Source organism: Gallinula chloropus (genome assembly GCF_964237585.1).
Source record: "Gallinula chloropus genome assembly, chromosome: 1".
Lineage (NCBI taxonomy): Eukaryota > Metazoa > Chordata > Aves > Gruiformes > Rallidae > Gallinula > Gallinula chloropus.
Genome location: NC_140085.1, coordinates 145,698,543 through 145,770,631, shown reverse-complemented (window position 1 = coordinate 145,770,631; position 72,089 = coordinate 145,698,543).

The following is a 72,089-nucleotide window of genomic DNA, read 5'->3' as shown; positions in this document are numbered from 1 at the left end:
CAGATGAATGGTTGTATGTCTTTCCTGTTAGAGCATTACAAGACAGGCCACTTTTGCATTAGGCTGGTACTACAACAGATACCTGTGGTGCTCTTCATGGTTCATGTGGTACTAATTTAAATGGGAAGTTGCACATATTTCATTGAAACACTTGGTAAAGCCAGCTTTCACAGAAGGGTGCAAATGATGGACTGTTCTCTGTGTGCAGCTGAACTGCTCTAAATGTGTCAGTGAGGGTTATGGATCATTTCATTCACCCATCAGCTCTGGTCCGCTGTGTGTACAAATCACAGTATAGTGTCATCCAACAGAACATTCCTGACAATACTAGAACATTTATAGTACTGCCATTTTTAATAGGAGTTCTGCAACCCTGTTTAAATAGTATTACTTCTTTAACTCTTTAAACTCTGAATTTGAAGTCATTTTTGGTTTCCCTCTTTGTTAGTTGCAGTGTCCCCAGTTTGGACTCTTCAATCTTTTTTCTTGGCATCATAGCTACTGGGAAAGGAAGTAAGAGGCACTCAAGGTTAAAGGTAAGTTGCAGCTAGGACCTACATTCAAGAAACTTTCTGTATCCATAAATGGAATGTTATTTTCTGTGTTTTTTCCTTAGAAGTGATCTTTGGATAATTCAATATCCCCTGAGTATACAGTCCCTTTAAATATCAAACAATCCACCTTCATTCTCTGTCAAGAATTGATTGAATTGATGATAAATGTTACATGATTAGTGAACCCTTTGTCTTTCCATTGTCAGGAGGAAAAACATTTTTGACAGAAGCAGCATAACATTTTCCCATTACCTAGACTTTACAGGCTGAGAAAACGAAGAAACTTGCTGAAATTTAAAGGATACTTTGTCATGACTTCTCATCACGGATGGGAGAAACCACAGCAAGAAACCTAGTGGCATTGTGATTCTTGTAAAAGCAAATGCCTGTATTTGTATTTAGGGAGTGGCCAGTTTTATGTTATTTCTCCTGTGTTAAAAATGATCCCTCTGAATCCTGCAGTAGAGACTGACAGAACTTGCACACGGAAATAATACTGATCAGGTAGGTGTTCTGTAAACTCAGGCTTCCCTTTATTTTCTAGTTACCATTCAAAAGGAAGGATTGCAAATATTCATTTTTTTTCCTGAAGAACTGGTAACTTATCAAGGTAAAGGGGAGATGTTCACACTGGTGAAATTAAGGTAGCTGACTTTAGCTTTAATCCATTCCCCCTTGTCCTGCCATTGTCTACCCTTTTAAAAAGTTGATTCCCATCCTGTTTCTATGCTCCCTTCAGGTACTGAAAAGCTACAATGAGGTCCCTCCACAGCCTTCTCAATATGACTAAGCCTGAAAATCCATCCTGGCCGAAGTTAGTAACACTAGAAAAATTTCTGCTACCACTAACCATTTTCATCACTTGAAAATGAAGATCCTGGATCATCACTGGTAAACCACTGTATGTGTAAAGATATTAACCACTGAATATGGGTTGCTTGCTCCCTTCTAGCTGTGGTAAAGAGTACTCCCCTGTGGACAACAATAGCTAAGTCAACATTTGCATTTTTTTACTGCTCATGCCATGTACACACACTATCAGCATACCCACAAAGAGAACCATGAGCTCTGATGGACTTTTTAATTACTATTTTCAATTCGTCATTGCTAAACTTTCACTTAGCCTCTTCAAGGAAGCCAAACCTTTTTTTGTGCTTTTAGGTACCAGATTAGATGCAGTACGGGAGTCCAGTTTCCACAGCCATGTAGTAACATCTTTCTTCTCTCTTGTGGGGATGCAATGGCAGCTCAAAAGGTTAACGAAATAGTAGGAGGTGGGCAAAAAAAAACCCATTAACATTTTTTTTTCTAGTGGGATTACATTGCTATTGACGAACATGCAGATTCCAGAGTATCTTCAAACATAATTTTTCCTGTAGTAAATTCTACCTACTACTCTATTCTCAGATTTCATGTCAGGCTGAGGACCATGTTTTGTAAGGTTGAAGCAAAATTCCTCACATCATTTTAAAATTAGAGATAATTAGTATGCATTTTGTTTGTCTTGGGAGTATGGTATAATTAGTCCTTGCATGCTCTTAATCCAGCATTAGCTTTTGCTTCCAAGTTTTTGGGTTTTTTGTCTACACATTTAAAGTTAGTTAAACATTCACTTGCTAAATATATTTCCAAAAAATCACACTGTAAAAAAAGAAAGTTATTAAGTTCAGTGCACAGATAGCTTTGAATTTAGTCTTCCTCTTATGTATGTGATAGAAAGTTTTCTGTTCTCCCATTGACTTCAGTGAGAGCAGCGTGTATCACTATTTTTGCCTATGTAAATTAATGAAACTCTGTCAGTAGTATCAGTAAGCCTGTCAACGTAAAGTAACTAAAGAATTTAACCATCTTTATGTCTTTTGGCCCTGTGAGATTATTACTGGGCTTTTTTTATCGTTGTTGGCAACATCTCTCCTCTCAGAGCTAGAGGGCAAGGGTCCACTCTTGGCTTTTGCAGATATGCATGCTGTGTTATGGAGACACTCCAGCTTCTCGGTAAATAAACCCTAACAACACCATTCACCCCCTCATAAGCAAAAAGGAAAACCATTATACTTTCCAATTTCTGAAATGAAAGTTGACAGAAAATGATGATATGCTCTGAATATATGATTGAAATTATTTGTGAGATTAAAAACTGTAAATTACTGCATTTCACACCATGTGTAAATAAAGTTTCTTTGTGCTCCTTCATTCAGGACCGTATGTTTGGGAACAGTCACTTTTTCTTTAAAAAAAAAAAAAAATCCGTTTGTTAAAAATGAGACATGATTTCTTGCCAGGGAAGTTGACAGAGAAAAAAAAAATGGTGATGGAGAAGATTCTTTTCATCTGTTTCTGAATGATCACTGTGTGATGCTGCTTCCTAAATTCCCTAGCTAAAAGCCAGCCTCACTGCAGAAAAATTACTCGTATCCATTTCCCAAATTGACTAATGGCAAGCAGATATTCGTGGAATATGTCTATACCCCACAATGAAAGTCTGTGTTAGACGTACTCTAGCACACTCTGAGCAAGCTGGTAAGTCTGTATTGCGAGGAAATAAGCTTGTGACGCAGAAGCTATAAAGCCACATCAAAGTAGCATAGCCCTGACAGACAGGACTAATAAGCCCATATGCAGTGCCTCCTGCTCCAAAGATAACCCACTCCCAAAATGCTTGGGTACCTCAGTGTAGGACTTCACACACAGACAGCCTTGTCAAATGCCACACAGGAATTTTATTCTCTCCCCTGCTTTTTGCAAAGGGGGGTTTAGGGCTTCGTCTTTAGATGTTAAATCAGTATGGCTGGGTATTTGAAAGGCTGCATAGCGATGGGGCAAATCAAGAAAAGTATGAAAGAAAATTTTGCTGAAGAAGGAAGTTCAACATGGCTCACTGGTGCTTCTGCTCCTAAATGGCACTCTTTTTCATGGGGAGCGCCTTTTGAGGAGATTGGCAGACTGGCGATAACTGATTTTTCCCAAAGCAGCTTTTTTGTTTGTTTTCTTCTGCCCAGTGTGTACCCATGTACTGTGCACCAAGTAATTGACCTATATAAACCTGGAGAGAAACATGATTGCCAGCGACACATGATTGTAGGAAGTTCGACATTATCTTGAATATGTTGTAGTGATTATTTGACAAAGCATCAGTAATGCAGGTTGTGTTTGACAAAAACAGTGATGAAAAATGTGATTAAAACTTTAAGGACCAGGCCGCGTTTCACAAATACTGATTGCTTAATTACCACTTACCCATTGACCAACACGTCTCTAACAACGAACATTTGTTTTCAAGTGAACATTGCGAGTTCCAAATTGATTAGCAAAACATTAAATGAGCTTTCCCTTTCCTGTTTTACAAGTGTTCATTTTTTTGAGACCAAGCACGTCGTATTCCTACATCTCACACGGTTATGCAATGTGCAGGTTAGAATTAGTGGAATTCCTAAGCCATGAGAGAATTGCAAACCCTTTTCCCATTGATATTCCACAAAGGAAGTGAACTTGGAAACTAATGCGGTTTGGGGGGAAAACCTGAATAGAGGCCTTAGTGGCGTTCAGTTTTCAGGAGTTGGCATGTTGTTCAGTTTTGTCCAATTATCAATAAATAAGAGGGATTAGCTGCTGGTAATGGTGCAGTGGACAAAAGATGCAGGTCACATGCAGTGAATTCAGAAAAGTGAGAGTGTACTTAGGGAAAAAAGCTTTTCTAAATTAGCAATAAAAAGAGATGATTAGGTTAACTGTTTAGTTTCTAAAGTAGATAAATCCTGATGATATGAATTCACTGCTGAATTATACCCTGAGTGATATGTCAAGGTTCATCTAACTTTCATCTTCTTACTACAAAATAATCATTTAGCTCTTCATCTAACTTGCTGCACAAAAAGCCGAGCCTTTGGAAACCGATGAATATGACCTTGAGAACTGAAACCAAAAGAGAAGACACAGAAAAGAAACGAAACTTCAACTGGTTAAAATGTAGATTAATGATTCTTAGAAGTTTAAATGTCACTCTGTCTATTTGCCTGAAATTTGTCCTGAAAAGAAGAGTAAAAATGCTCAATTCTTTAAGTACAGAACGTGAGCTTTAACAGAAGGTGTTCAGTACAGAAAGTATGTTGATTTATGTTACGAACAGTTCCCTAGCTTTTATATTCCCTTTTTCAGTATCAATTTAAGCCGTGAGGTAATCAAAGTTAATTAAGAAAAGTTTGGTATTTAGAGTTTAGAGATGCAGCTGCTTTGAGACTGATATTTTACACTGTCCAGAAATCTGAGAAACGGCAGATCAAGAGTGATTCATACTCAGAGATTAATTTGGAGGCCCCGAGCTGGGGATGGAAAAGCACCTCCTACTGTGTACACAGAGTTTGGGTACCCAATAAATCTTTGCCACACTCATTCTCTGTGTGAACAGCAGAGGACACAGTAAGACATACAGGTGTTCAGCAACAGAAACTTTAGCCAGTGGAACATTATCTAAAAATCTGACATTACACATTATACATCAACTGATACATTCTATTGGACAGCACATTCCCTATAGAGCATTGTACACAAGTAGTTTCTATCTGATTCTCTGTATGCCTGAATGAATAATTTGTGGGAGGAGTGAGAAGAGAGATTATAGTATTTGCAATACGTTTTCATTTTAAAATGCCATGTTTTCTTCAAGCTGGCCTGCTGGACACTCTCAGTTTCTCTTCAGTACATGGAAATTGATGTTTCAAGTTAGTTTAAAGCCTCAGATAACATGACAGGCACAGAAATGTCCACTGGTAGTTCTGTTGTTAAAAATAACCGTCTTAGATGTCTCTTAAACACCCTTTCATCACGCTTGTGCCGAGGTTGCCAGAAATGGAGATACCTCTGTCTGCTTTGTCTGTTGGTTTTTGTCAACAAGCAGGAAAAGAAGGAAAAAAAAGACATGGCTAGGCAGCTTGTTCCATGAAGAAAATAAGCCCCCAGCATCCTATAGATATATTTTACATGCCTTTTGTGTTCCCAGAATAAACATTCAAAGTTCGAAGGCGTAGAGCAGATGAATGCCTGGGGCTTCTAGAGCATGGCTCCGCTGTTCCTTCTCATGGAGCTGACCAGAGCCCCTGCCATTTTGGGGCCGTGTTGCTGAACTTCCAGGAGTTTACCACTTTCTCAATCAGCTACCATATGGTAATAAACCCAATGCACATAGCAAGGGATGTTGTTCATTTTTGATTAGAGGAGGTTGGAGACAAATATTCTGTTTTATGACCTGAAATACCTGCTGCAGTTGGCTTGTGGATTGTACTTTTCTCAGGTATATGGCCTGGAAAATGGCTGATCTGAGCCAAGTAAGTGATGTTTATCAACTTGCAGCTTTTTATGAACGCAAGGGAGAAAAATGTGTATAACAGGATTATAAAGACTTGAATCAAATCCAGGCAAACTGTTCTTGTTTTCTAATCTGCAAACATGTAAATACTGTTATAGCTCTGAAAGTAAAAAAAAAAAAAAAAGTGTACCTTTCCAAATAAAATTCTATCAAAGTCTGCAAAGTTAATTAATGTAATAAATATGCCTGCTCTATATTAGGCAACAAACCTAGCACTATTACCTCTTCCTATTTTCTTCCTGGGTAACTCAGTACATCAGTATTCTAAGGCCTTGAACTATATACAGTGCACTCAACTCACCTCCCAAAGCCAAGTATTTCAGCAACCCACAGTAGTGAGTTATAAACAAAAAGTGATTATGATTATATTTAGTAAAGTTTGGGGCCAGGATTTTCTGTTGCAGTTTTATAGCAGAAGGTAGTATAAATTCCTTACTAAGAGGCTATAATTGTTAGAAGTGGCATACCATGTTTGTTTTATGAGACTATTATTGTTTAATAAAGGTGGCCATAGAAGAGACAACCAAGAAAAGTTAATGGCACACATAGTTGAGAAATAAATCCTCTATAAAATCTGAAGACAATGTCTTGTGATGTCAACTAATCTTGTTATTTCTTAGTCATACTCCACTGTCTTGTAGAGATAACAAACTTATTCACTAATTTGGTGAGTGTAAATCCTTGGGCTATCTATCTATATATACTACATTACTTAAGTATCCCAGGTATTTTGGTGTGGAAAAAAATGTCCTACTTAATATATGGTTTCAGGATGGATAAATTGCTTTTAATCTGAATTTCAGACCTGTCCTTTTTCTCACCTTCTTCTCACCTGGTAAGCAGAACCATTTTTTATAAAGTATTTTGCTTAAGACTGCAATTAAGTCACATATATATGTTCCTTTTTCTTTCCCTTTTAAGGAGTAGAAATGCAACTCATCATATTTGCTAGTGGGTTTTGGTGCTTTTGTTAGCTGAACAATATCAGCTAATGGTCCACTCTCTGATGGATTCTCATTGGGCAACATTTTCCCTCACCAAGCCAACAGGACTCTGTTGAGAATGAATAGTGCAGTGCTTGCTACAAATAAAGAAATCCAGATCTGGGGATGTTACCAAAATCTCCCACTCACTGGCTGATGGTGTCATTGTGAAGCTGACTCTCCGACAACATGCAGAAACAAGGGAAAGGGAAGGTATCATTAGTCTGGAAACTCCCATCCTTTAGTAGGATTCAGGGTCCCACAGGTATGGCACAGAAAAGCGAGCGGAGAGCTGCAGTGTTTAATGAAAGGTGTTCACATTTCAGTTCATGCTTGTATCCTGATTGACTGTGAATTTCAGTCATATCAAACCCAAACTTTTTTTCCAGTGGCTCCTAAAGTCACATTCCAGATAGTTTCCCACACGTTATCCGCGTTAATGGGATGCATCTCATGTGGCAGTTTGATTACTCACTTTCTGTTATTCCCCATTCCCAGATGTGCTAAATCTGACCTGCACTTTTGCTAGTCTTGCTGCTCCAAATTTCACAACATTGGTTTTTTGAATTCCATTCTGACTGACATCGCAGAACAGCATTAAAATGTGGCTTGGTATTCAATAAATAAGATACCTAGTACATTGTCAATATTTTAGTGATTGTGTGATAGCGACACCAATAATCTATGACTAGATTTTACCCTGTTCTTGACAGGGTATGCTACTCTACATGCCTAAATGGCAAATATTTCTTGGCTTTAGGTACTGCTGGCTTTCTCTTCAGGGGGAGAAGAGAGATGGAAATGTTTTTTCTTCCTCTTTTTTATTTTTTGTTATTGTTGCATCTGAGAAGTTATTAAAGTTTTCTGGGGGCTTTCTTACTCCATTTTTTTACTACACTGGTTGGCACTCCGGTGCCAGCAGCTAGATTTTACCGTGTTAAGAAATATTAGTGGTTATATGTATGCAAGTGGTGGAAGACACTTGCACGCTGAATTCTCCAAAACAGTCTTGGCAAGCAGTAGTTACATTTTATCTTTCCCATAACTAGACTTTGTTTTTTAATATGCTACATTTCCATTTACTTCTGAAATCTCCTCTAAGAGCTGGGTTAAACGTAAGGCAAAAATAGGATCTCTACTTCAAAAAGTATATGAAAGAAGAAACAAATAGAGAAAATACATTAAAAAAAAAAACAAAAACAAAGCAAGGTAACAAACACATTTGTGTTTGGTTCCATGTGCAATACAGTGATACGGATGTGCTTTTCTGCTCATTTTTTTAGTCAGGGACAAATTTTTTAAGGCTAAATTCCCTCTCATACGAAGATGACAATGACAACTAAGTATATGAGGGGGTCTCATGGAACAGTTAATTTATTTCTGAGGTAATACATAAATTGTCATTAGGTAGAAGTGCAGAATTTAGTGCTCTTGGTTTTCATTTATTGCTCATTACTTTTTCCTTTATAACTGTTTTGTCCATGCTTATAGATATTCACATGCACTGTCTGACATTCTGCTGTATATTATATAACCTCTTTCTTACTGCAATACAAGGTGTAAAAAGCCAAGCTTAAGAGTTTAAATAGAACCAACTCAACCAAAGTTTTTTCTTCCAGGACTAAAGACAAAACTTAAAGGGATGAAATCACAATTTTTTCTTTCCAAGAATGTTTTTTTTAATTAAAATGATCATAAAATTATTTCTTAAAAATTAAATTCAAAATTCAGTTTTCTGAATTTTCATTAAAGCTGTTCTATAACAATTAGGCATCTGAGCAGTATATATCACCTGTCCTGCAAATCCTTGCATCACCTTCAGCAAACACCTTCCAGCATGTGTATTTCCTTTGTAGAAGAAAAACATTGCCTACACCCACCACACTGAATCTGTGTGAAAAATTTGCAAGGTGTGGATAAGCATCCTGTGATTACTGACACCTGTGAGGCTGGAGGAAAGTAAGGAAGAGCAGAAGGCTTCAGAAACCCACAGGTGAGAAAACCAGTATGTTGTCCCCTCATCTGCTGGATAAACAGAAGAACATAGAGGACTGGTTCTGTGTGACTGTAGCCCAGCTCGAAGTCACTCCTGCAGCAGTAAGGGTGGCATAGAGAGAACACTGAGCTTGTGCATGCAAAAGACCCAAATGAAATTAAAGTGTCAACAGAGCTGAGCGAAGGTTTGGCTTGGAAAGTGCTCACTTCACTCTTGCATATGTCTGTAGGACAGTTCCTCAGAAACTTAATTAAAACCCATGAGTATAAATAACCATAATCCCTTCTGCATAGAAAAGGCATCATCCTACAGTTTCTGAGCATGTATGAGCCTGCCATCCTAGGTATCAGATAGCTTCCTACATGATGGACAAAACTGCCTGGCAAGATGCAACTCTTTCCAACCTGAAGGTGTGGAACATGGCGATGGAAGTCCCTGATGAGTTGGTGCTCTGTACAGAGAAAAGACCTTCAGCTCTTCAATCACACCAGATGTTGTACCTTTATCCTCAAGGACACAAAGAAAGTATTCTTTTTTGTACTAGTTATGTCCTTCTCCCATCCACAGAGCCATGTTTCAGTTCACTGTCTTGTGCTTGTCTTTTGGAATACCTTTCTTTCCTCTCTCTCCTGCACAGGTAGCTCCTGGCTGCCTTCTTGAAGAGCACCTCCAGGCTGTAGAAAGGGTTTACTTGGTACAATATACACACTTAGAGGCCTAAAAATTCTTTGATGTAAGGGATGCAGGTGTGTATGTGTCTGAGAGATGATGGAAGTTTACTTTCTTACCCCTTTCTTTTCAGTCTTTTCCTGAGTTCCCCTCTTCTGATCCTCTGATATGTGCAGATGTATGTACTGACATATATGTGTACATCTATATCTACATGTATTTATATATTTATCTATATATGAACTTGAGCTTCCTATTCTGTCACCTTTTTATGAATAATTTATGTGTTAGTTGTATCCCTTTCTATCTCAGAATTTACCCAGATGAGCATGGATGAAAGGACGACTCCCTACACTGACTGGTCTGAGAATCCTGCTCTTGCTAAATAACTATGAAAGCAAGATCAAGATTCACTATTCCAATCTGAATTGTTTCGGCTGAAAAAAGCATCCTAATACTGGAAGTCTAAATAATACAAAAACCCTTCAGAAAGGCCATTGTTGTAAATGGATCTGCACCTGTGGGAAACATCAAAGTCAGCATGCCGTTTCCTTTGAACTTTATTCTCTTTTATCCTCCATTTTGCTTCTATATGTTCATATATAAAAATCCAATGTTATTAACACTCTGGCATCTTTCTACCAGTATCACGAGTTAATCCAAGTTAGAGCAATAGCTCAGTGAAATATTCTTTGTGGATGGTTCTAGCAGAGATCTACTTCCACTGAAATCACTATTGATCCAGAAATTCAGATAAATTCTGATTGCTTCTGAAAAATCACACATGAAAGTTTCCATGAGTGGAACTTTATCTTACATGGTCCTAGGACTACAAAAGGAAAAAAAAGTATACTATAAAAAGTGAATCCAGAAGTTTCACTTCTTTTGGAAATAACTATCAGTGGAGAAAGGCTGGGTCACATGCATGATACAAATATATTCAGTGATATCAATTCCCTGTAGTATTTGCCCAATAGATTTCTCATAAATATTAATGTTTATTCAGCTGCCTTCTCCATATTAGTGGCACCATTTTGGGGAATATTTATAGAATAAAAGCCACTTTTTGACAATGATGCAAAGACTTTCAAACATTAACATCCCTATAATGATGCTAAATATGCATTCCATATCCATAATCCCAATATTAATTAAACAGTATTGGTGAAGTATTCCTGTTGAAAGAGTCTAAGAAAGTAAATTGCATCAACTTTAAGCCAAATTATTCAGAAAATTACCAATATATGCCGAAGGTGACTGATCCTCTGAAGAAATCCGTCAAAACACCATGTATTTTTTTTTCTTGTAAGCATATGTAAACTGATGAAAATAGGGACAAAATATTCAAAAAGAACATAAAATTGAAGCAAGAATTTCCCATAACGAATAAAAAGAATACAGTCTATCAAATCAGTAATACCAAAAGCAGCTAGGAATAACATTAGCAATAACAAATGTATGCGTTTTAAACCGCTGTCAGAGATGGTCTGCCATCTACACATACCACTGTCTTAGCAGGACTGCTGAAAGAAACTTACATTTAAAAAAAATCCATAAAACTGTCTGCATAGCAATGTTCAGGATGGGAGTCAGGCAAAAAAAGGTTGTATGACAGTTTCCCCTTGTTCTCTTGTTTTGCAAATCTCTTTTCCTTTGATAAAGAGTATTTTGGACGTGCCAATTTAGAATAACCTTTGTAAGTCATTCTGTTGGGAAGTCACACTTTTGTTGAATGTTTGGTTGTGAGCAATCTATCAGTCCAGATCGTGCAGGGATTAATGAGTGGAAACATACAGAGCATGCAGAGCAGTCTGTCATCACAAATAGAGCTTTTGACTCTGAAAGCCAGGAGAAAATGGTATCTTTTTTCATAGGATATAACATACTCCATACTATAATCATTTTATTTCTCTCTGCTAGAGGATGATAAGCAGCAGGGAACTGCGCACCCTATACACCTCTTTTAAGGATTTTAATACATAACTTTGGGACCCTTGTGTGACAGCATGATGACAATGGCATCTCTGTTGTTGTCATAAGCCTGACAGTGGTCACAAGGGAACATCATCTTCATGGTGGCCTGTGAAACACCAGTGTTTTATCCGTGTTAATAAGGTAAAAGAGAATAGTGAGTACTCCCCATACTATGCATCTGAGTTGGAAATAGTTGAAGTTCCTTCTTAACTCTTACTTTCATTTATTTCCTGACTCCACCCCTTCTGAGGCAAAATCACACAGCCCCTGAGGGTAATCCCTCCAAAAACTGTTAAGGAAGAAACAAAACATTATAAATATAGAAGTTCCTGACATCTAGAACTACCTTTATTTTTGCTCTTCTGAGCTTTAAATAACCTCAGCTTGTTGTTCTGAGATGTCTAATTACAGACACATCTCATTACCTCTTGACTGGCAACATTTTCTTTAGCTGAATTCAGAAATGTTGACCAGAGAAGTCTCATTCCTCTAGCAGACTGCTCACCCATTTGAATGCTTTTATTTGGGGGTCCTGAGGGTGTGAGCATAGTATCCACTCATAAGCTGTATTTCCCCAGACAGGATTTGTTTATGTGTGTATGACTGCACATTTTTGTTAGCTAGCATCATGACTTTCTACTTTGTTGCTGTCCTTCTGTAATATCTTCTGCACTGCTGCCCCTCCATGTAGAGCACTTGGGTATGTATCTTTCTACTTTTAGCTTTACTGATGTATATTTATTTATTTATAGTTTGTGCTAGTACATATACACATATGTGAAATAAATAGGCACACTTGAAAGGAGTTTAAAGAATAAAATCTAAATGACATTAATTAATCTGCATATAGTGAAATCAGATGATAATTCAAACTGAAAAGAATCAGACCATAAATGTCTTTATAAAATGCTTTCTTTTTTTTAAATTTTCCCTCCCTCAGGAAGATATGAAAAAGAAAGTATACATTTATGAGTGTTCCTTAGCAAGGGTAATAATAGAAGGGGGGAAAAAAAGGATCAGTGATTCATTAGAAACTATTTTTCTTTCTTATAAAATATGAAAAGAGAAAGTGAAAGAAAACACACGAAAATCTCATTTACTCTGAAGAAGCATAGACTTGTCAAGGATATTATCATCAGGATTTGAATTTTCTTCCACAGTTAACTGGATTTCTTTTTGGCTGAAAAGGAATTTCAAAGCATCATTAAAATAAAACACCATCTTAGAAAAAAATAACCTTAATTCTATCAGAACGATTGTGACCATTAGAAAACACATTTGGGGGGCAAGATCAGCAGCTTCCTTGTTTATTTTTGAATAATCTAAAAGAGGAAAGAGTAAAATTGGTACACATCATTGTGCTTTAATACTTATGGATTATATTTATTTCATTTCTCATGCTTAAAGAATTATAACTGTAAGAATATCTTTAACTGGGAGTAAACACCATGGAAGATTACAAGACAGATACATATTTTTCACACTTCAAGAAGATTGCAGATACTCAGAAAGTTTTGTTTTGTGTTCATTTTTAATGTTCGACTTAATTCTGAAATAACATCCCCCTTGCTTAGATGCCAGAAAACTATCACTTGAAATGGTGAGAAGGGCAGAAAAAAAAGATGATTTTGTGGAAGCAATTACTTTCACAATGAGATCTTCCTCCAGGTTCGGGAGACTGTCGTGGTAAGGACAACTGAGTAGGGCAATATTTCCCAACAACACAAATTTCCAGCAGCTGGACCGGTTTTATCTCTGGCTTGAGAAACTTACACAAACTGATGAAACAGGGAAAAAATGTAGTTGGGTGCAGTACCATGTATAATTCCAGCAATTTCAAAGCATTTGTTTTGGTGTTGATTGTTTATAAACAGTTCTTATTCAGCACAGTTTCTAATGGAAGATGATTTTGAACCAGAACCAAACTAGGAAGTTTTTTTATTTAAAATAGCTAAATGGGATATTTCACCACTTAAAAAGTCTTCACCTGCAAGCCTTTTGAATGAGAAGGTTGTTTGAAAATCCTTGTTTCTTACGCGCAGCTTCATATTACTATTAGATTGTTTCGAATGAAGAACTTTAAATCAAGACACAAAACACTTCCTATTCTGCTGACTTTGTTTTAACCCTATTTCTTGAAGAAATTGTGATGGGATATCCACTTCCAGTGCTCACAAGGAATATTGCAGTAAGACATACTTACCTTTCATTCATACCTAAGCCTTGTGCTGCTGACCTGCAAGCAGGATTCTGTTCACATAAATACAGGGACTCATTTTAGCAATTCCTTGACCTCCATTGTTGATCATAATGACTGCTACTGTTGGCAGCAGAACCTACAGCTCAACCTGATGGTCTAATTGCACTATGAGCAAGCAGTGTCTCATCTTGAGGTTGGACTCCACACCTGATTCGATGTTAATGAAGATTGAAAGCTTTCTTCAAAAGGACTGTTTTCTGAAGATGCTGGACACTGCTGTAGATGTTAGGCCACTTAAGCAAAGATCTTAAGGTCTCCAACAGCAACGTCAGAGCATATAACAGTCCCAGAACTTTTAGGGTTTTGTCTCTATAATGTTTCTGTTATGAATACTGCATCAACGGGACCTCAAAACATCAGTTACATCAGGAATAAGGCATGACTGGAGCAAATGCTGTGCAACTGAAGAGAAAAAAGATGTTTTCTATTCTGTAAAATGTTGGGGTGGAATTTTCTTCATCCCACTGAGAAGTACCTTCCTTTGAGTAACTGCTCTGACTAGAAAATGTGTGTTGTGCTATGAGTTTAAGATAATCTGGGCAATGATCTAAAATTAGAAGCATGCATGTAAGTGTGTATATAATTAGAGATATGTTTTTATCCATGTGGATGTATTATAAATATACATATATGCCAGGTGTTTTAAAAGACATCTTTATATTTGAACTATAATATCATTAGTTACTGTCCTGAAAAATTAAATTAGACAGAATATATGATTATTAACACAGGATCTATTGCATATCCTATCCTAGCAGAATAGTGAGCCACTGAAACTTTATTTACGACTATTGCAGAGTCCATCAACCAGCTCCTATATCCCCTCCATCACTACCTCACCTGTCACTTCCACCTAAACAGACCCACAGCTCTGCACATGCACACAGAGAAACTCGGCATTTTCCACAATCAACCAAATAGCCTGAAGTGAAAGGCAAACATGATGCCTGAAGCAATACTGCTTGATTAACACTGAATAGTTCTTTAAAGTGATCACATGAACTTTAATCTGAAAGATTGCTTTGAATTGTTAAGGGTGGAATCTGTTGCTATGAGAGTTGTCAAACAACTGTGGTGAATTTAATGTGTAATAGATGATAACCTTTGTCGGTTTTAATATTGAATTCCATGTTACTGATCCTAGTAAATAATCCTTACCTTCCCCTAGTGAATACCTGCTATATCCCAAAGCCCTACACAGTGCGCAAAGACATTTTAGTAGAGCGTTTTTCATGTAAAGCACACATACTGTATAGATCTGACCTCATCACTGGTTGCCTCAGGCTATCTCCAGTATACCGTCTGTTTTCTTGATTTTCTCCTGAGGTTGTCATTATCTAACGTTTGTAAATATTTCAGAAATTTGAGACTTGTATAACAATTGCAAGTGCCATATTGCTGTTATGCTGAACTTTCAGCAGCTTTTAGACATTCATTTTTCTCTATTTTAGGTCTGGATGATACAAATTCTACAATGCATGATTGAGCTGTAATTGAAATTGCAATCTACTTACAGTCATTTTAACCAAAAGCCTCCAGATAGGCATAGTTTTGGTCTCAGTTAACAAATAAACAATATAAGTTGTTACTTCATATTGTGCTATTTTCTATTTGTCGAAGTGCTACATAGATTTTATGGATATTTTATGCAAGTTTATGCATGAAACTCAGCTGTTTGTAGAAACTGCTGACCTCTCCATTGAAGGGAAAAAGCGCAGAACAAAAAATGAAAACCCTTTTGTCCTTTAAAAAACCGTAGGAATGTAGTATGGATGATAAAGGACACGTGTACTTGAAACAGATTAAAAGAAGTACAAAATTGGTTCTTTCCCAGTATCTTAGTCTATATGAATTTCTTTGTATTAAAGAAGCCATCATTTACTGAATATATTTGCTTTCATGTAATTATGTACATATACTTAGCAAAGTATCTTGTATAAAGCAGAAAGCTACAGAAGCCCTATAAAAATCTGCTTTGAAAATCGTGTGTGGCATGAATTTTGGCAGCATTATCACTGCATTCATTTTCAGAAGTATACTCCAATTTTTATATTGGATCCTGTATTGTAGCAATAATTTACTCCGATATTAACATTATTATCCAATTTCCATATCAGGTTCTTCATTCTAATATAATTCACTTCAGTATTACATTACTATCCATACCTTCTTAGGCTATTCTACTTCTGTAGTTCCCTTCAATAGACTACTTTTTAAAATTCGTTAAGACTCTGAAGATACAGCACCAAGTGGCATAGAGAGAAGAATTTGTATAGTGTAAAAAGATGTATCGCAATGGTAGGGAGGCTTAAGAAGGCTGATGGATTTTTAAAATCCTGCTACGTGTTGTTGTAATTATTTAATTAACTCATTTATATTAGGATCAGAAAGTTCATTTGCTTTGCACTAATACAAGCCTTACAGATAAGAGGGAGAATTCCTTGAAATTTTGCTTAGCATGTTTTTTATAGTCAGCCATGTGGATTTATATACTTCATATGAAACATTCAGAGGTGGAGGCAATAATTTGTAAATGACATGAGAAAAAGAAATCACAGTATATTTTCTTTTCAAAATATTTAGTGTCTACAATTCATCTGTGAACCAAGTAAATCACGGCTTCTTCAAGTGCAAGGATCGAAACCAATTACCATTAGTGACCATCGGGTGCAGCCGATCCTTTCTGTCCTGTTGCCTGAATCTCAATGATCTCCCAAGTGTGCCCATGCAATTTAACAGGAAGATCAATACACCGCGGCAGTTAGCAGCAGCTCTCTTGAAGTGCTTCACAAACCATGCTACATTTCTCTACCGAATAAATGTCAAAACATTCCAACAGCTACAATTCTTGGGAGAAATTGTTCTTGTGAAACATTATTGACATACTTTAACCCACATTTCCCGCTGCTCTCCAGCTTCCTACAGGCCAGTCAATTCTGATTTGGCAAGAGCCACATCGACACGTGTCCCCTGCTGACTTTGTCTGTAGGCATGAAAGATATCACAGCGCAGTGCAGAAGTCCTGGGTGTCAGGGGTCAGTGGTCTAGCTCTGACCCAAGGTCAAGGTGACAACAACCTGTCTCCAGGGACTTGTCTTCATCTCTAATATGGCCTTGGAAGCAATCAATATCATTACAGAGCTTGCTTTTCTAACAGACAGTGCCACCTGATCTAAGCATTTCAAGACTATGACTTGCAAGCCTTGCTGCTCGAAAATGTCTTAATTTTCCCATTATACTGCAAAACATCTGTATTAGATCTGGCACCGGCTTTTTTTTTTCATCTGTTTAATGTGGTAAATTAAATTGATTCTTTTCACTTTTTAATGGATTTCTGCAACCAGGGAGAGTTAACCTGGACTTTCCTGGTCTTTTCTTGTATACGGTAGAGGTGTTTTACAAAGCTCCCAGCATCCAATCACTATGTCAAATTTCTTCTTTTTTGCTGTTCTTGCTCCCTCCTATTTTTTCCCTGTTTCTACTAGTAAACATTTTCTTCTATATTTCTCTCTACCTTTCAGGAGAGGAAATCTCACTGCTGCATCTATATGCTGGATTTATATATATATATATTTATATATGTGTACACACACACAGATATATATAAAACCCATCCTCAAATATATCTATAAAATTATAAGTAAAATGCAACAACCTTCCCAATTTTGTCAGGCCATAGAGGGTTAGTGCATTGTAAGAAGTAATTACGCACATGAACAGGCTGATAACCACTGAGATAGGCACTTTTATCACCTGTTTACAAGAGCTATGGTAATTTCTAATAGAACAAGATGTTGCTTTCTTCAGAAATCTCAACCGTGATTCCTCAATACAGAATTCTGTAGAGTTAAGATGGGATTTTTGGATGTTTTTTGGCATGTTGACCACTCCCCAGGGAAAAAAGAACCAATGAACAACAAGCTAAAGCAATCTGTGAAAGATCTAAGTATTCTTTAGGAAGTATATGCATTTATTGTAGTTGAATGGTGCAATAAAAGGCTAACAGAACTGAGAATTTCATGCAACACAAACACGTAGGGAAGAAAAAGAACCCGCCCATATTGTGTCTTGAAAATGACTCCCCTATCACATCACACTGACTCAAAATTTGGATTTGGATTTCCCCATAATGGACAGCTGGCATTGAAGACTGAAAACAAAGATTTAAGTCAAGATGATCAAGGTGTCCTTACACCATATGGGTATGGAGCCCTCTTCTGTCCTACCTGGACTGGTGGATAAAAAAAACCCAAACCAAAGGAAAACAAAACCCAAAGCCATAATATTGCTTTACATGTGAGTTACAGGCATTCTAGTATGTCTCCAATGTACCTAGCACACTTTTGAGGTCTTTCAAAACAAAGCATTTTCAAAGAGAGAGAGAGAGAGAGATATTTTTCCACTCTGAAGCCTGCATATTCCTCTACCATTGTTAGCACACAATAAGAAAGTGTAGCATAAGGCTGTTTGTCTGTCTTAGTCTCAAAGCATAAGCTTGACTCTCAGTTTTGTGTATACTAAATGAATTCTGTAGATGCAATTTGGTGCAGAATTCCCTGTTAGAAAATACAGATTCTATATCAGCTGTTCCCAGTTGCAGAGAGGAGCCCAGGCAGAAACAGGAGGCATGGTCTTCCCCCTCTTCCCTCTGCCTCTTCTTTCTGTTCACCCTTTTGTACCCAGTTTTTCCTTGGGTGTATGAGGCCAATGAGGCGGTTTCATTCAAGTTGCATCTGAATGACAATGTTCCCAATTTGCGCCCTTGTAAAGGAGAAGGGAGTCTGGGTCTTTGTCTACTCACAGCAACTCACAAGGGTGTTACAATCTCCAGGTCCTGTCGTTGCTGCTTGGGGAATTTCAAGAGAAGCAAAAGGGCTGCCAGGATCTTAGGTCACTGTGTGTGAAAACTGGCACAAGAAGCTCCTGAAACTGAATATATCTGTAGAGAAAAAGGGAAAAATCTCTCATTCTGTGCAAGAGGCACTGCAAAATTACTTCAAATCTGCGTCTGTGCAGCACTCACACATTAGGCTACAAGCACTAGCTAAATGTTGAAGGACTCAGTTAATAATCACCTTAGCTGTCAGTCTCTCCTCTTTCTCACGTCTCCTGCCTGTACAAGCCTTAGATGCCTTTTTCTACATGGATCCACAGTCAGCACATTCTGTGCATCCATTCTCAACATGGTACAATGGCAGACCCCCTCCCTGTTCACCTGTCAGGTGGTGCTCTTCTACACATGAAGCAGTATGGCAAGGTAAAGAGAAAAGGAATCTGTGGTCAGAGGTGCAATAGCAATCACAAAAGTGGCGTGTCATATTTTAGCAGTGGTCTTTTGCATGCAAGAGTCTGCACAGACACTGCTCCTTGGATCGGAGCAGTTGTGGTCTGCCTTAACCCATCTCAGCCTTTTGCAACACCTTTTCTTAGGCACCCAGTTGCTGGAGAAGCGCAGGATCAAATTTTTGCTTTCTGTACCTTGCTGCCTCCTGCTGTACCTTGCTGCACTTTGCTTCAACCACAACCTTTTGGAGCTCCCACTTCAGTCCATCAAGCCAGGCAACTGCAACTGCGCTTTCTTTGCACAAAGTTAGGAGAACATGATAAGGCTTAACCCCACTTTAGGACAGGTTTACAAATACGGAAAGACCAATAGTGTGAAAATGCAAGTCCCCCTTTTCCCTCTTTATATATAGAATATTCAGCAGCTGTCTAGAACAATTTCATTGCCTTTACTTTCTTACATAAATGCTATAAAAGAAACTTCAAGAGCACAACTGGTAAGGTATGTTAGACATTTTACTCTTCTCTGAAGCGAAGACAGCTGTTCTTATCCTTCATATCTGTTTTTCCATGCATTGACTAGGGAAACGTCCCAGATGTGTCACGACACAGATTGCCAGTTTCATGAAAAAATGAAAAGTTTTCTTTGTTTCTTCCCAATTTCAGATGAAAGATCTTCTTTCCTTCCATTGAAAGAAATTTTAGGATACTCCTGTTTGGAAACAACAAAATATTCTTCAATTGGGAACCAATATAATTTGGGGCATATAAGTGTACTTGTTGGACATTTTATGAGGAAACTTCTATATGCAGTACAATCAGGCAGAAGCAGCAGATTTACGTTGGTAAAGAAGTTTGGAATGCCAAGCAGATTGGTCTGTATCATAATTTCCATGTCATGAGAACTTCGTAGATAGATGAAGGTAATAGTGGAAATTCTGAAAAAGGAAACTATTTAATAGAGATGTCTACTTTTTCAAAGTGACATTTGTGGCAACGTATTTTATACTGCATCTTGGAATAAGATGTGGTGAATGGACCTTTACATTGTACCCCCACATAGCACCAAAAAAAAGAAGAATACATATAGGTATGTATGTTCAGTATTTCTTTAATTATATATATCTTTAAATCTCTGAGGCTAAGTAAAATGTAGCAAACATTCTGAGGACAAACATCCTCTCCTTCTCTGCCTCGGACAACTGTGGGAAACAGTGAATTTGTCTGCGTTAAGGGGAGGACATCTCTCACAGCATTAGTTGGAGAAAGATATTGTCTGTTTTAGCATTCTCATCATATATTTCATTCTCAAGTCTGGTTGGGAATGTGTCTCCTTATTAGGACCATCATCATTTGTATTTTAAGACTAAAGTAGTTTAGTTTTAGAATCTAAGAAGTTACTGAGACATCCAGAGCTAAGCTCCATTAAACTCTTTGACCTAAACCCTATGAACAGCCATTAGTTCAGCAGGAAGAACATTATTGTGCCAGCACACAGTGTGAGTACAAATCCTCTTCCCCTTCTGCCTGCCTGCCTCCCTCCCCCTAAAGTATTATGTTTTATATGAAAAAGCAGAGAACTATGTGAGGCCCTAATGGATTATCAAATGAAATATGATCACCAATGGTTATGTATTATAGTTAATGTTTCATTAGTTGCAGTAAGATCAGACAAAAAGGTTGGCTTTACTCTATGGTTTTCTGACTTCAGCTCAGTTCCACAGAAATTCATTGTTTAATTATTTACCTCCTCACTTTTCAACGTAAAATTGGTTTTGTCTTTCTGCCTTCTTTTGTCTTTTGAAACTCCCCCACCTTTCTTACAGAAACTGGAATTTTTCATGGGAGACAGTGCATGGAAGATGGAATGAATTAAATGGTTCACGAGGAGATTGCTGTTTTTCTGATAGTGAATGACATAGAACAGGATGACCCTGATCTTAGGAATCTTGTTCAGAAAAGAGTATGGTGTTTACCTCTGATTTTCCTGCGTTAGTTGTCAGACAAGGGTTCTGACATCTGTTACTCTCTGAAGGGACCAAGCATGTTCTTAGGCACCCTCTTTATTGTCAGATTCCCTGTTGTGGAAAAGAGGATCTTGGTTTATTCCACAGCTGAAATGAACACCACAGTATTTTGTGTTGGCTGCTTACCCGAACACCTAGCTTTCATTCAATTCATGTTCTTCTCAGCACCAGCCAGTTCCATCCTTTTGAACCAGATGGGGCTAAAATTCAGACTTCACCAGATTTCACCATTCTAACAAGACCTACATCCATTCCAAACAACAAGTATGACACTTCTTGGTCTGTTGTTTCACTGAAGGAAAAATCAACAGATGCAACCTGATGAACCCTACCGTAAACAGTTTTTTGTATTCACCATCAACATCCTGAAAACTGAACAATTCTATGCTGGTGACAGCAGGAGACGTCCGCAGTCATTGAATCTGCTTCTCAAGCAGAAAATCATCAAACTTGTGTATTGCTTTACCCTGTATTACAATGACATTATATAATTATTACCACTGTACCACTGCAGATCTAGTAATGGTGCAAAACTGACTTCAGTTACGGGACTTTTATTCTGTTGCTTTTAAGTGAAGTTTGGACTTGATTTTCGTATAATCCTCTCCAATGCCACTACCAGCAGGTGTTTCCTATTCTGTGAAGTGGAGAAGCCACAGCGAAGCTCAAGAAAAGCAATCTACACCCTGCCCTGGACCCCCCTGGCTTTAATCAGGCCCAGAGCATTGGGAACTTTGTTCATTTGTGCTTGGCAGTTTCTTATAAACTTATTTTTGAAGTCAGCAGTTGTGCTTCTCTATAAAATGCAGAATTTCAGAATTTGAGACTTATCACCTGCAAGCTCAATAATAGCCTGCCCTTTGAAATATCACCTTGTTCTGGATACTAAAATTTAATACTTTACTTCAATCAGAAGGGACATTGGCCTATGATGTTGTCAAGACCCATGATATAACAGATGCAGAAAGTCTGACAACGGAACAGCATGTTGCTTGTAAAATCAAGCAAAGCACTTTTCCTTTTAAAAAGGACTAAACCAGCAGGTTTTTCTCCTCTTCTCTTGTAACACTTTTCAAAGTGTGTTCAAATACTGAGTAATTGAATGACTGCGCAAATGCACAGCTTTCTTCACTGTGAAAGACTGTCTAGAACTGGTTTTCATATTATCCCTAAAAAGTCTTAATTGCAAGCATTTGATTATTTTTCAGAGCATCCAACTGGTCAGCACTGAGCTGTAGGTAGAATAGCAGGTCAGCAGAATGATTTTTAACTAATCATTATTTGAAGCAATTTCCCAGTGTGATGCTTTTTCAGTATTTCCTTTACTCCAGTAACTCTCTTGGTTACCAAAGACAGAGTACATTTCAGCATTATTTTTATGAGCGCTTTTCTTAATCCATTCAGTTAGCAATGTTCCACTCCAGTGCTGGTGACAATACAGTTGCTTCAGCAAACGATGAGGTCAGAGACATTTGCTACTGACCTCAGCAAAATAATCAGTTAATCAATTGAAAGGAGAAAAAAACAGTTCTATACTCATCACCATAGTATTTAACTGTCATATATAAAATGAGAGCTACATCAATTAGCTTTGTCTATTATCCATCTCCCCTCATTCTAAAGACAAAATTTCCCCCGTCTCCTTCAGCTGTACTATTCCCTGTGGGTCAAATCCTTTGAGTTCAGTCTGAGAGACTCATTCCATATTGTCCCAGGGCAAACTTTATTTTGCAATTATATTTACCACATAGAAATATTCAGGTATAATCCACAACCTGTCCATAATTTCAGGTTCTCAACCACATACAAGGAAATTATGCCCATCCCTTGTTCAAACTGGGAACTGCATTGAGAAAGCAGAAGAGAGACCTCATTTTTTGAGATCCTACGTTTCTAAGTAGCACCTCCTGCGCAGATCCAAATCTTCAGCTTCTGATTTTGTGCTGCAGTTCTTCATGAAGAAGTGCAGCTCAAAATAATATCGTGGAGAGTGGGTGGCATTAAAACCTCCCTGGTCTGGGACAGAGTGTCCTTTCCCAGTAAATACTTTACTGACCCTGACAAAGCAGTCGATGAACTAACCTGTAGACTAGCCAAATGCCTCTGCTAAGCAAATGCACAGCTTCTAGCTTTCAATGAGTTCCCTTTTATACTGGATTATACAGCCAGATAAGAGGAGTAAAAAACAGGTCAAGCAACTTGCCTGCAGTTACACAGCAAGTGAGTGGCTTAACTTCTATCTCACAATGATTAAACACGTATTAAAAATACAGGAAATTCAGAGGGCTGAAAAATAACATAAATGCTTGAAAATAGAAAAAGGAATGGTTAAGAAACCCAAACAATCTTTGCTTTCCCCCTGCAGCACTAACTATTTCCAGATTCAGTTCTTTGTACTTTCATACCTAAATCACAGGTCGTATTATTTTTGGATCAAGATGTTTTTCTTAGGCTTTTCAGAAGTCTTCAGTCTCTGGCTGTTGAAACCCAAAATATGAAGGAACCGTGTATACATGTAGAAACCACAGGTGGAGTACTGAAATGTGCACGGGATATTGGATTTCTGATTGCTTTAGTACCTACTGTCTTCGTTACTACATGCGATGCTTCATCAACATGCTCACCTTTGCTGTTTTCTGCTAAGTGCTATAATGTAATGATCTGGTTTTAGGGGTTAGGAAGTTTGTGTACGCAAGTACACTAACTCTGTGTTTAATGACACTTGTATAAATGGAAGCACCTGGAGTCTTGGGCTCAGTTTCAGCAAGGTACTTAAGCACATGCCTAGCTTAAAGCAAGCAAGCAGTCCCATTGAAGTTAATTAGACTTCCCTTGTACTTAAAGTTAGGCATGTGCTTAAGTACCTTGCTGCATTAAGACCTTAATGAAGATTGGGGTATAACTGCCTTTGTTGCAGTGTGTGTAATGTGAGTCATTTAGTGTATTCAGTAAGGAGCTGGGAATACAGTAAAGCAAAGCAGAGTACAAACACAGTAAGATTAGGATACAGCTTTCTAGGTGTTGTGGTCACTGCTCAGTCTCAGCTGTTTGTTTTAGATAATAACGTCTCCCAAGGGCTTGTTTTGTTTTGGTTTTGGTTTTCTTTGCTTTCCCCTGCAGCCAGCAGGACTCACAAGTAAAATGTCTTTGTTGTGTTTTAGGTTTTTAGGTACCAATATTGATAGAGAGATATTGATTTCAAGAAGTTCTCTCCTGGCTGGTTTAAGGATGTGCATGTGAGTGTTAACATCTTTTCCCTGGGGGACTGGATCTGAGGCCTTCTGAAGTCAATGGGAAGGCTCTCATCAGCTTTAATGGGCTTTGGATCTGGTCCTTAGGAGGTGAAAGAATTTCTTTGAGATCTGTGCTTTGTATCTCAGCCAGAAGTCAGCAGCACACCACCGCTATGCACTAGGGAGAGGAGAAGAATGAGGAAGGGGGTGGGGAGGAGGGTGAAGGTGCACCTTGGACTGAGCAGTTGCTTGAACTGCCACCACTCATTTCTGTAGTACCTATGAATAAGTTGATCCATGGAGATTTCTCACTGAAGAACTGACCCAGTCCCAAGCTAAATCATAAGGTCTGCATGGATCACAGCACAAGGTAATACAGCTTCCGGCCAAACCTGGAAACTTTGTTCTTTGTCATTTACTGTAAACATACAGAGATAGAGGCTCTGCCTTTTGTAAAATAAAAAAAAAAATAAAAAAAGCAAGGAATTTTTACAGGATAAAGCGATAGAAATGGTGAAAGCAAAGATACATGCAGTAGCGGGTAGTTTATTTTCTGATTCATGTTCCTATTACTTGAGATGAGAAGCACCATTAACAGCAATTTCCAATAGTTTTACAAATAAGAATTCTAGCACAAATCTTACCATGGCTACTGGTTAGAGAAATGAAGCCCAAGCTTTCTATACTCATAGAGTTTAACTCCTGCTTATTGTCAGATGTGTAGGGTGGAAGAGTTTCTTTTCAAATGAACACAGCAAACATATGCTGACATCAGTATAAAAATAAGCTGTAAGAAAATTAACACCCATACAGACAGTTCTATCTGGATGCATATGAGTGTGGCTTTTGGAAGCATTGTTCAAAGAGTAATTTAAAACAGCCCAGGAGGAAAGCAATACCCATATTTGCTTGAACTATTTTTAAAAATTCTGTTAACTTTGGGGGGGGGTTGAGGTTTAAGGATGGCAAGAGAGAATATTATGTACAGGTCATGAATGCTGTGATTTGAACAAAGGAAGAGGGACAGTTTGGAAGCATTAAACATATATAGAGCAGCATACATTAGACCCCATCAGACAGAACCTTTAAGATCCTGAATTTATCAAATGACAACATTCATTTTGTACTATGTAGAAGACAACAAGAAAGTCAGCAACTTCATGTGCTGACATTGCAGTAAAACATGATTTTAATTAGCTCACACAGAGGACACATTGAGGAAAAAGTGACATTTCATTGAGGAATATACTATTAAACACAACCCTCCTTGACCTGCCATTTATCAGGGTGCAACCCAAAAGTCACATGACTCATCCTGTCTTTCTCATTGTCCTTTGAACCCTGGAAATACATGGTTCATTTGCAGAGACATGGGATCCTCCTGGTTTCTTGACACACGGTACTATCTGCTGCTTTTCTGTGCATTGGCAATGCATCTCTGATGGAGAGCAAGAGTCACAATTTTTTATAGCAAGTGGCCCATTTGAACATTGAAATAGCTGCATGACAGACAGTTTAATTATTGAAGTTACCAACTGAGAGTACTTGGGTAAAAAATGGACTGAAAAAAGAATCTTACTTCAGATCACCGCCAGATTGTCCTCAAATTAGGAAAATGAACCACAAACAGAAGCAAAAATTAAAAATAAACATAGAGCAACTGATTTAGAATTCGTGTCATGCCAAAAACATGTTAGACTTTGGCTACATGAACGTCTAAAATATCTCAACTGCTTTTATTAAATATACTAATGGAAAAGGTGTGCCTTATTGATATTGTTATTCAGACCTCAGAGATAAGGGAAAGTCCAAATAAACAGTTTAACCTAATCTTCTATGTATGCATTTAGCACATGCTAGATCTGGCCCCATAAAAAAAACAAACAAACAAACAAAAAAAACCCCAAAAAAACAATCAGGAATCAAATATACCCATGATGTTCTGTTCTCCATATTTCATTGATCTCATTAATGCTCCTGGAAGGAGATTTCTGTGGTTAAAGCTCAGGACCTGAACTCAGGGGCTTGTTTTCCAGTCCCTAATTCTACCAAATTCTCCTGAATCTGAGTAAGTGGTGAGCCTTTAGTTCCCTATCTAAAAAATGGGGGATAATAACACTCTCTACCTCAAAGAAGGATTGTGAGGGTAAGTCTGCTAATACCTCTAAGATGCTTAGATATGAGGGTGATGACTGCCATAGAAATCCTATAAATAAATAAAATAAACTGTGAGAGCCTGAGGCGCTGGAAGCTGCTGCCAAGGCTGTGCATTTCCACACTCCCCTTACTGCGGGAGATGTGGCTGGGAGCCAATATGCAGTCTGAGAGCAGCTCCTGCATTACCGGAGCGTGTGTGGTGTTTGTTTATTTGGTTTTCACAAAGGGTACCCACCACATAACCGAGGTAACCACAGTCTGTTTAAAATGGGCCTGCGCTGGAGCATTATTTCGAAGGGAAGGGGATGCAGTAAATCTGCTCTGCCTAGTTTTGGTTGCTGCTGGCTTTTTTGTTTTTCTTTTTTTCTCCTCATTTTTTTTTGGTGACAAATATGTTTCTGGAAACCCTTCAGGAATCTGTTACTGCTGTGGGTTGGTTCAGTTGCTCTTACTGTCTTTAGGGTTTCTGTTTGCTTGTTTTGCCTGACAGACTGGGGTCTTTGCTGACAGACAGGGGGCCAAGGGGTCACCTCCGCCACCTTGCTGGGCTGCCTTGGCCTGTCCACAGCACAACTGGAGCTGGGACTGGCAGTGAGAAGCCTTTTGCCAGCTTCTTTGGCAGAGTTCGGGAGGAGAGTCCTGGCTCTGATGTGACAGTGCAGACACAGAGAAGGGAGCTTCCCCAAAGGAGGCATTTTCTGTAGCAGCCAGTAAGAGACGCATCGAACTCAGTCATCGTCTGGCAGCTTTATCCCCCTGAATGGGCCTTGCTAATTGGTGAGTGGGCATCATACCACTCGTACTCCAAGTAGCCAAGAGACTATGTATGTGCACCGTGTCTGTTTTCATTGAAGACAGGATTCCCAAATTACAACTTCCAAGTGACATACGGAGCTGACACCCTACAGTAATGGGGAATGTCGTATTGCTAATACGGTCCCAGAGAGGATTAATTTTTCAGGACCAGTTAAAGCAGTTCCTGCCACCAGCTGGCAAATGAAAGCCCTGGTGAGCAGGAAGAGGGGAGAAGCAGTGTGGTTGGGACATTCTCGAGGAGTCCCTGTAGGGAGATCAGAGGAAGGGCTACAAGATCCAGTCCCATATGCTTGCTGAGGAAACATGGGCGGTGTGGAGCCAAGTGCATGCCCAAACGGATGTGTGCATGTGGGAGTGTGCTTGTGACATCTGTGAGTTTCTGTATAAACTACTGCACGACCAGTATCAATTATGAAACAGGAAAAGAAGAAACAAATATGCTGAGATGGGGCACTGCTGTATGCTGAGTAGCAGGGCCTGTGCTTTGTCTCAGGGGAAGAGACCACTGTAGGAGCTGTGCAATGACACGCTCTAGATTAAGCTGAGACAAGGAGGAATAGATAAACAGGAAAGGAGAAGAAAAAACTTGCTCCTCTCCCCCTAGAAAAAAAGATGCCCTAAAAAAACAGATGTTCCCTTGTAGCACTCTTGACCAAGTTCTTTGCCCTGTGATAGTAAAGGGGATGAGACTCCAGGAGGAGTGAAAATAGCCATAGACTAGGTGCTACAGTAAATAAATAATCCATGGCTAAACTGCCACCCCCATGGTGTGGCAGAGAGAGACTGTGAGAAGCAACAGCTGGGGCTCGATAGGCATCTCTCAGCTTTGAATTTCCCTCAGCAGCAGATCCTGCTGCCCTGCTGATCCTCTTCTTGCCCACCTTGCAACCCAAGATCCAGGAAGAGGCAGAAGGTCTGACTGCTTGCCTTCCATCTCTGAAAGACCAGAAGAGGAATGACTGCCTTTGGGAGTATCTAGCTCCAGGGTTTTCCTGACTCCCTTCTTGAAAGACATGAGGGAGTAAGAAGCGGGAGTATTAAAAGGAGAGTAGACAGAAAGGAGTTAAGAAAGAAGAGAGGCACTGTGACTGAAGAGAGGTTAGAAGACTGGAATACTGAGTGTGTGGCAAATGAATGTACAGAGAAGAAAAGCAAGAGACCAGGATAGAAGCAGAATAATGGAAAATGGAAGGGGAACAGAAAGCTTGTTCAAAACAAAACCAGAATGAGGGACATTTGAATGTGAAAACAGAAGAATAGGACACGGGAGCAGAAACTGTTTGCTATGTAAGTAGCAGAAAATTATGGCTGAAGGGTGTTCAGGTTGTCTTGTTGACCCTTCCCTAAATCAAGATAAGCTAATCCACTTGTTTAACTCTTCCTTAAAAATTAAATTCTGTCCACCACAGTGTCCTTGTGTCCACCAAATGGTCTCCCCACGCCCCAAACCAACCTGATACAGTGCTGCACTGCTCTTGCCTATAAAAAATTTCTTCTGCTGTTTAGGCAGAATTTTTCTTCCTGGAGTTTGAGCCCGTGTCTTCTTTTCAGATTGACCAGGGATATAAAGAACAGATTATTCCCTTCTGCTCTGAAAATTGTACCATGCTTCCTTTCTTTATCTTCTTTAGATGAACTAAATGTATTCGATCTCTTTTGAAGGTCTTCCTACACCTTTGATAATTCTTGTCAAAATCATCCACATCACTTTTGAAGTGTGGCACTCAGATACATTCATTAAGGCCTCCACAATGGTGAGTAAACCAAAAGGGTTGTTTTGTTTTAAATGTTGCGTATATTGTCTGTTGCATATCCATTACAGAATAAATTTTATCTTTTCCTCAAAAGCTTGATGTTCCTAACACATCAAGCCTGCAGCAAGTATGACCTACATAGCTACCAATTTCTTAGAAAAATTTCTGCCTGACCAGTTGCATTCCCATCCTGTATTTATTGATCATTTCTCTTTTAAGTAGTGCCTTGCACTTGTCCTTCTTGAATTTCATCCTCCCTCCCCCTTTTCTCTTCCAGACCATTTGCAAATCTGTCAAGGTCATTTTGAATTCTAAGCCTTTCTTGAAATATGATTGTGGTTCCTCCTAGCTTCATGCCATTTGCAAGGTCAGTATGGATACTCCTCTATTCCATTGCTCTGTGTGTGTGTATGCATGCATGTACCCGTGTAAAAGAAGAAAATGGGAAAAGTGTATTCTTTGTGTACCCAACGTTTATTTATGTGGTAGAGGTAGTATGAGATGACAGATGTTATCTAAGGGATGGTGGTGCCCTGTACTGTTTTCTTCACTCACTAAAATGGGTGATACTTGAGGAAAACAGCATATATGTTATTGCCTAATGTTAATCTTAAATCTATCACCCTACTTCAGGTTACCTTGGTAAAATGAAAGTAGGATAAAGAGCAATACATACATTTATACACACATATGTACATATACCTAAGTTTACATGCATGTGTACATATATACATACATATTTGTTGCTTAATCTGTTCATAACACAAATAATAAGACAGCCTAATGCAACAATGAAATTAATTGTTTGGAGGGCTCCCATCTTTCAATGGAAAAATCCTATAATTTCTGACACATCAATAGGACACCATCTTTGAAAATTACACTGTGTCTTTTTATTCTGCAGAGAGCTGAGACCTGAAAATGAATGTACTGGGGCCTATTTCCGTTGCTTTTGAGCACAGGCTTTTTCATTTACTTCTCAGCATAACAGTTGGACTGCACAGAAGCACTGGAGCTTAACAAAAAAGACTCTCATCTCAGACAAAAACTGTAATTATCACAGGGGAACAAATTAAACAGAAAACCCCACTGGAATGAGATTTCCACATATTTAGAGTGTGTTAATACCAATAATATGGCACATACTAACAATAGAATCTTTCTGTAGCTTTTGTAGTATCAGATATGAATGAATATATGTATGATTACACTGCCTCAAAAGAAACAAGATGCTCAAACTCTTTTGTGAATTATTTTTTAAATGTTCAGGAGGTAAGGAAATTAATTTGAGAAACTTCAGTGTATTTTGTTTGTGTTTCCATTTTAATCTGTACTGATTTTTCAGATCACAATGATATTGATCTAGGCAGTAAAATAGTTAATTTCAAATATATTTGTCATAGTACTTCATGTTATGTACGAATATACATTCCTTATGTACAAATAAACATTCTTCTACCAGCAGTGTCATCTGCCAGTCACATATCTTAACCTAGCAGTCCAATATATTGGGCATCTCTGAAAGAGATAGAGTCAGCATATCCATTCTGCAGTTAAGAGCATCTTCCAGTAAAGTAAGGAAAAAAGACCACCAATAAGCACTATATATACATATGTTAAAGATCTTAATATCAAAAAGTACAGAAAGAAGTGTATCAGTAGATTTATTATTGCCATAGGTCTCATCTGAAATAATTACTGTCTAGTTTCATAGTAGTATCGCAGTCTTAAGTAGCACCGATGTATATAAACCATGATAAGATTTAGTTTGGCTTCAAAGCTCAATGATCCTTCCCATAACAGTGTGTGCCATATACATCTCTTTTTCGAGAATTTGAAGCTATGACATGTATTAAGCTTGCCTACACATGTGCACATATATTTGTGTATATAAATCTCTTCCATGTTCACAGAGATGAATGTTGCAGCATCTTCATCTGTTTTCAGATGCACTCAGTCTCTGAAACATTAACTTTTAATCATAGTGTTAGCTAATACCACTCAATTTTAAAAATAATTGTGATGTATTTAGCAGTTTCCTTCTTTCTCTTCCTTTTAAAATGATCTTACTAAAACTAGAATTATTTTTATGTTTTCATTGGAAGAAATAAATTAGAAACCTCCGTACATAGCAACCATTTTTATGGTGAAAGCATCCTGTTTGAATCTGCACAGACAGTATCTACGTTATTTTCTTTTTCAAGGACTTATCTCTGTAACATTATTGACACATTCGGATCAATACATTTAAAGGTTTCTCTATTTTTTTTAATATCAAATGCAGGAGTGATTTGTATGTTTACCTTGATAATATACACTTGTCTCTTTAAGGTGACAGCAGATGGTCCAATAAGAAGTGGCAGAACTAAGTGCTGAAAATATAGCAGCCCATCTCAAGCTCCCTTAACCGTAAAATCTATGAATTTATGCTCAACTGAGCGATAAGAAATAGTCATGAAATGTCCAAGGGTGAATCAGGGTGGTTGGAAGTGTACCTATTTCCCCTGCACAATGAGAAACCCTTCAATGCACTGCCTAAATGTGCAACGTTTCGTAGCTTTATTTATCAATTAACCGTTTCTATCGCATTCAGACCATGTACATCACGGTGTGCTCCTGAGAACTGCCATACTACTTGGCCTTCCAGGCTTCTGTGGACTGTTTTGTTAATGCACATTTTGTAGTGGTCCAAGGTGAGTTTAATGATGCCATTCTGGCATGAATAGTTTGATAGCCTGGGGATTAAATCCTCAGAGAAGGTAAATCAGTGCAACTCTACTAAAAAACACGTGGCAGCAGGGTTTACATCACAGTTTGCATCACAGAACCATCAGGTCCATTACTTAACGAGTAATTTCAGGTTATGTGTGATTTCTCAGACAGGGTTTTATTCTTCTTTGTGCCTCTGCCTGTCCCTCCCATTGTAGTCTGTTCCACCCGTTCAACAATGTAGACCTGAACGGAACACCGATGGTGTGCTGTTTTAATTAGGTGAAGAAATCACAGCAGAAATAACACTCCAAATCATGTATTTTTCTTCTGAATCTGCTATGGCAGTTCCATGGCCTCGTCCTCAAATGTCTCCTTGTATTGAATGGGTGGTGATAGTAACTCTTCCTCTTTAAGGGGACAGGAAAACCCACTACCTGATGTCTGATCTCTGCTATATCTGTATTTTACCATCCTTAAGCTTGCTGTAATGCAAAACCAATGCCAGCATCATTCCATTCATCATTGGGCACACAAACCAATACATTGTGTATTTTGAAGAGAATAAGTTATCGTATTTTCTTAGGAAACTCAGTGGAAGCGAACGTATCATTTGGTGCAAGTAAAGCAGTCAAAGCAAGCAGACAGCACAGCAGAGCAGCATCCAGAAAAAGAGAAAGATGCCATCGGAGAAAAGGGAACACTTTATCATCCTTTTCTGTCAAGAAATTATGGGCCCGGCTATGATGTAGCATGGCCATTTTCTGCATAAAGTTAATTTAAGCAGCCCAGGAAGGATTATTCCCCTGCAAGAAATAATTCCTGCTTATTCTCCAAGCTGCCAGTGTAACAGGGGAAAAGAGCAGCAGCAAAGGGAGGAGGCTGGGGCTGACATACCTAATGCACTCTATCAGTCTTTGGTCTGGGAATCTAAACTAGCTGCACAGCCAAGATTGTTACAGCTATTTTACAGGTAGATAGTTTGAGAAACACCGAAGTTCAGAGGCTTGAACAAACTAAAAATAATCACAGGCACTAGGGAACACTGAGTCTCCATTCTCTGCTTTCTGGAGGTAGGATTTGGAGACAGAGGGAGGGAGAAAGAGAGAATATGCATAATGTATTTTATATGCAAAACACCGTACAGTATAAAAACAAAGATCACTCACAGTTTTGCAATACATATATATAGCTTAACATTAAAGAAATTACTCATCAAAAAAGCACTGTGATTACACAATAAAACATTTTGAGCAACAGAGATATAGCCTGGGCCATTCTCCAATGAAGAATTTTAAATTAACTAATGCAATTATTTTGACAACTGTAATTCCAGTAAAATTAAAGTTCTTGATGTTGTACTCCATCATTAACACATGGTTACAAGAGCCATATATGTCTTCCTTTATATTTGTCAATGAAATGTTCCAGAACGATACGAAAATATCCTTATTTCCTGTAGTTACAATTTACTCTGTACTTTGCTTATTTGCCAGTATGAGAAAGAACTAGTTTTGTGTCTGCTTTTGTGATTCAGATTTGCATATAGTACTGCACTGGGTGGGAGAGTTATCAGTTCTGCTCTTTGGCAGCTGTGCTAGACAAACATGAGCCTGGGAAAAGCTGTGGATCTGCTCGAGCTCTTCAAGAAGAGTGCTGGATATTCCCTCATACTCCCTCCCTTCCTAGGTGCATGCCTCACTGCTGGGCATGGAAGGGCTACCATGTCAATGACAGATGGTAGTTGCATGCCCCATCTGAAGCAGCATCACCAGGGCTGGGACTGAGGCTGGGATGGTTCCAGACCTCCATTTGCCCCATTGTCTCATGAAGTGAGTCCAACACATCAAGCACTGCAGAACCAAGTTGTGGAGCTGCTCTTTTTCTCTCCTCTACCTTTCTATTCTCTTCTCCCTTTCCAGGGTTGTGGCTATTTCTAGTACCAGAGCCTTAAATATTTGCAAGAGCTGTGCGAAGCCATACACTATTCTCCGAGATACGGAGGAAATTAGGTTTATTTAGCTGGTAATCTTTTAATGAGTTTCCAAATGAGTCAAATTATTTCAGCCCTGTGATTCATGGCCCTAGCTGGTGGAGGGTGCAGGAGGGAGAAAATGTCAGGTTTGGTCCCCTTCAATGTCATCTCTGCAAGTTTCTGGACCGCAGCTCCAGGTTTCACAGAAGTACTTGGGATTGAAATCCTGTGAAAACAGGCCAGAGGCAAGGTAAATAGCCCTTGAGCAAACAAGAGGTGTGTGGGGGGAGAACCTGCCCCATATGTCAGCACAGAAATGGTTCCCTTCCACCTGAGAAAACAACTGATAACACATCCTGTGCATCCTTTTCTTGTGGGGGTTGGGTCAGAGGCTGAGAATATCTGCAGGATGCCTCTTTTGGTGGGCCACAATTTAAAAACACAGTTCCAACAAAAAGAGCTGTGATCCCAACAGAAGCAATCTTCCTACTCTAATGTCCCGATGACATTACAGTGCATATATTTAAATCACTGAAGCTGTGATTCCATCCTCCCAGCTGAGGTGAATATCTATTCTCCCGGAGTCAGCCTCATTATTAATTGCATCTTCATTCTATGCAACAACAGACAGCAGAGGCTGCTAGGATAGTTAGCTGCTGTTGCCTGGTTTATTACAATACTGGTTTTTTCAGATGTGATTAACAAATGAGAAACTGCAAACTGACTGATTAATTTAACATCGGTACCTTCACAGAGTCCTTGAAAATAATTTTGAAACTCACAATAGGCATTTTCAAAATAATATCGCTCTCTATTGGGAAGAATATAAGCTAAGTCATGGAACTATTCCAGACAAAAGGCATTTTGATCTAACACCCTGGAAGACAACTTATGGGGCATCTTTTAATGAAATAAAGTGAATGGGCATGGGAAGAGCAACAAAAGGATGCAAGACCTCTACTCAAATTCAAATTCTGCATAATCTGAAGAACAAAAACTTTTCAAACTACCTTTGATACTCTAATCATGAATTAAAACCACCTGCAGAACAAATAATATGTAAACCAGGTTTGTGAGGATCTTTATCTTCAATTTTTTGCCTTCTTTCAGCATTTTAGAGGCATTTTAAGCATCTAAGACATAGTATATCTGTGATTATAAAAGCTTTTGAGGCGATTTAGATTCCTAGATAATCTGTGTCTTTAACCCCTTGAGAGATCCCAATGAAAAATTCTTGTAAATTGAACTGTGATGCTTTTTCCAGGATCCATTTGCAAACATATAATATACTACATTATACATTGAGACTTCCCTTGATCATGTATAGCTTGGTTTTTTACAGTTGCAGGGTTTGGGACCCTTTCATCATCTCTTGTTTATACTGTTTGCCCTCAATATTCTACTTACTTGCAGGGGTCAGTCCTCTGTGCCACCCAGTCATTGCCACAACATTAATTTGGTGCTTCAAATGTTTCTTAAATGCTCACTTTGCATGAGAGCACTAACTGCTAGTCCTCAGCATCTGCAGACTTGACTAGCTCCCTGGTTCCTAGCTGTGGCCAGTACTGCAGGTACCCCTCAAGAGTTTGACTTTGGGAGCATGAACCAATGTAATTCTGGACATTCTCACAGCATCTTCAAACCAACCACTATCTTTTCATTCACGATAGCATCAGAAAGAGTAAATCCCAACTGATCTTCAAGTTGTAGATTCCATAAACACTATGTCACTGTCCTTTTCTTCCCGCCTAGTTTCCTTCCAACTCTGAAAGATAAGAACAGCCCCCACTTCTCTCAGTCTCGTCTGCAGGCTGGACTCCTCAGACAAATGCAAACCACTGCAATACAGACAGTAGGCTGTCTCTTCACCAACCCTTTTGTGGCTCTTATCACCTTTTCAAGTTTGGAGATCCAACCCCTGTTTTCAAGTTCAACCATAATGTTGAATCAATTTTTTCTAAATGTTGGTCTCTACTCCTCCTCACACTTAACTCATTCATACTGACTGCATCCTTTCTGCCTCTGTTTTCTGCAGGGAGTTCTACCTTTGCTTTTCCTTCATTCATGATATCAGTGGTATCTCCTGCAGTTTATTACACTGTTTGTCATGCAAGATTGTTCACAGTGGCTGAACTTTGCTTTTCTTAAGATAGGCATGTAATTTCAAGACTTTTCTGAAGAGTGTTTCATTTTCAGTAGTGACTAACTCTAGCAACTTAAAGCCCCATATAGTTGTGTAAAAGCATGTAGCAGCCCCTTTCATGCAGTCAGCTGACTTCAGGTTAAAATGCAAGGATATTCTTCCTCTCTGGTTACATGCAACATCTTGTAATATCGACACTTTAGTCCTTCCCCAGAAGTATGCCCCACTCTTGCTTACTGCCTGCCCCTGTGAGGCAGACCTTACAGAGACCAGCGTAACTTTGTTCTGGTGGTAGAGGTCAGCCCCTAAGGAATTTTGCTCATGTTTCGTGAGACAAATGACAACTTAAGGCTTCTGTTTGGGATGGCCCTGGAGTGAAAAACAAGCTTAGGCTCCATCAAAGTCAAGACCTCAAGTATTCCTTAATATGGATGAATTAAGGAGTGAATTCTTCTTATGGATTCATTCTGGAATTATGGATGAATTCTCTCTCAACTGGGAGAAAGGATTTTTTTTTTCCCTCCAATAAATAAGCTTGTTTTCTCCTGTCCATCTGTCTGCCTCTCTATTTGGTCTGCTTTATTGTTTACTTTCATCTCAGGTGTTGTTCATACAGTCTTTTATTATTAATTTTTCCTATCATTTTATTACATGTTAGAAGTGAATAGGAGTGGATACTGAACTCACCTGGTATTTGCATTCAGAATAGGTCACAAAATAATGTAATGCTATGTAGAGATTCAGGGCATGCCTTCAATAGAAGATAAAGATTTTTTACATCTATCAGTCCAAGAAAATTAATGTAGCCTCTACTTGCCTCTCTCCACCTTGGTATCCCTTATTAAACTTAGGGCAATTACGATCTGAACATTTTTAGTATGACAAACATCAAGGATCATCTGAGGTTAATGTCAATTAATAGGTTGTGGCAGTCATGGACTAACTGGCAATTTGGCTGAGAAAATGAAAGACACAGGAAGCAGAAAAAGGTAGAAGGGGATAATACCATGTGACTTAGAAATCAAATAGAGGACTACAATAAATGATAAAGGAATCATTGCAAGTTAAATTCCATTGGATCCATTGGTCCATATCATTATGTCACACTGATCACCCCAGCATATGAACTAGAGTATGTCTGTATCCTGTGTTTCATCAAGGACTTCTACTGGGCACATGGGGGCTGTCAGGGCCTGAAAGGTGGTCTGTCAGAAAGAAGTCTTTAGCATTATGCATTTAATGCTTTTTTAGGGAGGTCTAAAGGAATTGTTTTTCAGTTCCTGTATGTACCCGTGTATGGATGTGTAGTATTTTAGGACACTTCTAGCTTATTGTATCATGTACAGTTGAACTGTATCCTTTACAGGCATAATTTGCTGTGGTTGCTTTGACTTCACCCCGATTTTGCCAGTTTACAACAGCTGAAGCTGATACCAAATAGATTTTATATCCTCTGAGTACCACATATCCTCAAGAAACAGATTTATGTAGAAGATGGTTTTCACCTGGCATAGCATGCCGTAAAGGTAAAATGAGAGACAAGAAAACAAACTGTCTGCTTTCCTAAGTTAGAACTTTATCCATTCCAGTCAGGGATGTAAATAATAAAATGTTATGTGGAATATTTCTGCTCAATATTGTGTCAATTAAAAAAAAAATAAAATGAATACACATGGAGGTGTTTTATTCATTTTTGAACGTATGAGGTATAAAAAAGATGCACATTGGTTCTGATTTTTCAATTAGGCACAGATAAGAGCTTAAGAAAAAATGAGTGTGATGATTTGTCAAATTTATGTACATTTACCATGATTTCATATATAGCAGGGGATCATGAGCTGTATCCAAATCTTACTAGGCTATAGAAATAAATAAATATTTAATGAAAAAAATGTTATCACTACTGTCATAGCAACTGTACCCATAAATCGGATACAAAACTGACCATACCACATGTACTACTAATAAATTTAGATTTCAAACATTTAGTTCCTGCATTTAACTATTTGTTCATTTACATATTATTAATGTTGAAGGTCACAGCTCTCACATGTTATTTTGAAGCTGTCCTGTGTCACTGCTAGCTTACAGATGCACTCACATTTGGATACATGAAACATAAAGTAAGTTGTGAAAAAAAAAATAAGAAGAAAATCCAAAGTGATATAACACTATGTGTATATAAAATATCAAACCCTTTTGGATTTCCCCAATTGTGTTCCAAAGACTTCTTTCTCTCTTTTTTTGAAATACCTCCTTTTGTTTCAGACAGTATTCAGGTGCTACCTAACAGCAAGTGCTCAGTGTCATTATCATCTTCTCTTAGACATTGGGTGAGGTTTTTGTTGTTTCTTCTTTGTACTGTTACTATTGCCCTGTTTATTGGACTTTAAGCGTTTAAGGCTTACAACTTATTCTAACAAGCATGTAAGAAGAGTGTAAAGGTTTCTCCTTTACCTGTGCCTAACAATGAGCTTGCATTCAGCATTTTCCATGTGCAGATTTCAAGGGAAAATTAAGTAATTTGGTACCCATGTCCATAGCATTTAAGAAGGATACAGATCCTTTATTTCTGGTAAACTGGAAGCCAGTCCAAGAGTATTTTTAAATAGAATCAGGGAATCATATTGTACTCATATGGCTGTTTAGTAGAATTAACTGCAGCTATCCCTGTTTTGAGACATGTTTTAAATATAAGGCTGTGATTAAACTGTGTGATGTGGTGAATGCCATAAAAGGAAAACACCCTGAACACAGTATTCAGGTGTGTTTTTGAATCTTAAAGGAATATGCCTGTTCTTTTTGTTTGAAACTGCTACATTAAAAGAGGAAAACAAGAAGAATAAGGTGAATACATAAATTGAAAGGGAACAATGAAATTCCATTTATTCTTACCCAGGAGGTAGCCTTTATTAATGGCCACTTGGCAGTGGAAAGTAGGGAGATAGTATGTAGATTATTTAAAATTATTACATATCTTCTCACTTAGAATATAAGTAATTACATTAGTACAGTTGACTACAAAAACAAGCAATAAATCCACATTAGTTTGTTGAATCTGTGTTAGCGGACATCCTTGGTGTGTAATTCAGATTAATATTTATAGCTCTGCATGAATTTCTTGTACTTGGCTCTGTAAATTTAGCTTGGAGGACACCAACAACTGTATTTAGTTTTGTGACGCAATGAAAAAAGTCCATGTTGATTGAAGTCCAAAATTATTTTCAAATATAAATATATATTTGGGTTTCTGTCTTTCCAAAGTGGCTGAGCTAAAAAAAGCATCCAAAGTATTTTTAAAAGCCTCTCAGCTTCAATATAGAGTGCCTCTACTTTAGAGTATGAAAGACGAAATTCAGCATAGATATATATATATGTATGCAATTTTTTTCAAAACAAAAAATCTCTTCTAACTTTCATCTGAAAATCTAAGGCATGGTTAAACCTCTTAGAAAGATTCTTCATATTTTCATCAGAATTCTGTCTTTGTATTCACAGTTTTTAAATTATTTTTAAATGTTATTCTAAATATTTTGTTTTCTCCCGAGTTTAATACTTTGAATTAACAAAGAAAGTCTACTTCTTCCACCCTCTGTATTCAGAAGTTCTAACATCTTTCCAAACCAATCAAGTTGATTGATAGTATTTTATATTGGGAGATGTCTTATAATGGGGTTTTTTGCAGAAGCAAAAGGCACCAGCTCTGGGTGCAAATACACCAACTCCAATACCAGGAATACCTATAGGAATGTTGTATCAAAAAAACTCTCATATAAAGGATGATGGGGTCTTGAGGAAGCTAGCAAATTGATTTTAAGTTAAAATTAGTATTGTGGTTGGCTAAAATTTAGGAAGAAATGCACGTCCTTAAAATCAAGCAATAAGCTTTAAGGTCTAATGAATTTTTTTAATTATTAAATGCTCAGAATAATGCATGAATTTCAATGTTAATGCATTATTAGTGATTAATTAATAAATTATATGGCCCAGATCAAGTGAAGTCAATGTTTGCGGCTAATTTAAGTAGAACCCAACAAACGTTTTGGGACTGTATTCCCTGCCAATGGACACCAGATTTTAAAGCTAGTGTCTTTATTCCCTGATATACTGATAGAAAGATGTAGGTCTGTCTAAGGAATTACAGTGAAAAAAAATCCTAAATTATACCTAATTTGGAAAACTACCTCTACATTGTGTGAAAAGTGAGTCAAGTGCAGAAAGTATAGATAATTGCCTTGCAGATGAATAGTATATAGAAAAATAGTCTGAGAGAAACAGGGATAACATCAGACTGGATGTGAAGTCAAGTAATATCTACACACTGTAGTTTGTACTAAGAGCAACTCATAAATACTGCTATTGATCCTAGCCTGCAAAAGCAAATGTTGGAAGAAGATCCACTTTTCAGGGTGCGTAGGGATGGCCTTACCCTTTAAAAATAGGGGGAAGCTTTACATGTGGTAACTGAAGTTATATAAATGACACTAAATTAATCTTAATATTCCTCAGTATCATTCCCTCAGTAATGGCTCTGTTATTGGTGGTAAAATATTTTCCAATCCAATATTTCACCAATAGTCACCGTTCCTAGCCCAACAAATACTACAAAAATCATACAAACTGAGAAATTAGAAGCAAACAAATCACAAAGTATGCTAGTAGCTCATTTCTTTAACTTTTGATTAATTGAATACTCTATTTTCAGGATTTGTAAATTAAAAAAGAAAGTCAAATATCAACCTGCATCCCAAGTTCCTCTACATCATTAGCAACCCAGCAGATGCTGATTTGTCATTTCATCATGTATCTTACATCTATTACCTCAGTGAAAGTAAAATATCACATCATGCTTTTGTCAGTTTATTTAATCATACCATGACATAGATTTTTCTTTCAAACACTGTATGACCCATTTAAAGACAAAATAAACAGCCCCCTCCCCCCCTCCAAAAAAAAACCCAAACTCACAAAACAGTTTAGCAAAGTTTGAACTGAACTATGTCCATGTACAATGCAACATTTTCAGAACTGGAAAAACTAAAGATTTGAACAATGTCTTAGCAGTAATTCCTGACGATGTGTCTGAAGTACACGGAGATGTTTTCGGGTTTTACTGCTGTTAAATCATGTGCTGGTTTTGTGTCATTAATCTAAGATGACATAGATAAGAGAGGCAGGTTCATTGATGAAATCAAATTCTGCTTGTAAGTATGCCTTTCTTAAAAAAAAAGATCTGTATTTCTTGTAAGTGTTTGCAGGTAGTGCATCTGTGTTAACTCAAATAATGAAAGCCAGGCTTGATGATGGGTTGATTCTCTGTAGCTCTTGCCAACAATTTTCAGAGATTAGGAGGTTGTTGGAAAGATATCAATGAAGGTTTAGGGATCACTGTCTGAAGTATTCTAAATTAACAGCTAATGGATGTTTTAATAGCTCTTTTATAGATGAGTGCAGCTGAATGAAAATCGACAACAGGAATGCTCAGATTTGCTTAATATGAGCTTTAACTTTTTTTCACACATGATGACCTGTCTCTGCACTAGCTTTCTCACTTTGTTTCTGCATAAGATAAAAATGCATTTATTTTATAGGTAATAAACATATCCGCACACACTTTAATCATTTTTAGGGTTTTTTTTTTTTAAGTACCGGATTATTTTCTTCCACAAATGTTGCATATGTTCAGTGCTGCAGCACTCTTTTCAAAGATTTGTTCATCCATCCTGCTGTTTCTGGCAAAGTTCAGTTCTTTCAGAAATGGTGAGCAGATATGAAAAAAATGAATACTCTTTGATTATAGCTGGTGTAATCAAGTTGTCTGACCTTCCTAGTGCACAAAAAGACCTGACTTGGGTATTCAATATTCAATTTCAGTGGCCCAAAGAGATGAATAAATATAAGTGAGACAGAGTTCATATGAAAGTATACCAGTGGGACAGAAAATAAATGTCTTGAGGTTGTGTTTTGCAGTGAAGCTCATAAGCTTCCAATCCTCATTCCACTGATGCCAACTGGCTGTCAAAAGACAGGGGTTTTGTCGTAGAACAGGGAGAGATGTGACATCATTGTTTCTGTCTAGTTCACAGGTGTTTGATATTATCAAAGTGTTTTGACTGTCAAATTTTGACCAACACAGATTCATCAACTACCTCTTCCAAAAAAGAGATCTGTTTACTCTTTTACATGAGGCCTTTTTTCATTTCTGTGCTAGGAACATACCAGATAAGTAAGCAATTTAGCTTTCAATTTCTAATTTATCTTTAAGCAGATAAAATATTCAGCAACTGAATAGTTTTTATTCAAAAAGCATACCTACCCTTAAAATTGACCTGACTTCAAAGGGATGTCAGTTTAACCCGATTTCAGAACTATTTGTCACATTGAAAGAAACTGATTTCCACTCACACACAGGCAATGCAGGGAGAACCCAGTGTTAATAGATGTTTATGCATGGATAGCTAACTCAAACTAGATATTTCCAGTGACTTTAGACAGCTAACCCTAATGTGGAAACTACATTTAGACAATACATTTTTGTGCCCGAAACCCACTACAGAAAACAGCAGTGTACCTATTCATAAAATATATTATTGCATATTATCTTATAACATTCTGGCACATTCTGCAATGGTGTATTCCAATAACTTCTATTATTGATTGATACCTTCCCACAAGAACATAAACCTACTGCCTCCATATTTTAAAGTTTCTATGAAAAGAACTTTCACACTTCTTACAAGCTTTCTAGATTAAACAGGTTTTTTTGAATCTGGGTAACATCTTGAACAGGGACATAGATACAGTATATAAAACACTTTACGAAAGATGTCAGTCTTTATTATCAAGCCTAATTGGCTTATTATGTCCCTTTTTTGTAAGAAGCCATTAACTTAATGCATTGTGGGCAGTAAGATTCTCATCACAGATTCTGCAGCATTTCTAAACCTTTCTTTGATTCAAGCAATGAAAGACAATTTATGAAGACAGGCTGAGAGAGTTGGGGTTTTTCAGCCTAGAGAAGAGAAGGCTCCATGGGGACCTTATAGTGGCCTTCCATTACCTGAAGGGGCCTACAGGAAAACTGGAGGGGGACTGTCTACAAGGGCTTGTAGTGATAGGACAATGAAGGTAGGTTTAGATTAGGTATTAGGAAGAAATTCATCATTGTGACGGTGGTGAGACACTGGCACAGGTTGCCAGAGAACCTGTGGCTGTGCCATCCCTGGCAGTGTTCAAGGCCAGGTTGGATGGGGCTTTGGGCAAGCTGGTCTCATGGAGGGTGTCCCTGCCCATGGTGAGGGTTGGAACTAGATGATCTTTATGCTCCTTTCCAAACAAATCTGTCTGTGATTCCATGATTAAAAAAAAAAAAGAAAACCCCAACCAAGCAAACAAAAAACCCCACAAAACCCACAGAAACAAAAAAACCCCACCCCAAAAAATGCAGAATTGGCCCATATTGAAAAGAGCATTTTATTTTGTCCTGACATTATTTCAATAAACAAAAATGGAAAAATAGAATCTTATTTAGGGAATGGTTTTAATTTTAAATTTTTTTATTTCAAAAAAATACATCAGTACTTTCACACAACACCAGTAGGGATATGACAGTAACATGGGCAAGTGACTCCTGACCCAAGAAACCTCCACCGAGACAGGAAAACAAACATTAGTACAATTTGCATCTTCTTCAGATCTAATGTCTTCATTTCTCTTTCATTTTGTTTTGTGCTTTTAACATTCATATCATGATAGTTCTTTCTAAAGCAAAAGATTCACTTCAGTGATAGAGTTACATGAGCCAAAATGCCAGGCTGTCTTCAAAAAAATGTATTGAAAGTATGACTGAAGATTGAGGTTCAAATAATAAGCCCAGATACAGGTTGCTTAAAGCTTGGGAAAGCCCTCTTCTCTCATTTGTATTCTTAACCTAGCACCAAATATTTTAAAAGTAAAAATTCATTAGGAGAACAGCAGCATCAACATTTTCAATAGATTCAAGACTCCTATCAAAATAAGCATTCAAGAAATCTCACCTTTCAGAGTGGAGAAGAAAAAGTGTGGCAAAGAATAATTTTAACACATAACTGAGCAAGATATGCATGAATTCCCATCATAAGCTCCGTGACCGAATAGTGTCTTTGGAAGAATGCTTGTAATGTCTTAGTAGTTATGCTTACTACTTGCTGGCCTCCCCACATCTTGCACCTTTTCTAATATTATTTTCCTAACACTTCTATTAGTTCAAATGCTCTACCTGAATGCTTAAAAAAATCTTATATTTGTAATGCAGATTTTGTTATTGCTCTACTTCTCTGAGCCATTGAAATAAGCTATGAGGCAAATACCTTTTGATAACTAATTAGTGATCTGGACCTTCTAGAAGCTCATTGTGGTGGACAATAGAACTTCACTAATTTTAAAAAAAGGGCAAAAAGAAATGTTCCTCATTGTGACTTTTAAAAAATTCACATTTCTAAGCCTAAAAAGACAGAGAGGAAATTTCTTCAGCTGCCACCTTTTCTTCAAAGAGAATACAACACAATGACATTGTCATGGAGTGTGGTCCTTGTAAGGAACTGACAAGGGTGGCAGGTGCTTACTGTCTTGTGAAGTGTGATAGCTGGATTCTATGCCATTGCCAACCTAAAAATTTAGATTCATGTTCATCCTGTTTTAGGCATTTAACTGCTTAGACAAAGACTGGACTTGGTCTTTAAACATTTCCTGTTGACACATATGTGTGGAGGAAAAGTCACATGATTCATATCAGTCATGCACTTGTATTTTCAATCCTATGAGATACTGTGACAGGCATATGATAGTATTTTTATTCATGTTTGAAAAGCATTGAGCATGTGCAGAAGTCCAAAAATCACAGTAGGATGAGACCCTGCATTTGTTTCAAGAAGCTTGCCGTTTGGTATGTTTTTCAGTGTTAACTGAAAGTCATGATTGCGCTTACAATTCTGCTGTAGTGTCTGTGTTCTTTTACTGTTCTTAACATGAGCCATATTGTATTATGTGACTCACAGGAGGCAGGCACATATTACTTAGGGTTCTGAAACCCAGTAATGGAACACTGACTGTATTGGAGGTTGGAAACCACTCGTGGGTGAACATGGAGTCCCAGGACTGAAGTAACAGTCCAGTGACAACAATCCTAATGCTTGAAATAGATGAACCTGTTCTTCTAGAAAGGAACATCATCATCAACCACATACTAATCTGCAGTGTCAGAAACCTCTGCAGTGTCAGAAACAGCCTTGTGTATGACAGAATAGTATCTCCTATTATAGTAAGTTCCTGCTTTCTTGATGGAACCCCTAATGGGAATAGGGAACCTGTCTACAACCACAATGCAACTGAAAATGCTCTTTCACGATGAAGCAGAGAGGATGTAATGGATGTTCAGGACAATGATTTGCTGACTATGAATCACAGATGGCAAATAGATGACATCTGTGACAAAACTGATCAGGGTGACTGGCCATCACTGAACTGCTGTGCCACAGGTCCTGCTGGTAGGTGATGTTCACCCCCTTGTGAAGTGGTGTGAGGAACTTATAAGACAACGCTATCTCATCACAGAAGATAATTTTTTTCCAACCAAGAATTTAGCAGTCCTCTAGCGATCTCATGTTGACACCCATAACCCTCGAAATACCACAGGCATCTTCCAGAACATGGGTCTTACTCATTATGCATAAGGCAATATAAAAAACCACAGCTAGTGCTGGCACCAATGGAGATGGGGAGTAATCACAGCCCTTGAGACATGCTAGGTAACCAGCCTTGTTTAAAGGACTGTCCACTGCCAGCTTTATTTATTCCTTGAATGGGAGCATTGTGGAGCTCTGAATTTCTCTTCTTATGTTCTTTGAACTCAGGCTGCTGCAGATGTTGCCGAAGTTTGGCACAGATATTCTGGATGCCACCAGGCTGTGCAGACAAAATAGGTACAGGGAAGGTATCAGAAAGGTTTTGGAGACTGTGTGACAGTGCATCCCCTCCACCAAGAAATGCAGTATGAATGAAGCAGTTAGAGGCTCTGCAAGGCCTGCAAACGTGCCACCTGATAAACCATGCTGATTGGAGCATTCATCAAGAACAATCTTGGCAAGAACATGGTGGGCATGGTCATTGCAGTCACTGGGAGTTGTAAGCGTGGTTCAAGGATATTTATATTGTCCAAATTGTATCATCAAATTAAAATACTGCAGTGCATAGAACTGGAAAATGGTATCTGGGAGTAATTAATAAATAGCTGGGCCAGAATACAGCGAGGTTATCACCTTTTTGTCAAAGTAATAGAGATACTTCTTTTAATGAATGGTCCAAATCACAGCTGGACAATAAATGTAAAAGCATACAGACAGAAAGGTTTTCCATACTATAGAACAATAACGAGATGTTACTAGTTGGTTTCACAGAGCCAGACAAAGTGAAATACTAGTAAAGATTCTCTTTCTTATAAGAACTTAAATAAGAATGAAAAAAAAAAAAAAAAAGGAAAAAGGATATAAGAGCATTATAATTTCTTAGACTCTCCTTCCAGAAATGGGAGAAATATGTGGCAGGGAGGCTGTATTTTCTGACCTTGGCGGATCAAAATGCAAAAGGTTTTGCCCTCAAATGTCACCAGTGGTTTAGAGTGAAGAACTTTTTATTAACATTTTTAGAGTTTCTGGGTATATTCCCTTTAAGAACTTTCTTTCTAAAATCTGCATGCTAAATTATTCTGCTGCCCCATCAGGTCACCTATGTTTCATTGAAGCAGAACATTTTTTGCTTAAGTTATGCAGAAGAAAAATTCTCAGTTTTTAGCCTTCAGTTTACTCTGAAAATTTAGGGGTGGGAGGAATAATTCTTTTGTGATGTTCATCTTAAAAAAAAAGCAAACAGCATCTCTTGGCCCCCATTCAACTTTTCATGTTGAACATAACAATCAAAGCCGAACTACAGCAGTTCAAAAAAATAAACACTACGCAAGTGTAGACAAAATATTTGTATTTTAAAACTTCTTGAAAGATTGTGGTTCTTTTAAGAAAGTTTAAATTTTCTTAGTCTATATTTTAAATAAAAAATCTTGGTTGAAATAGAATCAAAAACTAGTTCTCTTGGTCTGAGAAATGTCGAATCTTCATCTAAATTCTTCAAAAAATTCACCTCAATTTTCCTAAAAAGAGCTATGACATCTATTAAGGCAGAAAATGAATATAGAGTTAACGTTATAATTTTTTTCTTGCTATTGTGTTTTGAATAAGAAAACAAACAAACAGAGTACCTTAAAATGATCATGTAAGAGTCTGAGTCATTTGTTTAATCTTAAAATAAAAATCTGAAAAGTGTCAAATGCATTTTGCACAAATACCTGTGTCTTACCATTGGCAATAAAGGAGGTTCTAACAAGCTCTTGACAAGCAGACATCATCATGGCAGATGGGAAAACTCCATCTATATCAAGAAAAGGTAGAAATATCTTGATTATAAGAATGAAAGAGTTTAACATCAGGTAGAAATGTCAGACAATCTCATAGTTTCCTAGATTTCTTTTTTTTTTTTTTTTTAATATAAATCCTTTACTTTAGACCTCAAGTCATTGGTTTGACTGATTTTTCCCTACTGGATTGGATCAACCTAAGCAAGCATGTACAACCAGTATTTAGTGGTGGTCGATATAAATAGTATGGAAACAATTCATTTAATAAAAAAGCTCCATGCTTCTGACAGAAAACAAGTTAAAACATCTAAAATGCAAAATTAAATACATTACAGGTGTTAAACACTTATCCTTTGGAATTTATCTGAGTGCAGTCTTGTTTTAAACATGTCTGTTTGTAGGTACTGCTTTACACACCGATAGCTTGCAGTGGCCTTTTAAGCTTGCAGGTGCACACATTTTTATTTAAGTATCTGCTTAAAAATAGTCTGCCTTTTGGAAATGTCATTTGTATAAGAACTAATGTCAGTTCTATTCATGTTAATTGATTATTATTGTATGCATAAAAACATGGATAAAAAGTCATATACCTTTCTGTTGATTTGTTCTTACCTCTGATTCTTATCTCTATGGGGGAAAAAACCCCAACAAACTTAAACAAGCAAGGAGTAGTTGCTTTTTGTTACTTACAGGAAAGAAACACAAAATTTGGAATCATTTGTGTCTATTTTTTCTATAGATGCTGGGAAATGTATATGAAATGACAGAATTTGCTTAACTTCCTATATAAGTTGCATTCTGGCAGTGTCATTATATGATATCACATATGTCTTTTGTAGTTGAAAATCATTTTTTCTCATATGAAAAAATAATCTTCTGAAGGATCACTTCTTGAATCCTAGTAATATGAATTCCCACAACAAATCCAAACCTGATTATATTATCATTATCAGAAAAGTATGATGGCGATTGAGGGTCCCTTCCCTTCCCTTCCCTTCCCTTCCCTTCCCTTCCCTTCCCTTCCCTTCCCTTCCCTTCCCTTCCCTTCCCTTCCCTTCCCTTCCCTTCCCTTCCCTTCCCTTCCCTTCCCTTCCCTTCCCTTCCCTTCCCTTCCCTTCCCTTCCCTTCCCTTCCCTTCCCTTCCCTTCCCTTCCCTTCCCTTCCCTTCCCTTCCCTTCCCTTCCCTTCCCTTCCCTTCCCTTCCCTTCCCTTCCCTTCCCTTCCCTTCCCTTCCCTTCCCTTCCCTTCTCATTTTTAAAGACTTTAAGAACAAACTATTTACTTACCTGTAAAACATACTAAACCTTCAATTCAAAGATGTTATGACAGAGTTCGTAGGCAATTTGTCCCTCGAGAAAAACAGAGATCAAAATTCCTCTAAGGAAATTACAGGTTTGCTGGTTAAGAAAGTCTCTAAAGGCTCCATCTCATCTGCTGTTAAATTTGAGGGATTTACTTTAGGTTCAGCTTTCTTCTTTAACGAATTCCATTGCTACATCCAGAAAAAAAAAAAAAACCAACAACCAGCAACAGATGTTTGGATGAAGCCCGCGAGTAGCAAAATAAGGACTGTAGTTATCAGCAGTTTTGTCCAACTGACCAAAGTAAATAGAAGAAAAACAAAGCCAAAAATGAGGCCTTCCGAGCCATAAAGGATATTTGATGTTGGTCCACTAAGAATGCTGATTTTAAGGCAATTTTCACTGTCTGTCCAAAGCCAAAATGGTAGAAAACCAATCCAACAACAAAAAGTTGCAGAACTGCTCTAAGAAATATATTTAAAACAGCATCGAGCAATATAGAAACTGTGACTGAAACAGGGTTTATTAATAGAAAAAGGCCAAACTCAGGAGTTACAGCACTGATGCAATATTTTCCATGATGTAAGAGGTATTTTCTCTCATAATTTATGAATTATCACCATGGACAATATGTTTGGCTCACTCAGGCAGTGAAGAGTTTTCTTATAAATGCAGAAATAAAGCATATTTCAAAATATCTAAATGTCATTTTTTAATGAGAAAAAAAAGTGTGGGGAAAACTTAAACTATTTTTTGTTCTGTTTTTTTTATCATATATTACTCTTTGATCCTTAAATCCTTCTTAAAAATCTTCAGAAAACCCATAGACCTAATGTGGTATTGTAGTTCACAGCAAACATTTCTCCTTCTTAAAGCTGGGTCTGAAATCAACCTGTTATGTTGTTTTTTAAGCAACAGCATGATGTTGATCTAAACAGAACAGCTGTAATAAAAATTTCATGTTATCCCTTTCCTTTTAAGTATTTAAGCTTACATTGATGGAAAAAATGAAACGAACAAACCTTAACTGATTGTTCTCACAGTGTGTGAAGAGAAACCTGTGCTCTGGTGTTTGTTAGAATGGAGCCTACTACCGTGTTAGTGCTTGCAGGCCAGTGAAAGACTCCCAGCTCTAGACATTGCCTGCCTTGACTGCTCATGGCCTCAAAGCAAAACTCCCTACCAAGAAAACAAACATCAAAATACTCTTGACTTCTCCTACACAGCAGTTCCAGGTACACGTTGACCTCACTGTTTGCTTTCTTTACTTGTATGTAAAAAACCACAAAACCCAAACCACAAACATCACTACAGGAATTTTCTTCTCTACAAAGCATAACTTTAGTCAGTGCATTTGCACATGCATACCTAGTATACAGTCACCTATAGTTTTGCTCACAGACTAGGGTTTTTTCCCCCTTCTGTTATCAAAAGTCTACTCAAAGTTTGCTTCCCCTTTAAGACTACTTAAGCTTTGTTTCGCTGGCCCCAAGTTTTGCCTGCTCACCACAAGATCAAGACCACAGACCAGACATCTGCAAAAATCAACTCTCAGGAGTGGCAATATTTTCTATGAGAAAATGTGGGATCCCAAGAAATGGAGTTCCCTAATGTAAGAATTGATGCTACAACACTGTAATCACACATGAGATATGACAATACTACAATTAATTAGGTAACTAGGTAACTTTTAATTGAAAGCTTGTTTTGGTAAAAGGTATTTTTACAGACCTGTAAAGAGGCTTATTCAGTCACCTCTGCACTCACTGAGTCTGACCTACTCACTTCCACGCTCACCTACCCACTTCTGCAACAACACCCATGACTCTAAGGAACATCCCAGGATGGCTACATTTTGCTCCATACGCAAACCCCAAGGTGCCTAAGTACAGCCTAGATCTGGCACCAAATACAGTGACAGGCTTTAAATGAATCATTTCAGTGAGATTACGTTAAATTACAATGGACTTCCTATTGAATCTTGTATTATATGCACCTGAATACCAAAAGAATTCATTATGATTAAAATCATTGCAAGAAATTCCAAAGGAAGTAAGAATGATTTGCCACTTATTATAAAGTGTTGCCCATTTTGCAATAAGTGGCCAATCATTATCAATTCATTTGATATTCTTTGTAACATTAATCATGACTAATTCATCTGGTATTATTAATGTAGATGTAACATGAAATTCCATTGCAATTTAGCTATTTATTTAAATGTATCATTAATTTAAGGAGTTATCAATCCAAAAATGTCAGCAGTTTTATTCAAAGGCTAAAAGGCATATTCCTGCATTTGAAGCTGAGGGAATCATCTTCAAGCAAATAAAATATAAACATCTCTGGGTTTGTACTTAGACATTCTCTTTCCTTAATGGTACAAAATAACATAGCATGCATAAGATTTCTTTCTATTTACCTGAAAAAGGGAGGAGTGGAATTATCTACAGCCCAGAAGTCCAATCTTTCACTCCCATTTCATGTGAAATGTCCTACTTCAATGACCTACTCACATGTTTAAGCAGAGCGCGTGTTTAAGGACGTTGCTTGGATGAAAGCCTTATTTCATCTCCATCTGGGAAATAAATTTAATCTTTAGTCTGGCCAAGTAGCTTCCATATTTGGAAAAAATAGTAGGAAAGAAGCCTTATGACAGCTTGAAGACATTATAGGTCCTATGGAACTTCTCACAAGTTTGGAAATTTTAGACAGTGCCAATGCCAAAATCCGACTTGGAAAACTATATTTTGTCTACCAAAAGAATTCAGTGTCGTATTTCAATTAGATAAAATATTCACTTCTTCATTTGTTTTGCAGCTCCGCTTTGCTCTGTCAGGCAGTTAACCAGCTGCTGTGTTTTTATATTGAAGGAATTTTTTTTTCCATGTATATATAGAAGGATGAAACCCAGGGCTAACAAGAAGTCAAGGGATGATTCAAATTGCCTCTGAAAACTTCACCATGGTGTAAGGGCTGAGGTTCAAGCTGTTCATGGAGCTGCAGATGTTCTCTGCACTGCAGAGCACTGAGATGAGAAGTGGGTTATGCAGTACAGTACAGCAATGGCCTCCAAGAACAAAAAAGGCCAAACACACTTCCAGAGCCATAAGTTCTTACAAGAGAGACACGAAGAGAAAAGTACAAGCAAAGAGAATAGAAATAAAAAGACCAACTAACAATGCAAAGAAGACCAGTGAAAATTAATCTACCGCTCCTCAGATTTTGGGAAAAACTGTGAAAGCTTTTCTTTCAGGCAGTACTGGTCTAATAGAAGTGAATCATTTATGAGATTTTGTATGCTCATAAGAGAGCTTATGAGTGGCCAGGAAAGCCTTATATGAGTTAAAAAAATTTCACTGCTGGACATTCTAACACAATTCTTGCCAGGACCAAAATTCATGGATAACAGGGCCCTTTCTGAGGACCATAAAGGTTGCTGGATGAAGTACAAAGGAATAGCTAAACCTCTTAGGCGTATTAAAATCCCTCATTCCCTGTGACCTTTGGCTTCTGGCGCTGGCCTTTCTTATTTTCAGCCACTGAAACCATTATCCAGAACTTGGAACTGTAACTGATGAAGTTCCTAGCGATGCACCTCTTACATTCACAGTTTACTTTCACGAGGTTTACTGTAAATATTTAACGAGCATGCAAAGGAAACCTAATGTTTCCAAAATGGCAACAGGTATTTTTTCCAGAACATAGAGTCCCTGAAGAAAGGAAAGGTGGTGTAGGTGGACTACAGCCTCTCTCCTCTAAATCCACTGTGATGACACTCTTTAGTAAATCCTGCCAGCAGACATTACTGCTGTAAGATGCAGTTTTACATCAACCTTGAGGCTTTACTTAGTTTTACTAGAAGAAAAGCAGTCTCACACTTTAGTAGTGCAAGCAGGGGTTACTTCTGTAATTATAACAATATTTATCATTGCCATTTTAATTTTAAAGCCTATAGCTGGTATATTTAGTAAATCTGGACAAGACTGGAAAAAATAATTTGGAAAGTATTCAAGTTGCGTCTGACTGCACTTCTGTGAGGAAGAAATCCTTCTGTGGGGGCCTGCTTATCACAATGTGATATGAAAAAAGAAAATATAGAACCGACATCAGCTTCAACTTTGCTATAGAATATTCAACACCTTCCACTTTCATTTGTATATTCAATGATAACATTTAAAATTACTGTGGTCACCCTAAAGGATGTTAATTACAATGCGACTCAGCAGCCTTTATACAACATAATTGCAGGTTACTAATGTTCATAGTATCCATTGGGGTTGTAATGGAGAGCAGAATTTAGCTCATGGATTTTGTGATGAAGGTCTTACAGCCATTTCTTGTTATTAATCCTCTTTATCACTTCCCATGCATCATCTTTTGTTTGTTCCCTTAATTCAGAGTGAGTTTTATTTTTTGTACATAAAGAATATCTTTCTTATAGGCCTAACTGCCAGGTTCAGATTTACATATTGCAGATTTAATTGCTTCACATTTCACTTTTTGATAAGGTTCTCAGATGTTAGGCTATATTAAGAAGGGGATGGAGACTAATACAGGAATTATTATAATGTCATTCTATAAATGGAGGTTACATCCTCATGTTGAATACTCTACTGGGTTTCACTCACATTTCAGAAAGATACAGTAGAAGAAGAAAGGTCTAAAAAAGGGCACAAAATACATATTACTTGGATAGGGAGTGTTCATATGAAAAGAAACTGAAAAGATTAAGATTATTTAGTGTGAAGCAAAAAGAATAGATGACATATATAATAATGAGTGGTACAGAGAAGAGCAGTGGGTAGTCCTCACTACTCTGCTCTACAGTAAGACAGAGGGCATTCAGTGAAAGGAAAAGGCAACAAATGCAGAAGTGATAAAATGAAATACTTTTTATGGCATTGCATCATATAATTAGCCTGTTGAACTGACCACCGTATGTTATTATTGAATAATAATTGAGGGCTGCTCAGAAAGTTTCAAGAAAGATAAAGCCATTATGTTAATAAAACCCAGCATCTGCAGAGGAAATAGGTAGAACAAGTTAGTAAGGTATACCTGTTCTTACAAACCAAAGCACAGTGTAATAATAAGCAGAGGTTGTTAATGCTACTTACTATCATCGTGCTAGAAACTGTACACCTATACAAGCACTTCCCATCATGGTATTTTCCATGTAAAACCCTGGCCTGAAAGACCAACCTTGAGACCACTGGACCTCATCTGGGTCCCACTAAATTCAGTAAAGCTTTGCCTTGCTGAATCATGAATAAGCGGGCAAGTTGCTTGAGGTGACCCAAAGGAAGAACATGTAGCAAGTTGTACTCCTTGTGTAACAGGTATTATTAACACCATAAGGAAATTAATGGAATTTAATTTGATGGTGGAAAAGTCCATGACGGGCCATTAAATGTAACTTGCAAATACAGTCTCTCAGTCAGGAGATACCAATAACCCAATATGCCACATGAGCAGAGGAATCACTTCTACAGTTTCCCTTTTGGAACTGCTGTTGGCCACTGTCAAAAGTAAGACCAGATAGACTTCATGAAAGCCACAACAGCACCATTCCCATCTCTATGCTTTTGCACTGGTTTTGCATTAAGCTGATGGTCTTCAACAGTAGTAGAAAATGTATAACTCCTTTATGTTCCTGGGGCTCGTGGCATTGTATGCCAGCAGCAGGATCATCAGTGACAACTGAGAGGCACATCTGCTTTGTACAACAGAAGTCCCTGACATCAGTTATCTTTCGTTGTTGACAGAGGATAAAATCTGTGAAGAGAGTGGATGATTTTCAGTTTCAGGGAGAGCACCTTTTGAACAGAAACATCTGATGAAGCAAAGCAGAATATCCCATTGATTTAAACTTGGGGGGATTTAATATTTTTGCTAAATAAAAGATGCACTGAATGTAATTACACTGCCTTCCTTTGCAAATGTTATTGGTTATGTGACAGCTTTGGTTCGGTTGGACAGGATATTCAGTATCCAGTAACACTAATAAAAACCTTCTAATTTATATAATGCCTTCATTGCTTGATAATTTGTGTTAGGAACTTTCAATTTAATCTTCATTATAGTAATAAGTACAGTTCTTGCCCTTAAAAGTTTTTTTTTTATTCAGTACAATCATGTCATTCTGGACAGGTAAGAAAGTATTAATATTAATACAGAGTTCTGAATTTTGATTTGTTAAAAATATCTCTTACTGTTCCTTGCTATATATCCATGAGTGACATAAAGCTATGTTATTGTGTTAATTTGGTTTTGGTTGCTGCTTTTAAAATATTCCCCTCATTGTTAGTAACATATGAGAAGTTAAAAAACAATTTATTTTTCTTTAAATAATACCACCAAAAAACCAACAGTTCTAACAACAGGAAATTTTCCATAGCAAGACAGCTGATGCTTTGCCATTAAAGATTTGGACTTGTTGAACTCATATGACACGCAGACTCACTTTATTTTCAATGCACATTTCCTGTTGTGTGGGATGATCCCTACTCCTCCACTTCAAGATGGGAAAAACAAAAACAAACCAACAACAAAAAACCTCAAGCATATAGAAGAAACACAAAGACAGGCACAAAGTTAGACGCCTTTCAGCACCCTTTTTTTTGGTCATATTTTTTTACCAGAGGACAAGTTAAAGTTTTGAGGTTTTTTAAATAAATAAGAAAACCAGGAAGGAATTAATGCAAAAATGGCCAGAGTACTGAGATAAAGCACAAAGTTTTATGGCAAAATAGTTCTCTGAATCTTCATGATATTCATCCTGAACCTCAAAAAGTTTTCTGTGGTGTGAGCAACGCTTCTCATCTCCCTTATGACTACTCCCCATACAGATTTCTAGCAGCCCACACCCAACAATCTTGCCAATCTGTACCACCTGCCCTCCACCCCTTCAACAGGCTCTCTGTACATTCCTAGCTACAGTCTTCATCCACACACCCCTGCTTCAGCTATTCAATCTGTTTTGCAGTTAGGGAAATGCACTTTCTCGCATATTAAATTCTGTTTTCATCATAAAGGGAAGTGTCCTTCAGACAATGCCCCCGTGTCATTCCCTGCAGAATTTTCTTTGCGGAGACTTGTGTAAGATGCCCTATTTTGCTACGTGATAATTCAGGTATGTGCCATAAAAGGCAAAGCAAAAGGGCACATTTCCTGAATGCTAAAAAGAAAAGAAAAAACCAAATGCACCATTTTCTTTTGGATCACGACTGTGCTTTATATTTCTTAGTGTGATTTTGAGGGGACCCTTGCAGTAGTTTGAATTTACATTCCATTTATCATATTTGCTTATTTTCTGGCGTAAGAAAACAAAGTTTTGTCTTGGTCTAAACTGCTAATGTAGTCTGGGAGAACATGGATGGGCGCAAGGCCTGCAGGGAGAATGTGGAAGAAAAGTGTTCAGCATCCTCCATCAAACCCTGCAGAACTGGAACATCGTGGACAAAGTAAGTACTAAAGCATCTTGTCATGTTTACAATGCTTCGGTTCAAAAGTTGACTGTTTTCTTCATTACCACTAGTGATTAATAGGGACATTTATTTCTTATTTCTTAATGCAATGCCATGCGCTGCTCTTTGCAATACCAAGTGTAGATGCAGCCCCAGTGACAATCTGCAAAAGAGACAAGCCATGTTTCTCCTGTTTTCATAATCACTTAACTTGTCAGGGGGAACACAGTTACACCAATGGGGTAGGAGGATTATCAAAGCAGAAAGCACACACCCTGCACCCACGTTCTCTCTAGGCAAGTGATAATAACAAGGTGCAGATCACTAGAGGCACTGCACTGCAGAGCCAGATACTGTGAGTGCTGCAGTTGGGATTCAGGCATGGCAGAAGAGCACAGAGACACCCATAACCCCATTAGGATGCCCGCGCCAAGCAATACAGGCAGACCCTGATAAATGGAAAAGATTTTAAAACCTAAGGGTTTGGTACTGACAGGTGAAAAGGCACCTATCTCCAAGCCACCAGTCCTAGCCTGAAGCCAACAAAGACTCAGGAGCAGAAATAATAATGTAGAAAGCATATCAGGTATTATGCAAGCTAAAATATGGATAGCTGTATCCTAAAATCCTAAAAAATATAGTATGTATCCTAAAAATACGGATATTTTACATTGCAGAAGGGTGGAGGAAAATTATTGTTTCTTTAAATTGTAGCCTCTTTGTGTCTAGAAGGGAGGGTGATTTCCTTACACAGACTGAGTAGCATCTGACTCTGTGACTTGTTTCCCACAGCCCACTGGAAATGCTCAAGGAAGAACAACTCCCTTTTCCAGGGGGAGATTTAAGGAAAAATGAGATTACTATTGAAGCGACTGTGTGTCTTTCAGAGACCTCTCTGCAAAGTCCTGATGATTTTTGATTGCTGTTACTGTCCTCTGTGTCACCAAGGAAAGGGCATTCACAGACTCTACAGCAGGCTGAGTAGAAAGTGTGTTCACAGTATTCACTTGTGTTATACCAGCACAGAGAAAGAGAAATCGCTCGATGCCCTTGAAATGAGGTCATTTTCAGATTCACTAATCAACAATAAAAGAATGCCCAAATTGTCTCATTGATCTAGGAGAATGTGCATCTCCTCTGTCTAAGTTATTAACTGAGGAATTAAAATGAGCTTCCCCGCATATTTATTCCCCTTGCTATGTTTTATGGATGCAATATTATGTTGGTTATATTTAAAAAAAATAATCTGCTTCATTGCAATAATAGTTGTTTTAATTTTTTTTATTTATTTAGTACCTGCTGTTGGGGAGATTTTGTGGGTTCCTTTAAAGTCTAAATGTATTGCATTAAATAGCTCTGGAAGAAGGTAAAAAAAAAAGGTCTCTAGCCTGCTGAGTAAACATAAATTTCACAGTTAAATACATAAAATAATGATTACATCCAATGGTCATGAGGGACGTGTTTTTAGGAGTATACTAATTAAACTACATCCTTCAGACAACATGTTTCTACACTTACTAGCAATGAACCATATCTGATTTGTCATTAAGTAATTATGAATGCTAATGCAAATAAAGCACCTTTCAAACAAGGCTTCAGAATAGAAATTAATCATATATTATTCTTTCTTATCCTACCACATAAGGGTCATTTAAACAAAAACAGCCAAGGATATGAGATATACATAACAAGAGGCGTTGCTGGTTTTGTTCAGGTTTCAGTCCGTACCTTTCTCTCTTTGGCGTTGTTTATGTACGCATACATCTACTTCTTACAAACTGAGAGTTTAAAAAGCCTTTACAGAATATGCAGTAATTCCAGCTTTAATCCAAAAACTGCTGAAGCTTATTGCAATCTTCCATCAGCAACAATAATAATTAGCAGTTCTTGCTCCTTTCCCTTTGCAGATCTCAAAGCACTCTACAAAAGGCCAGTACGGAAGAGCCCACAAACACAAGGGAGTAAGTGGGATGAAATTAATAAGTGCACTGAGTGTTAACCCCCAAGCATATCAATGGGAACTGCAGTTCCTTGTGCTTTTGTTAGCTGGGCACTCTCAGAAATGTTCTGATGGCAGAACTGACACGATTTTTGACCTAGCAGGGATCATTTCCAGGGTGTAATCTCTCGCCTCACTCCTCGTTTGCCATCCTGCATACACCCATAGGTAGATGGTGTTATTTTCCCTCTCTTCTATTAGATGTAACACAGTGATGAGCATAACTCCAGCTACCTTAGGAGAGGGTCTGGTCAGGTTTTCAACCTCAAACCAAGTTTCTAATGGTGGACTCTGCCACAGCTTTAAGTAGAGGATTTCTCATAAGGTCCACTCCCTTCCCTGCTTTTTTCAACTTCTAACATTTGTCTAAAGATCAGAAATTAAGAATTCAAAGTCTGTGCACTTCAACCCCAAAGAGAAGATTGTATAAAATGCCCTGTATTATAATTGAAAAAGGACTGGTAGAAGCACCTCATCTTCACAACTAAAAGGGAACATTAGTGATATTTTCCATCAACCTATTTGCAGCAAATGTAAGTTGATTTACCTTCTCATTATGTTGTAAATGTTTTCCTTCCTCTTGACTTGTCTTTGTCCTCGTCTTTGTACAGCTAGTGAAGTCATAAGTCCTCTGAAGCAACTATCTGCACATTATAATGCTTCGTTGCATAAGCAAGTAAGAGGATGAGTTATGAAGAACAAAGTTCTCGTTGCACAAGCTTCAATAATCCTTAATTCTGGGAAAGAAAATGGCCAATAACTTGTGAAAGGTACTGTGAATGAATGTCTTTAAGGCAGAATAATATGTCTTTAAATTGTGATTGGCTGTTTAGGACCCTTTTTAAGGCAAGGGGCCATGAATAACTGATAATCTATGTGAGGTCAATTATTGTGTAAGGTACACTGAAAAATCATGCAGCACATCTCATTCATATAACTTATATTAAAAGGTGCTATTCAAAACCACAGGTGTCAGCTTGTAAATGAGAAACTTCTCTGTTGCATGGAAGAGAGAAAATGTGAATGAGAAAAGGGCTGTAAATGAAGAAATAAAATGTGAAAATGGTACAAATGAGGAAAGCATGAAAATTGAGAATTAAGAAAAAAATGCAATGACCAATGGATCTTTCTGAAACTTGAGGTTATTGGGTTAGACTAACTTACAACCACTACTAACATGGGTTAGAGAGGTTAATAATAACCTTGATCAGGGTTACATTTTCATGAAAATGAGCAGATTTGGGCACAGTGAGGTAAAATATAAATTTGGTCAGCACGTGGTGCTTCATTTTCAATGAGAAAATAGCTCCAGGGAACAATGTAATTTTCTATGGGAATCCTTCCTATTCTTCAGGGTTCTGAGAGGTCATTAGCACTTCTGGGGTAGGATTCATCCTCTCTGACACCAGCCACTGATTTGTGGCCTGCTGCAGGCACCAGTTGAAGTGAGTATCCAAGTCCCTTTTACTGTCAACTACATAAGGCAATTCATCCCATGTGCAGGTGGTTTTCTAGGATAACAAATAAAGCACTGAAGATCACTTTCTCTCTCCCTCCATTCATAGATTGTGGAAGATGGTTGCTACACATTAAGGCTGTGTACAATCTAGATGGCTACAGATAGGCACATGAATCCTAGCTGAAATACACCCTAAAATGTATTTGCCTACAGCAGGCAAATAGAATTGTAGAATCATAGAATGGGTTAGGTTGGAAGGGACCTTTAAAGGCCATGTAGTCCAAACCCCCTGCAGTAAGTAGGAACACCTTTAACTCGATCAGGTTGCTCAGAGCTTCAAGCCTGACCTTGAATGCCTCCAGGGATGGGGCCTCCACCACCACTCTGGGCAACCTGTGACGGTGTCTCACAACCCTCATAGTAAAGTTCTTCCAAATGTCTAATCTAAACCTACCCTGCTCTAGTTTAAAACCATTGTCCATTGTCCTATCACTCCATGCCTTTACAAACACTCCCTCCCCAGCTTTTCTGTAGGTCCTTTTCAGGTATTGGAAGGTTGCTATAAGGTCTCTCCCCTGAGCCGTCTCTTCTCCAGGCTGAGTAACCTCAACTCTCTCAGCCTGTTTTTGTAGAAGAGGTGCTCCAGGCCTCTGATCATCCTTTGCCGTCCTCCTCTGGACATGCTCTAACAGATCCATGTCCTTCTTGTGTCGAGGGCTCCAGAGTTGGACACACCCAAGTGGGGTCTCACCAGAGCAGAGTAGGGAGGCAGAATTACCTCTCTTGATCTGCTGGCTGCACTTCTTATGATGCAACCCAGGATGTGATTTGTCTTCTGGGATGCAAGTGCACATTATTGGTCCAAGTCCATCTTTTTATCCACCAGTACCCCCAAGTCTTTTTCCGCAGGGCTGCTCTCTATCACATCGTCCTCCAGGCTGTGTTTCATAGGGAGGATGTGCAGGACTTTGCACTTGTCTTTGTTGAACTTCAACATTTAATTCACTCTGTTTGAATACAGACATTGTTAAATAGTTACCAGGTGTAAATACAGAAATTAGACACTAATTAAACAGAAACTGATGGTTAAAACACTGAAATCATCGTAAGTCAGCCAGCAATTTTCAGGAGTGTTGCCAAACCTACTAGTTATTTCCTAGCCTGTGGGTGTGAGAAAGGCAGTGAAAGACACAGCTCTGGTAACTTCAAACATTCTAGTACTGATAGCTCCCAAGGTAATGCTTGCTTAATACCTCATATGTGCTTCTTACTCTTTTTAGCTGTCTGTGGGAATTTCCCAGCCATGTACAAGGTGCTCCCAATACCTGCACTGAGGATGTTTGACCATAAACATTCCTTAGATATCTGAAGTGCAGGTGCATAGAAATTTTAGGGTGATGAAAGAAGTAAAATGCAGAGATGGTGACCTATGATGTACACTGAATCACAGTATAGTTAGGAAAGCTCCCCTGGGCATGGCAGCTTTCCATCACCATATACACCAAGCTCAGCTCTGATGCAGAATATAGTGTCACCTATTACTCATTTGGGTCATGCATCCCCATTGAACTGATCTGGCTACCCAGACTACTGATGGGTTTGGTGAGTCATTTGATTTATGATAAACGTCTACCTTAGGATTAGATGAAGTGCACATTCTGTGTTCCTAATTCTTTTTATTGTGCCTAAAAAGAGCATAGGTTGAACCTCTAGAGTGTTCAGATAAATTAACCCCCCACACACAAAGAGCATGCTTGTGTTGGTGGATGATCGAAGTAATTATCTAGGAAAATCTACCTGCAGGAAAATACTTTTTTTGAAAATCAGGTTGTTGTGTTTTAGGGTTCTTTTAATAAAATCCTTATCGAATCATTATTCAGAGTTTTAGCAGCCCAGTATTCTGGCATAGTTTTGCAATCCTCCACACTTTGAGTCTGCTTTGATAAATGGCCTGCATATTTGCCAGAAACTTTTCTCCTTGTACCCTGGCAGTAATCATGAAATTTGTTCCTGTCCAAAGCCATAAGAGTGAATATGATACTTATAATGGAATCCAGCGTGAAACATTTATTATGGAGGTATTATTGAGCTGCTATATTTCCGGCTCATTTTATAACTTCCTTTGACTCCAAAGCAGTATATCACTTTCAGAATTAATATGCCACAGCAAACAGCAAGACACTTACCAAACAGGGCACACAAACCAGGGATCAGAACTGGGTTTCTGCAGCTTCCGACTCATAGCTCTTTATCCACAGTAAGCATTTGTATTTCAGGAAGGCTTCGAAAACAAACCATCTGTTTCTGGTCCCCTCAAGTGAAACCTAGATTATTCAATTATGGATACAGTTGTACAGAATATTTTTGGGAAAGTTAGCAAAATACCTAAGGTACTGAAGATAACTAAATTGCTTTTCATAGAATAATAACAGCAGCGATAAAAATGTATGCAAATTGGGGAAGAAAGTGGATGTGGAAGGAAAGAGGAGACAGTGACTGAGTTTGTGAAGAAACCATCCACAGGCATAGCAGCCCTTGAGGAAACACAGAGTTCTTGACAGAAGACTGAGATATTCTTCTGGTGCCAGTGGTGCCTGTAATGTACAACTATCCTGCAATCTTCAAAAAACTCCGGGTTCTTCATGTAGACTTGAAATGCTCAGCTTTAGGTATGGGCTCCCTTGTAGACTCCATTAACAACAAGAGTTGGATTCATTTATAGTGTTTTTTATTCATTTGTATTTTTTGAAGGTGAGAACTGCACAGCAGATAACACGTTTCATTTTTTTAAATAGACTAAAATACAATTTCTTTGCTGATTGGAGAACCTTGTGGAAGACAATAGCAAGGAAATGGCTTAGACAAATTGTGAGCGGAAGACAAGGCATTTGAAACATGTAGTTTATTTGTTCCTCTATCCTTCCTAGAGAAGTGAAAAGCATGTCATACATCCCCTTTTCAGATGTGGCATGCCTTTCACCTCACTGACAGGTATGTTATTTGTAACAAAACCCAATATCCTGCCTCTCTTGTATAACTCATCCAATTCGTGACAGTAATCATGGCTTGATAGGGGGTCCAGTATAGGCGAAGCTGTATACATTTGGGCCTTACTGTGATTTCTGACAGTTTCAGTATATGATAGCTAGTATGATCCAACATGGAACATGTCAGATTAGCTAGAGGGATTCTTGCCTTTCTGTAGAAACATGCTTGTATTTCAGGTTATGCTGTTTCTGGCTACTGAGATGAACAAACTGGGTGCAGCAGCAGATGAGAAAGCAATTTAAGGTGGCTGCATGTAGTGAAAAAAAACAAGTTAAACTAAACAAGTCCTATAACATGAGGATGAGATACTCTTGGGAACTGTACAAGCCAAAGGGGTTGTTAATATTTGGGAAAGAGTTCTCAGGAAAGGGTCAGCTACAAAGCACCCAGACCGTTAAAAATCAAATGCTGGTACCATGCAACACAGTAAGCTGTTTATACTTACCGTGCATGGTGGTTTCACTCCAGTTAACAGCTACCTAATTGGACAGATGTTCACAATACATAGAGTTCTCATTAACTGTGATGGCAGTGTCAGCAAAGACACTAATATTTATGTGTTAGACCACCTTCAAATGGTCAGGCTTGACTGTGGATAGACTTTCAAAGATCCTAATCTTCATCTTCTGTCTACGTATGAACAACTAGAGGACCTGTCCACAAGGTCTAATTAAGAGCTGACCTCTGGGTGAATGCAACTCCCATGCAGTGTTAGGTTTACAGTTAGACTTGATGATCTTGAAGGTCTTTTTCAACCTAAACAATTTTATGATTCCAAGGTCTGGGTGGATATTTCACCAGATGCACCACCTGTTTTCACCAGGCTGAAAGCTCTGCCTGGCAAAAGCTGCAAGGTAAGAAACAGATAAGCTTTTCTGGGCAAAAAGCCTTGACCGCTATGGTTTGGCTAACTGGGTTTGACAGTGCATGCTGTATGTATCTGTGAGCTCTGGACTAAGTGAATACAACTCACTAGGGTCAGGAATCAAAAAATCATCCTGGAAAGAGTCCTACTTTATTCAGGGGTCAGCTTTAAGCAACAACAGTTGCTTCAGGCATCCTTTCCTCCATAGCCTGTGCTCTTGAACTAGCAACCTGGCTTCCTCTGTTCTTGGCTGGTGAATAGCAACAGCAATCAGCTTTGCCTTGTTCTCGCAAGAGCGGCTCCCCCTTAGCCTGCTCCCAGGCTCAGACAGGTAGAACATCGCTTTATTTCTTGCCAGTTTGTGCGAGATTGTAAAATGCATGTGCAAACAGAATAAATGTTTAGGGTTTTTTTTGTTGCCCCTCTGACAGATTCTATTGTATTTTAGAGCCAAAGCTTGTTCCTGCCTATTTGTGGGAGACACTGGTTGGTCTGTAAACCTAGCCTGTTTCCTCACAGCTCTTTCAGACAGACTCCTGACTAGTTGCTTACACAGAGATGCTCTCAAAGGGCAAATAAAGGTCTTGGGTCATACTATCCTGACATAAACAAGATTTTTTGTTCACTTTCTTACTTTAGCACTGTCAGCAGTTATAGCAGTTCAAACATTAGGTTAATGTTTGTTAGTTTCCTGCTGTTTCAGGAATTTTTATATATTCTACATTTTGTGAAAATGCCAGTTTTGTTGATTTTAGCTTGTTTTTTTTTGGTTTAGCTGCTTCTTTCTTTTCCTTCAAAGTATCTTTTGCCAGCACCTCTGATGATGTAAATTAGTGTAGTACCATTGGTTCTGATGGAGTTATGTGAATCCTCACCTGCTAGATAACTAGCCAAAGTTATTCCTAATCTGGAAGACCATTTTAATATTTTTAATGTTTGTCAATTTGGGATGCTACAATTATTTTGCTTAGTCTAAGGTTTATTGATGTCAGCATTAAAATAATAGTATTTAAAAACAAAATACAAAAAAAACCCATGCTGAGACTGAAATCAAGCTTTGGTTCAGGTTTAAGTGTGAGTTCTTAGGTAAGATAAATGAAAAAAGCACTCTATGCATCGCAACACTTCAGCTGTGTTTCTGAAGCACTGTGACATGACATCTGATGTTCTAAAGTGGTTTTTAACTCTTTCAGTGTAACTTTGCCTCAGGATAAAACATCCTTTTAACAGTGTGTGTGAGAAAAGCAGGAATGGCCTGTAGACGTGCCTGTAGGCTATGTGCTCTCTGTCACCTGCTGTAATGCCCAGACTTTGAGAAACCTTTACTTCCTCACACTTAAAGGATTAGAACGTTTCGCTCTCACTTTCCACTAAGGAAAGCTGACTAGCCTTATTCTGATGTCTTGGGTTTTAAAAAAGCCTTTTTTTTTTTGACAGTTTCCTTGTTCTCAGATTATTGTGAGTAGATACAAAATAAAAGGAAGTATCAATAAAAAAAAGTACACTTTGTTTTGCTTTGGTCAGATTAAGTTGTGCTCCCTTTTACCTTGGCACTGCCTTAGGTTTGAAACCAACACCAGTAAAACCATTTACCCTCACAGGCCAGCTCTGACAACATGATGACGTATCCTTGCCCAGCTATCTAGACGTCAACTAAAATAAATTTTATAGTAGTGAGGCTTATCACTTTAGAAAAAGTGGTTTAATAGATATTAATCTGTTCTAAAAGTTGTTATGTACTTACAGCCTCTGACTAACCTGATTAATCAAAATTAGCATGTCTTATTTATTAGTGCATTTCTAAAGACAACACTGTTTTGTCGTAATATTCTTTCACTTAGTCGTTACTTTTGGACCTGTTCCCAAAACACTTAACACTGGCTTAATCATGATCCCAGAGAAGTCAGGAGAGCCTTGCCAACTGTTTAAAAAAAAAAAGTCCACCTTATTATTAAATACTGAATATGTTTCCCATTTATTATTTGCAATAAAGTAACAAATACAGTCAGCACAAATGCAAGCCTGTGTATATATAAATATACATATACAAATACATGTATGCATATACATATATGTATGTGTGTATACATATATGTATACAGAGAAGGCAATTTTATAATCATAAGAGAGGGATGGATAGATACATAGATAGATAGATAGATAGATAGATACATACATACATACATACATGCATACATATAAAATTATTGTCTGTCCTTTAAAACTAGCACAGATTATCTGAGTTAGTTTGCAAAAAATTTAATACCAGCAAGAGAAATACAGGAACAGGCCCTAACCTCTCTCACAAGAATTCCATATATAAATCACCCTCCCCAGAGAATGAGGTTGGGAAACCCTATTAATTAATTTCTTGGTTTTGTAGCATCCGACATAACAAAGTACAGGTTCCTACAGTAGCCTTCTTGTGCTATTGTAGCACACATACTATGCTTTCTCTGTATTCTAAGCTGTTGACTTTCCACTTGTGTATCCTTTTTTAGCAATTTTGTTTGCTTGTCCTGATATATCTGTACAAAAAAAAAAATCAGTTAAATTAAAAATTCCTCAGAATGTGAGATGCTTGCCTTTTACTGTCATTTCAGGCATGAAAAAGAATTGCTTCCAAAAAATCCTGTGAAATTTCTGGGTTTAGGCACAAAAACATAGCTAATTTCATCTGGATCAATTTCACTTAAACAAAACAGAAGTCACAGAAAGAAAAGCTTGTTATGAAACTAGCACTTCACAAAAGTGCTGTGGTCTCTCTTCTCTAGAGTTGTGGGGTTTTTTTGTTAAAACAAGAAAAAAAAAAGCAGTTTGAAAATCTACTTTCAAAGCTCTTTTTTTGAAGAGAAAATCAACTAGATCCTGGTACTGATTCATGCAACATGAATGCTTTTACTGAAATAACCCCTTTGCTATTTCTCTGAAATCTTGTAAAATCTCATGTTGATGTATTTACTCCTCCACTGAGCCCTGGCTCCTGAAGTGATGTCGTTTGCTAGACATTTCCTCCAAACCATTAACACACAAGTGTGCAAATGACCAAAGAGGAAATGGAAGAGTGAAATTGAGAGGAGAGAAAGAGAGAAATCTGAAGAGGACTGAGTGATAATTTAATTTCACATCTTCATTACTCAGGAATGACCTCAACCAGGGAAATGCAAAGGGGTAAACTCCTGCAATGTCAATTCAGTAATCATATGCACAACCCATTACTGTTTAACATCTTTCAAACGGTAGTACCGTACTTTAATGTTACACACATTGTATCTAGAGCTGCCATCACACCACAATGATAAGAGTTACACACAACTGAACTTTTCAAACCAGAGTTTTGCCTGTTGAATTGACTTCTATGAAACAACTGAAAGAAAATTGTTTGAGGAGAGGTGGAAAAAATAAAGGAGTTGAGGAAAGGTTAGCACAGCTTGTAAAATCCATCTCGAAATCTCCTCTTTCAGAACGGATAGACTTTCAACAGCACATTAAAATTTAAAGATATATCTGAAACACCCAAAACAGCCCAGTAATACAGAAGTTCAATTTTGATTTTTGGTTGTTGTCCATTCCTGTGAGCCCTAAACATATTTGGCTATAAGCACAAGTCCTAATACAACTACAATCAGCAGGACTCAAGTGTGTCCAAGAGTGCAGTAGTTGGACACTGATTCTAGATCTAAGCTCCCTAACATGTAAAGATGTTCCTGTCTAGTTGTTCCGTCGCCTTACTTGAGTCATAGGAAAAAGAGATTAAATTTGGTTGTGGAAAAGATAATTTTCAGTGTTTGGAGAGGTCTGGGTTCCGATCTCAACTGAAATGCAGATTCCCTCCTATCCTTGCCAACACTTATAATGCTACCCCTTCAGGACCTCCGCACTCCAGGTGCTATGGTCACACTCACAGAAATTATTCATACCTGCGTAAGAATTTCACGTGTTGGAAGCACTTTACAAACACTTACTGAGCAAGAATCATAGACTGAGCCTTGTAAGGCTTATCATCCTCATTTTACAGCAGTAGAGGTGAAATGACTTGCTCAAGGCCATGACATAATTTGGCGGGCAGAACTGGGATTAGAGCACAGGCTTTCATGCCTCACACCTCATTACTGCACATCGTTCTGTCTCTCAGGTTGAGAAACTGGGAAGGTTTTGGTAATAGATTTCCCTTGTACTTCTTCACATTGCTATGGTTTAGATGAGGTGTCAAAATGAAAGCTGGTCCATACTTTGTGAGCATTTTTGATCCCACCCACTCACTTCCAAATGTGCCCCTTCTCTGGGGTATTTCCTCCATCTCAGTACTAGCTATATTTGAACTGGTATTGCTGTACTAGGGAATGATGAACACATTCTGGATTCTTATGGATGAGAAATGCTATATAAATGTAAAAATAATACCTATTTTTAATGCTGATCCATTTTTCATTCTGGACTCTTTGATATTACTATTATTGTTATGATTATTATTATTAGTGTTTCCCTGAACATTTCCCTTTGTTAGAAATTTTGCTCTCTGTCAAATAAATTGCTTGCTAAATGGACCTATCCCTATAGAAAGACAAAGAAGAATTAAATCCATCCTGCTGCTGTTATTAATATGCTATTAAAAGATCTATTTGAATCAACATTACCTGTTTGCTGCAAATCTCAACAAAGAAACAAAAAATGTTTGCAGAATCTCAAGGCTTGTAGGAGACGCACCTGTTTTGCTAATTCCCAAACAGTCAAATTGCTCAGTAATAAAGTGTTTCTGTAATGTAGTTTCTTTTTTTTAAAAAAAAAAAAAAAGGTGATTTTGAACAAATGCATTTTCATTATGTCTGAATTTCATTTAATGTGTTTTTACAATACATGTTTGTGGTGTATCATTCCAGAAAGAAAGCAAGCTCCATCTAAAATCACATTTGATTATAAGAATGCATCCTCATACATATCTAATAAACAAATAAACAAATCAGTTTGATCTGTTATGCAGATAACACTGATATGTAAAATATGTTCAGGAACTAAAAATGCATTTTCTGTGCAGAAGTTTTCCTTGTAGAATGCACAGTGAATTTATGTGAACTGTATACAGCACTGAGACTCTTTTATGTAGCCTGTTTCCCTGGCTGATAGCTAAAAGAGGTTAGGCTGAATCTCAGTGGATCAATTAACAGAGGGACCTGTCCTTCAACAGAAGAAGATCTATTTCAGGATTTGCATATCACTGAAAAAAATTACAAAGCTGAGATAAATACAAGCCCGATAATAACTCACTGCAGGCTTGGCTTCATTCCTAGATTTCCTTGGCTGTTTGTCCTAATAAAGTGTCTCCATGGCACTTAGGGCAGGAAGGTTATTAGTAGCTGTCAATCAAAAGAAGGAGTATGCATCAGCAGGAGGAGGAAGAGAAGAGAGGTGACATTCATCCTCTTTTCTCACTTATATTGGGTATAAAAGTCATTCAGAGCAAGTGGTTAAAAAGGGACAGGTCCCTCTTCATCCCCCATGGAAAAGGAGAAGAAGGAGGAAAGGGGAGAAAAAAAAGCAAACCTGCCTTGGTTACCAACAATTTAATAATAATACGGAATACATCAATCACTTCTCTATACCTTATTAATGCCGGGTTGTTTAATAACACCAAGGAATATGAAGGACATATACAAAAAGAGCAGGATAAAGACTCCTGACAAAACATATCTGGTTGGTGTTTTAGTGTGAACAAATGATAACTTTAAACAGTTCCAACTTAAGATAAAACTTCAGCGCTCTGTAGAGAAGAGATGTATTTCTGCTTTAAGCTAACATGGCTCTGGCAATGAATACCTTTAAAAAGCTGGCAACGGACACAGAATACGCATTTCTTATCTCATTTAAATCAGGTACAGTGATTTCAACTTTACCAAGTTGAAACTCAGAATTGATCTATACACTAATTAATTAATACTTTAAAGGTCTTTAATTTACTGTACCACTTTCTTAATTAAAGTATATCTGCTGCTAGAGCACATCATCTCTATATATGCATATTTTCATAAGTAACAGAGTCCATAGAGTGCTAATTGATATCCTGGTCTCCAGACAATACTTTACTAAATGAAATGACAATTATAACCAATTAAAATTCACTTTACATACCACTTCACCTATTTTGTATGTATTATGCATGAAGACAGAGAGTACATTGCCTCACTGCTCAGGATTTGTGTGTGTCTGTGCAACTGATGGACAGCTCCAAGGTATTCCTTTTAGCGAGCTTTTTACCAAGGGTCATTTTCTGGGCTCATCTAAAACCTATACTTTGCTGTTACATAGCTGCATCAGTTAATAAAAGCTATTAACCGCTTTGTGAGGATTTTATTATTATTATTATTTCCTTTGACAAATGTGCGTCAAGTTAACACTTACACCTTCATCTTGCTATGAAAAAAGGTTTTTTAAAATAGCACGGTGCCTAATTAGAAAAGCTAAACTTCTACTCTCAGGCACATTGTATGAAACATATAAATGGCACAGAGCTGCACACCTACTGAAGAGAGTGTGGGAGTAACACAGAGGAATGAAGTCAGTGGGAGATGAGAGTGTTTGGAACAGGCACCTCAGGCTTGAGAATGCTTGGCTAAAAAGAGACACTACGCATTTCTTGCAAGAAGAAGAGCTGCTCCCAGTTTTCCCAATGAATGTCTTGGTTTTGCAACCCACCACCGCAGAATGGGGAATGTCCCAGTTGGGACCGTTGCTCTCTGACCCAATTTCATGCCTGCTGCAGTGAGCAGGAATTTCTCCTCTGGCTGTGATGGGACCTGCCCTTCAATGTGCACCTTCTGCAAGAGAGACAGGTCCCAATAGCACTTAGGTGTAACCTGCTGTACTGGGAGGTCTCACAGACCTGCCCTCCAGTAGCACCTGCAACTCTTTTTGAAGCCAGCTCCATAGCAGTGCAGTGGGATTCACTGCATTAGTCCCACTGATGGGTAACCTCGGCACCTCTGGAAGCAAGGGGTAGGCTGGCCCTTTGGGACTTACTTAACTAAAAAACACAAAGCTCTTATAAAAAGACTACTGAATTTACATTAAAAGTGGTGAAAAAATATTAAAGCTTGTGAACTCCATAGGTTTCTTACCTCTCCATTCCCTTTACTTCTTCCTTTGCACGGATATGCTTAGGAGGACATGTGCTCTTGTCATGTCCTGTGTGGAGACACAGGCCTTAAAAAAACAACTATTCCCAAACAGAGTATGTGCATTTTTCTTGAGGTGTTTTTCAAAGAAAACTTTAATTTGTCTTCCATCTCTGTGGATCAGTCATGTAAGTCTATAGGGACTTCCTAGGCTGCCTTGTGTTATCATCTCCCATGTCCAGCCAGCTATGAGGATGACATTTTCATCCAGAGCATGACACCAAGTAAAGAAACCTTTAGCCTACCTTCTGAAACTTTCCATGTTCACTCGGTGAATCATTCTGAATGCTCAACGAGTTAAAACCACAGAGACAGATCATCTCCTCCTGTTATCATAAGCAGAGGAGAAGGCTTAAGGAACAGATGTGGGTCATTCCCACATTTTTTGAATACATATGTGATTGTTATTCTGCCACAGGGATGGGGTTTGTTTTTTGTGGGGGAGACCATGAAGCCTTTTAAACATGTTGATTATTCATATAAAGAAGCAGCTACCCTGTGACTATCAGCTTCAGCCACAGACTCCCAAGTAGTGTGGATCCAAGAGCTATTTACCTGAGCTGTGTTTTCCAAGTAAGTGTCTCAGGACCAAGGAGGATACTGCACACATTTCTCCTTTCTTCCTAGCTCTTTGTACCCAATTCACCTAATTCCCACTTGAATTACCATCCATGACAAATGTCCCACATGAAACACCTCCAAGCTCAGGCTAAGTGCAAGAGTGCTGTTGCAGGTCCTACCAAAATATTGTGCTCTGCCACCCAGGGTAAAGTAATCTGTGGGGAAGGATTCTTCTGAATGAAAGCTTTAGAAAAGAACCTGAAATAAAAGGCCAGTAAACACAGCTTGTATCAAGAGTTTTGATGTGTTGAGGGGCTTTTTTGGGCAAGGGGAGTGTTAGGGGTTTTTGGGTTGGGGGTTGTGGTTTTGGTTTTTTTGCAGGTCTTTTTAATGCCTATCTATGAAATTACAATAACTGCAATCAGTGTGTTGCCATTGTCTTTAACTACCTACTTTTTGGGTAAAGATTCTGTATTGGAAAGGCTAAACTTAGCAAAAGTGCACAATATGGATGTAAGTGCTTTTCACAAGAACAGTTTCATGGCGTTAGGACAAATACAAGTGTGTGTATAATAGCTGACATTTAAGAGTTGAGGCGCATTATCTTCATACTGAATGTTTGATGAATTCTCTGCCAGTATTTGTTTTCCTTCTTGTGACAGATTAAAATAAAGTTGCAAGCAATAAGTAACTGTTTCACATTTTAATATATGATACCAGTTCATAACACCTTTAAGTTACAGTTGTACACAGTTGGGGGGGTGGGTGCATCTGCCACTATTTTTACTTTGATTTAGTATTTTATAAAATGCCCTCAGAATTTTTAGATGAACAAAGGAGTAGTGGTGTTTCTGGAAATTGGAAGAAAACATGGGTTTCA